The following is a 72089-nucleotide window of genomic DNA, read 5'->3' as shown; positions in this document are numbered from 1 at the left end:
GAAGCCAGAGTTTGCAGGGTTCGATGAAGGGCAGCCTGACCAGAATGAATGCCCACCAGGAATGCATTTGTGTGTTGCAATTCCCTTTCTACACCCTGGATGGCATTCAAAATGGTAGACTGCCCAACAGTGTGGGACCTGAGGAGGTCAATGGCCTCCTCACTGAGGGCAGCAGAGGTGACAGGGGCAGGGGCTGAGGTGCCTGGGGCGAAGATGATGCCCACCCTCCTGGGTGAGTGGGCACGGGGCGAAGGCTGAGAGGCTGCTGGGAGGGCGGTGCTGGTAGGGGGGGTGGCGGCTGTACCTGTAGATGCGGGCGGGCACAGATGTTGCTGCCACCACAAGGGAGCTCCCATCAGAGGATGAGTCCGTGTAGCTGGTGTCAGCTCCTGTCCCCGCCGTGAAGCTCCCCTCGCCCTCCGTCCCACTGGTGTATTCCTAGTCCGTGGTGTGGCCCTCCATGACCATGTGGGATGCAGCTCCCTCGTGCTCCGGTGCCACTGTACCTCCGCCTGATGATGCTGATGCACACGAGAACAGGGAGACCACAAAAAGGGGGGGGACGACAGAAGAAAGACAGGTTGAGTGCATGGCTTACCGCTACCGTTGGCGGACAAGACAGACACAGCAGCACACTGCACTACGTCGAGCTGTTGGGCTCTACAGATGCAATTCCTGGGATATGTCCTACATGGCTATGGTCGACAACTGCATACATAGATGACACAGGGGTATGTATACCTGTACTTGGCACTCTACAGAGGTGGGGTGGGGTGCCACATGGCCTGCATTACGGAGGGGCCTAGCCCACGGAACTCGCCCTGGCCTAGGGAAACCCACAGCTCTCCTCCCCCACCCAGACACCTTCACTGCGCGCAAAGTCCGCTGAATGGTGTTGTACTCACCCCCTTGTGTCTGCTGTGATGCCCTCAAGTGCCCATCCAACTCATGGTAGGCCACCGCCAGGATCCGGAACCTCAGGGGGGGTCATGGTTCGACGGGCACCCCTCCCACGTTGGGAGGCCATCCCCAGATGAGCCTCCGCCGCCTTCTTGCTCCAGCGGCGAATGTCCTCCCATCTTTTATGGCAGTGGGTGCTCCGTTTGTGGTGGACCCCCAGGGTCCGGACGTCCTTGACGATGGCACGCCAAATATCCTTCTTCTAGTGGGCGCTGACCTACATGACATGTACAGGGGAAGAAGAGAAGTCATTACCAACTGCACTGTCGAAGTGAGTGGCCCACATCCCTACTCATGCAATGTGGCACATGCATTCACAGCCCTTCATGCACGCAGAACTGTGCCCCCTTCATTCTTACAACCAACCCTCTCCACACAGGCATAGCCCATACAACGTGCTCCCTCTGTACTTACTTGTTGGTCTGGAGGACCGTAGAGTAGCGTGTACTGGGGGGAGGACCCTGTCCACGAGCTTCTCCAACTCCTCTGCAGTGGAGGCAGGGGCCCTTTCCCCAGATGCACGAGCCATTGTCTCTTCCAGACCGAGGTCACAGCAGCACTTGCAGTGTAGGTCCTCTCCTGTCGAAGATCAGGTATCGAGTGAGTCAACAGATAGAAAATGGCGGTCACGTCCACGGCGGTGCGTACCATCACCACCGGCGTACATCGTCATTGGCTCCTGGGACCCATAGGGTCCAATGTTAACCAATGAAGCATTGCGCCGCGGTCTTCGACCGCCTACCGCGAAGGTGTACAACGCCAGCGCAGTTACCTCACATCCCATTGTCCCACTTTGGAGGTCAGGCAGCCGCCATTTCAGGAGCCCACATGGCCTCATTACCAACTGCGTCACACAGACCTAGGCTTTGTCGCGCAAAACAAATAAAAGCCAGATTTTGTGTATGAATGGTGTTCTGTGTAGACTGTGGGTACATACCTCTGAGTTGTTTTACTCTGTGGTCGCTGTTGTCATTCCTAGGCACCGTCCGCTGGGACATGTGAGGAGATGGCGGAATCCTCTGGTGTACCGACTGCTTGTGGACCTGTCGACAATGAAGGAAAGACATTTGATCATCAACTACAGGTTTGACCATGCCACAATCCAGGAACTGTGTGCCCAGTTGGAGCCAGACCTGATGTCAGCAATCCGCCATCCCACAGGGATCACCCCTCAAGTGCTATCAGTGCTCCATTTCCTTGCAAGTGGGTCATTCCAAACAACAGTAGCCATAGCATCAGGGATGTCCCAGCCTATGTTTTCCAACGTGTTGTCCAGAGTGTTGTCTGCCCTGCTGAAACACATGCGGAGCTACATCGTTTTCCCTCAGGTGGAGGATTTGCCTACAGTTAAAGGTGACTTCTATGCCCTTGAACATATCCCCAACATCATAGGTGCCATTGATGGGACCCATGTAGCTCTGGTCCCCCCCAACAGGAGTGAACAGGTGTACAGGAACCGGAAGAGTTATCATTCGATGAATGTACAGATGGTATGTTTGGCAGACCAGTACATCTCCCAGGTAAATGCTATGTTCCCTGGCTCTGTGCATGACGCCTACATCCTGCAGAATAGCAGCATCCCTTATGTGATGGGTCAACTCCAGAGGCACCGGGTGTGGCTATTAGGGGACTCTGGTTACCCCAACCTGTCATGGCTACTGACCCCAGTGAGGAATCCCAGGACCAGGGCAGAGGAAAGCTACAATGAGGCCCATGGGCGGACTAGGAGGGTGATCGAATGCACCTTCGGCCTCCTGAAGGCCAGGTTCAGGTGCCTCCATATGACAGGTGGTTCCCTATTCTACTCACCAAGGAAGGTGTGCCAGATCATCGTGGCCTGCTGTATGCTTCACAACTTGGCTTTGCGACGACAGGTCCTTTTCTGCAGGAGGATGGGCCAGATGACGGTGTTGTAGCAGCTGTGGAGCCTGTGGACAGTGATGAGGAGGAAGCAGAGGAAGAAGACATTGACAAGAGGGACTCAGTTACCAAGGAATATTTCCAGTGACACACAGGTGAGAACACTTTCCTGCCTACTACAAGTACTTTCACACTTCTACCTCTATCCTGTCTGTCGCTTTCACCCAGTATATGGTAACTGAGTTGTACATTTCCCTTAGTGTTTCACAGGTGTGGTTTCCAACGTGTGTCATCTCCTTAGATTCCTCATGGACTTGAGATGTGTGACATAGGTATGTTGACATTACATTTGAAAACGCATTTTGTCACTGTCATTGCTAATACACATTTTTGAAATCACAGACTGACTCCAGATTGTTTTGTGGTTCAAGGGTGTTTATTGAAGTGCTCTATATTGGAGGGGGGTTGTAAAATGGTGAGGGGTGATGGTGGAGGAATGTCCATGGCAGAGTCCAGTCTATTAGTCTCAGAGGTGCATTGCCCAGATGGGCATAGGAAGTGGACCTGGGGCAGTTCCAAGATGGACAGGGTTACAAAGTGGGACAGTAGGATGACAATCAGGGTGGTCTCATTTCTTGGCGGGGGTCTTGGCATCGTGCTCTGTCTTGTTCCTGGATCTCAGGGACCGTTTGCGGGGTGGTTCTCTGTCTGCAGGGGGTGGGGTGCTGGTGTGGTGGTCCTGTGGCGGGGCGTCCTGTCCACTAGTGCCAGCGGAGGTGGTGGGTAGTTCATCGTCCATGCTAGTGTCAGGGGCCCCTTGGAGTGCCACAGTGTCCCTCCTGGTGTTAAGTATCTCCTTCAGCACCCCTACGATGGTGCCCAGGGCGGAGCTGATGGTTCAGAGTTCCTCCCTGAAGCCCAAATACTGTTCCTCCTGCAGCCGCTGGGTCTCCTGAAACTTGGCCAGTACCGTTGCCATTGTCTCCTGGGAGTGGTGGTAGGCTCCCATGATGGAGGAGAGGGCCTCGTGGAGAGTGGGTTCCCTAGGCCTGTCCGCCCCATGTCGCACAGCAGCCCTCTCAGTTCCCCTGTGTTCCTGTGCCTCCGTCGCCTAGACCGTGTGCCCACTACCACTGCCACCAGGTCCCTGTTGTTGTTGGGGTGGTGGGTTATCCTGGGTTCCCTGTAGTGGTGGACACACAGCTGATTGACGTGTCCTGGGGCGGAGGTATTGGCCCGCTGGGTGTGTGCTGTGCTGGTGTTACCAGAGGGTGGAAGGTCTGTGGTGGCCTGTGACTGGGTGTGGGGAACCAACAGTCCCGAGGCCCACGATGGTCCGGGCTGGTCATCTGGATCCAGGTGGACAGAGCTTCTGTCATCACTGTGGGCCTCTTCTGTGGGTGGGGTGGAGATGTCTGGACCCTCCTGTCTGGTGATGTTGGGTAGTGGTCCTGCAGGGGTATAAAAGCATGATTATTGCATCTGTGTGTGTCATGGTGGGCAATGGGTGGGTGAGTGTGTACCCCAGTGCTAGCATTCCTGTGTGTGGGCTTGTGTGATGATGGTTGAGGGGGGTGTTATGGGTATGTGCAGTGGGCATGCTTTAGTGATGGGTGTCCATGCTTTGTTGTGTCATGCAGGGCTTGGTGTTGGGATGGGTGGTTTGTGTTATTTGCACATTTGTGAGGAGTTGGAGTAATAGGGGAGGGGGCGAGGGTGGGGGTCTGTGATAGCATGCAAGTAGGGTGGGGGGTATGATAGTTAAGATTTGACTTACCAGAGTCCATTCCTCCACCGACTCCTGCGAGGCCCTCAGGATGCAGAATAGTCAAGACCTGCTCCTCCCATGTTGTTAGTTGTGGGGGAGGAGGTGGGGGTCCGCCGCCAGTCCGCTGTACCGCGATGATGTGTCTTGAGACCACGGAACGCACCTTCCCCCGTAGGTCGTTCCACCTCTTCCTGATGTCGTCCTGATTTCTTGGGTGCTGTCCCACTGCGTTGACCCTGTCGACTATTCTTCACCATAGCTCCATCTTCCTAGCTATGGAGGTGTGCTGCACCTGTGCTCCATATAGCTGTGGCTGTACCCGTACGATTTCCTCCACCATGACCCCGAACCCCTCCTCAGAGAACCTGGGGTGTCTTTGCCGTGCCATGGGGTGGTGTAGGTGATGTGTGGGGTGGTGTATGTGGTGATAAGTGTGGTGATATGTAGTGGTGTGTGGTGTTTTGTGAGTGGAAGTAGTGTGGGTGATGGTGTTGTGTGCCTGTGGATGTTAGTGTTCTTGCTGGTGCTGTCTCTCTATGGCTTTTGTTCGTGATTTGTTGTCGTAAGGCTTTGTGGGTGATGTGGGTGTGTGTTTTATATTGTATTGGGAGTGTGGGAGTTGTGTGTGTTTATGTGTATCAGGTGTGTGTATTTCAAATTGTCCAATTTGGCGGTGTTTTGTATGTGTGTGTGTATTTTGAGCGCGGCGGTGTGTACTGCCAATGGAATACCGCGGTTGAAAGACCGCCGCATGGATTCGTGGGTCGTGATAGCATGGGCGTATTTCTGTTGGCGTGACGTGGAGGTTTTGTTTTCGCCAGTTTATCACTGACCTTTGGTGTGGTGGACTTGTGTGGGTGTCTGAATTTTGTCGGATTTCGAGATGTGGGTCGTAATAGCGGTGGCGGAATTCTGCGGCCGCGGCGGTGTGTTGGCGGTGTTCTGCACGGCGGTAAGCGGCTTTTACCGCCAATGTTGTAATGAACCCCTGTGGCCTTGTACTCCCAAGGACCAAGCAGTGGGCAAACCACCCACTTGAGAGACTGTGGCCTTGCACTCCCCAGGACCAAGCAGTGGGCAAACCACCCACCTGAGAGACTGTCGCCTTGCACTCACTCCCCAGGACAGTGCACAGGGCATGTAGCCCCCTCCAGGACCAGTGGTGTTATACCATCTTCTGGCTGCGGTGCCCCCCAATTCCTCGTCCCCCTGAGGTGTCTGTGTATTTTTGACCTGATGCCCCTGCAGTGTTCTCTCCGTGTTGTTGCAGGAGTGAGGTGGGGCCTTGGCCTATGTGTTGTGGCCCTGTGGCCTACGGACATTGAGGACTGGGCAGTGTCCCTCCATTTGTAAAAATGTATATGCATTTGTAATTTAATGCACTTATTCATGTTCTTTAATCACTTCCTTCCAATCATTTTGTCCTTGCATTATTCCTGAGGGGCACGGGGTGGATCAGTAATGTTACTGCATCTGGTTGTGTGTATGTGGTTGGGGGTGGGGGTGTTGCATGTTGCATGTGTGTGTCACTCTCTTTTTCCTCCCCCTCCCTTGTGTGCCAGGCGGCAGTACTCACTGTGGTAGATCTTCGCAGGCGTTGGTGTTCGTAATGCAGTAAAAGTTGGACGAGCATGGGAAATATGTGCAACTCGGGCTCCATGGCATCGTGGTTGTTCCCTGTGTCTCCAGAGGTGAGTCCTTTGACTTCTGTGTTCTGTTTCCGCCGTGCTTTCTTATGTCTTTGGTACCGCCCCAGAAAAGGTGGAGGATAGGCCTGTTGTAATACTGTGGGGAGTACATTGTCTTCCACCTGGTTGTTGGCGGTTACTGCTGTGGTGCTTGTTGCTACCGCCATGGCAGTCGGTGTGTTAAAGTGGCTGTCTGTCTAAGCGGTTTCCGCCGAGGTCATAATTCCATTTTTGTTACCACCGGCCTGTTGGCGGTATTACTGCCGGTTTGTCACCAATCGCCAGGGTTGTAATAAGTGCCTTTGTGTTCTCCAGGGGCCACAGGTGGTGGACCCACAGACAGGCACATCCTACTCTCCTGGACGCTGACTCCACCATCATCCAAGTGTGTTCTGGACTTGTTTCAATTACAGTACCTTTCAGGAACTGGCAGGTTTACTGTTCTGTTAAAATTATATGAGGTTTTTTTCAAACATTTTTGGGAAGTTTAGCCAGTTTGTCAGCAGGGTTTGTTTACTTATTTTTCTTTTCTTTCGCACATGCTTGCTTGTTTTTGGGCTTTCCTGAACTGAAGATTGTATTTTTGCTGTGAAATACTGATGAGTGTGCAGGTTTGGCTCTATCAATATGTTTATTTAAAATTATTTTTTATTCTATTGCACTGTAGTGTTTTTTTTATTGAAGTACATTTTACTTGAATCATTTTTTAACTGCACCCAGTTTCCATTTGGGATAAGGTTTGTGATTTTAGAACAGTTAGAAATAAATGCAAAGGCACAAAGTTATTTATCATATCAAGGTCGATAATTATGTATCTAATGGTTTCGACCCACCACTTTTTTCACTATTCTTAGTTCCACATATATTTACCTAGATTCACCCAGCGACATGGTTTCTAGGTCAATGTAGTGAATTCAATATTACTTTCATGCAACATAAAACATATGACCCTGTACGATGAAACATTCCTTAACTTCCAAATGGAAGAATTCTTTACCATATGTTTCTGAACACTATTACTGACATGTTTCCTGGACAGAAAAGTGCTTGCAAAATGCAATAACCACAGGCTAGTAAGAAAGAAGTGCATAAATAGGGCCCCGCCACCCACTTTGTGAGGAAGCAAGGGGACCCGGAGGGAGCTTTCCATGGTGGAGGTGCTCCGACCATCGCACGGCCCTGGCCCCCTTCTAGAACGGGGCCTACGGTGATGCTGCAAAGACACTGGCTGATCAGCAGCGTCACACTATCAATATATCAGGTAGTGGAAACCTACACGGAGGCCCCTTGATGAGCCTAAAGCCCTGACAACGTCTGGTGGAATCAGTAGCCGCACCAACCCTCCTACTCTCCTCTCTTCCAATTGCAGAAGGGTCACCGGCACATAAAAACTGAGATGTATGTGAACCACCGCTCCCTGTTACTGTCCTGCGCTCTCCACAGAAGCAACTTTTCAGTGCTCTTGATGTTCCCTATTACTGTGCATGCTGGCTCACACCGGGCCATGCAAAGATCTGCATATAAGCCACAGGGCCTTTGACCTAATTGACATAGCATTTGTTGTTAAGAAAAGATGGAGCCAGTGATCTTTGGCTGCATGCCTTCTATAGATTTAACAAACCACAGGTCTCAGGTAACAGGAGGTTCGTTTTTAAAACCAAATGTGAAGAGGGGTCCAAGGTACAAAAGCAACACTATTAGCCATGTTTAGAACCAACGGTTTCTACTGTTAAACTGCCCTAGTAATCATAGGTGTAAAAGCTGAGCTGACTGTCAGCCTCTAGAGTCTTGAGTTTCCGACATTTCCTGTAGGGAGAGCTACTTTTGATCGTTGAAATCTTTCCTGAGCTACTGCCCAACATCAGAATTCTGAAGGGGTACACAGCCTACGCACCGCAGCCCAGTTACGCTCAGATGTGCTTTGGTGAGCATATGGTATTGCCACATTAGCCGTATGACAAAAGGGTTATCTGTGATGTCTATAAAAACTAATCAAACCTAAAGAAAGGAGGGTGTGAAAAGCAAGAAAATCAATAAGGAAGGGATGAACAAGGAAGACAAAAGAAAAAAGGAAAATGGAAAGGAAGAAAAACAATGGATGATAAAAGAAAAAGAAGGAACAAGAGCAGTGAAGAAGAAAGGGTGACAGAAGCAAAGAAGAAAGGAAGAAAAGAAAAGGAGAAGGTAAAGGAAAAAATAAAGAAATAGAAGGGAATGAAGAAATTAGGAGAGTGGCACAAGAAATAAGCAGAAAAATATAAGGAAGAATGAAAACTAAAACAGTATGAAGAAGAAAGAAAGAAAACAGTCAAGAAAGAAAAAGGCAATGAAAGGAAAAGGAAGAAAGAAGCAGAAAATGATTAAAGAGGAAAAAGAAAGCAAAATGAAGGAAACTAGCTGAAAAGAAAAGGGTAGAAAGGAGTGAGAAAACGAAAATATAAAATGACTGAATGAAAGGCAAGGAAGAAAGGAAAAAAGAAGATTAAGCACAGAAAGTATGAAGAAAGAAAAAGGAAAGTGAAAGAAAAGAAAGTGCAAACAAATATAGATAAAGAACAAAGAAAGAGAAATTAGAAATGTAGAGGAAGAAAGGAGAAGAAAGAAAAAAGTAGAGAAAGAAAAAGTGAGAAAGAAAAGATAAAAAAAAAGATGAGAAAAGGAAGAAGGAAAGAAAGAAAGAAAGAAAATAAAGGCATAGGGAGAAAGAATAAGAAAAGAGAGAAAACTAGAAAGTGGAAAAAAGGCTAGAAAGAAAAGAAAAGAAAAGAAAGAAAGATCCAAGGAAGGGGAGCAGAATATTTCGAAGTGCTGCCCTAGCAAAACAGTTGAGGCATACTTTCGAGCCAGGCAACTACCAAGAGCTACTGAAAGGCAAGGTGCAAGCTACTGGTAGCTGGCGATCGACCTGTTGACGATCCCTGCTTTAGTGTATGGGACACATTTGTTTCTGAAATTAGGGCGATTATGACATTTTGCGGGCTATATGTCATACTACTGAGCACAAAAATATTGTGCTACCAAAATATTGCATCCGGAATATCGATTACCAAAATATTGGTAAATATTGTGTATGTATATCTAGGAAAGTATAGATTTTCTATTTTTAACTCCACTTCTGCTCACCTTGAAGACATATACATCGTCAAATTACATATACATAAAGTTAAATAAAGTACATCTATATTACGTATGTAAAATTGATTTTGAAATATTTTTTAGTCTATATTCTATTATATTCTTGTAGCTGGCTATTTAAAACTCAACATTCTGGCACTATGCAAGGTGTTCCATTCTCTTAATTAGGTCATCCTGCCCAGATATGATGGAATAATTTAAAAAAGAAGATTTCTTCTGATCAAAAATGAAATATTGCTGGTTCTTACAACACGTTCCATTATTATGCTACACTTTTGTTGATTAGCTGCTTTATTCTTAGCTTTCATTTTTGGCATGCCGACAGCTAAGACTTCTGTCTGTAGGCTTAAACGGAACATAACCATCTCTAAATATATTCCGCAAGATGTCATATCGAGGGTCATATTACAGACAGTGCAGGACTTGCACAGACCCAAAAGGAAAATGTTATGATTTAATGTTAAATAAAGTTAACAAATAAAGACAGTGTTCTTTGAAACTAATATCCACACTCACTTTTTCATCTCTCATACTCTCATAGTTAGGAACCAAATATTTGAACATCAAAGGCACATTGCATAACCCCAGGAACTCTCCGGGCATACAACTCTTCTTACACCTACACATGATTGTTAAAGCAGTCTAGTTAGCCTAGGCAACTGTTTCCGATATCTGTGTTCTATGTCTCCAGTAAGTCAAATCCAATGAAAATTGTAATATTCAGCTCGTCTGAGAGGGAACAACAAGATAAAATGTACCTCTCGGTTCGATTTTATAGGAGATAATTAAAAACACAACTCTTGTAAAATTAGTTTCACGTTATGCCAATTCTGTATGTTCTGTGATATGATTAAAATATGTACATTTTACCATGGATTGGACATGAGTCAGGCAGTGGGTATCATGGTGCTGACTACCATAAGGGTGGGAAGAATTTAGAGGTCGACATGTTTCTGTCCTTGCAACATCCTTAAATGAGGTGTAATTGCCATTTGTCAAACAGGGTTGCCCTCTATGCTCAGAAAATAAAAAATGTAAGGAACTACAACATGAATAAAAAGAGGTCGGATGTTTCTTTCCAGGGTTCAAAGTCCAAAACCTTCAAAATAAATATCAACTGCATATATTGCAAAAAATGGTTTGTTTTTTTAAGGAAAAACAGTATGGTCCTGATTTAGATTTCGGCAGAAGGGTTACTCCGTCACAGCGGTGAAGGATATCCCATCTGCCGAAATATAAATCCCATTACTTCCTAGCGTTTTGACACATTTCCAGGTTTACAAAACCTTGTATATCTGAAAATGCGTCAAAATCCATAGATGTTGCGGGGGAACACCCATGGATATGCGAGTGTGTGAATGGGTGTATAGGTGGGTGAGCTGCTGGGTCAGTAGTTTATTTAGTGAGTGAGTGGGTTTCTTGGAGTTGTATGGTTAAACAAGTGGATATATCAGTCGTTCTGTGTGTGAGTGAGTGGTTTTGTCAGTCAGCCAATTCCCTATAACCAACCAGCCTTATTCTGAGCACGGACTTTGGTCTTGCGCGGGGGGGGTTATCCCGGGGCCTGTCTCTCTGGGTTTGAGAATAGGGGTGAGAGTGTGTCTCTGGATGTGAAAGTGAGTATGAGAGTGTCTGGGTGTGAGAGTGGGTGTGAGAGTGGGTGTGTGAGTGTCTCTGTGCGTGGGTATGTGAGTGTCTGTGAGTGGGTGGGTGAGAGTCCGAGTGGGTGAGTTAGTGGGTGCATGATTGTCTGAAGGGGTCTGTGAGTGGGTTCATGAGTTTCTAAGTGGGTCTGTGAGTGAGTGCATGAGTCTCTGAGTGTGTCTGTGACTGGGTGCGATAGTCTCTGATTGTGTTTGTGAGTAGGTGTCCGAATCTCTGAATGGGTCTGTGAGTGGATGCATGAGTCTTTGATTGGGTCTGTGAGTGTGTTTGTGAGTCTCTAAATGGGTCTGTGAGTGGGTGTATGAGCCTCTGAGTGGGTCTGTGAGTGGGTGTGTGAGTGGGTGCATGAGTGTCTGAGCAGGTCTATGAGTGGGTACATGAGCCTCTGAGGGCATCTGTGAGTGCATGAATCATGAATTCCTGAATGGGTCTGTGAGTGGGTGCGGGAGCCTGAGTGAGTCTGTGAGTGGGTGCATGAATGTCTGAAATGGTCTGTGAATGGATGTATGAGTCTATGTATGAGTCTGTGAGTGGGTGCATAAGTGTCTGAGTGCATCTGTGAATTTGTGTGTGTGTCTGCATGGGTGTGTCAGTAGTGTGTATTCTACACTACAGCTTTATAATGGACCACGAGGAAATGTCACCAGTGATCTTGTGTGCATTTGGCAATGTGATTGTTCCTTGTGCGTCATTGTCTAGAATTCTGTTATAACAAGAATCCTCCAATGGAGAGGCCACGAGTCTACAAAGACGTAAATCTCTACAAAACCAGGGTCCTTCCTGTTATCTATCTGATGCAAGGGGTTCTTTGTTTTTGTGGAGATGTCCTCATATTCCTCAGCAACAATTACATACCATCAGAATTGGTGGGAAGTGCACTTAGGGGCCCTTTGGTAAATTGTCCATCATCCTGGCAAAATGTGTGAAGTCCTTTGCATACTACTAAGGTGGACAGTGTGGGGACAAGCGGGCTCAACTTCCAGGTGATTTGTACATTACATACTTGTGGCATTTTGAAGGGAGAACCATGGACTTTGCTCTCACCAGGAGAAGGCAAGAAAGAATCCATTTGTCACAGTCACATACAAATTGCGCTCCAATAGTTCAGTGATGCCTTCACCTTCATGGAGGCTTTCAGACTTTAACAGGGCAACGGGACCGCATAGCCAATCTTGGCCCTCAGGACCTCATCTCCTGGGGCCTGGCCATATCACCTGGGTGCCCCCCCTGGGCACCAAGTCATCAACGTTGGGGACCGCAGAAGAGCCTGAATGTCCCAACGTCCCAGCCAGCTCCTCGCCTTCTGCGTGAGTCGGCAATGCTGTCACAGACAGGGAGGTGCTAAACATGCAGCTCCCTGTGTGTGAGAGCAATTGTTTCCTCTGTTTTCCTGCCCACATGTCTGCGGGCCGGGAAACAGAGGAAACCACCTTTCCCAGCAAGTGAGGGCTGTTTGACAGCTCTTACTTGTTGGCAGCGGGAATGTGTTTGCTCTGACTTGGCGGGAGTTATGTCTGGGGGTGGGCACTCTGGAACATATCAGGTGGCAGCCCCGGAGGTTGGCCGCCCCATCCAACATTTGTTCGCCTAGCGGAGGCGGTTGTCCCCGGGGCTGGCAACAGACCCACTATCTATTTTATTGAAGCACAGGGGAGGTAGCAGAGCCTGGGGCTGCAGGGGGGTCCACGCAGCCTCCTTATTTTTTTTACAACTCTCAAAGGGATGTGGCACCCTAAGAGTCCACAGTTTTGCACAAAATATCTACCCAAATGGAGTTCTTTCTGCCTCCTTTGGTAAATGTCCAGTATGTATTCTACTGTATACCGGTGTAATGTAGCACAAGGAAATGTCACCAGTGGTCAAGGAAGCAACCTTTTTGTTATTTAGAGTAAATCCGTTCAGTAGTTGTAGAGAAATTAAAGAAAGTCCAAATTTGTATAAATAAGTACACTAAGGCTCCAAGAACCCTCTCAATCTCCTGCTGAGCTCTGATTGGCTGCCTGCACTTCAACAAGGAATTTGTGAATTTCTAAGTTTTTTTAAATTCTATTTCCTAACTATAACATCCCTGTAACCCTTATTTTTTTCAATTAATTTCTAGGGTTTTTTAATGTTAAGTAAGATGCCCATCACAATGCACAGTGGGGGGAAGGAACTGGATGCAGGACCTGGCCTAGCATTGTTTTGTCCCCACCCAAGCTTACTGTTCCTGCTCCGACTACTCCTTGCGATTAATTGTCCAAATTCATGCCACTGCTCCTTCATGACTTCCCTGCAGTTAGCTTTCTGCCCCATCCACCTTCTCCCTACCCTCTGTTGTCTAAGTCCATGCCTCAACCCTCCCCCTTGCCCTGCCTGGTCTGATTTGCTGCTACTGCCCTCCATCTGGCTTGACGTCCCTGTCCACTCCTTCTGCCCTTCGTTGTTCAATTCTATGCCCCATCACTGCTCTCCAGCTTAGCTTGCTGCCCCTATACTCCTTTCCTTGCCCTCCAATGTCTGTGTGCATGTCCTGCTCCCTCATTTTTGCCCTGCATGTTCCCTAGGCCTGCCACTGCTCTGCCTATCTACTCTGCGTGTTCTGTTGAGCTGCCACTGTCCCTTCCACCTGCCTAGCATGGCCAAATGACTGCCGCCTGTCCCTGCCACCTCTACCCTGCCTGTCTGAGTTTCCTGCCCTTCGCCCCTCCCTCCTGTCCTCCATAGTCCATTTTGTTGTCACTCCCGTCTGCCCTCCATGCTCCGTTGTGTTGCAACTGCTCCTCCTGCCTGCATGGTCTGTTGTGAAGCCCTTTTCCCTGCCCTCTCTTGTCTGTGTCCAGCCCGTACCCTTCCCTTCTGTCCTCCATGATCCTTAGTGCATACCCTGCCCACTCTCTCTTGCCCACGATGGCTGTTGTGCTGCCAATACCCCTCTCACTTTCCATGTATGGCCTTCTCTGTTGCCACAGCCCCTCCCACTTGCCCTGTGTGGTGAGCTTGCTGCTGCCCTGACCGCCCACCCACCCTCCCTCCATTGTCTGCATTGATATCATTATAGTCTCACTGTTCCCCACTAAGGTGTGTGTGCTTTCAGTGCCCATCCTGCCTGCCCTCCAAGAACAGCTGACTGCTCCTGCTCTCCTTCCCCCTGCCCTCCGTTTTTCATGTACATGTCCCTATCCCCTCCCCCTGCCTTGTCTTGTCCATTGTTGTGCACCTGCCCCCTCCCTCCTGCCCTTCATGGTCCGTTATGCTGCAACTGTCACTACTGTCTTTCCAGTATGGTCAGGTTGTTGTCCTTGCCTCTTTCCTCTCTGCTTTCTGAGGTTCATGTGCATGGTCCTGTCCCTTCCCTATTGCTTTACATGGTCTGTTCTGCACTGCCGTCCCTCTTGTCCTGTGTGGTTTATAGTGCTGCCGCAACCCTAGACACCTGCCCTGTAAAGCTAGTATAGTGCCCCTACCCATCTCCCTCCTGCCTTCTGTTATCCAAGTCCATATCCCTATCCCATTCCTCCTGTCCTCCGTGATCGAATGTACCATATTTGCCAACATTTTCAAATTTGTAAGAGGGAGATTTTGAAAAAAAAACGGGGAATTGATTTTCCTTATTGATTTACATTGAAAAAGAGGAATTTTTAGGCAGGAGATAGGTAAAATAAAGCCCTTTTGGGCTGAAAGAAAGGGAGTTTCTTGTCTGAATCAGGTCTATTGTCACGTATGGTAGTATAGCTACTGCCTGTTCCTTCTGCCCTCAGTGGTCTGTTATGTTGCCACAACCTCTCTTGCCTATCCTGTATGGTTGGTTTGTTGGCCCTGCCCCTGTTTCCCTTGCCCTCCATAGTCCGCTGTGCTGCCACTGCCCCTCCTGCCTGCCTATTGTTGTGCTACATTTAGGCCCATATTTATACTTTTTTAGTGCCACATTTGCGCCGCTTTTTGACGCAAAAATGGCATAAACTTACAAAGTACAATTGTATTTTGCAAGTTTGCACCACTTTTGCATCCAAAAATGATGCAAATGCGGCACTAAAAAGTATAAATATGGGCCTTAATCTTTAAAAAATCATCACTTTGGTTCCCTACAAACGATTCTTGTTATTTTGGTGTCATTTTAAGAATAGAATTATTTCTTATTTTTATCAGTTGATGCTGGATTTTTATTTTTTGTGTTGTGTTTTACTTATTCACTGTTTTGTTGATAAAAAATGCTTTACACACTTGTATCCTAAGTTAATCCTAACTATTCGTGGGCCAAGCTACCAAGGGTTGAGCAAGGATTAATTTATTGAGACCTTGACTGGATCTAGTGTGGGATTGTGGTCTGTTACTAAGGGTGTCATTATGACCCCGGCGGTTGGCGATAATATGGCAGTAAGTACTGCCAACAGGCAGGCTGGACTTACCGCCATATTATGACATTGGCAGGTAGGCTGGAGCCAACCCGCCAATGTACCACTCCGACCGCCACGGCAGTAACAGCAGCAGGGCTGAAGATATACATCTCCAGCCTGGCAGGCATCACTGTTCCACCTGTGGGATTATGACCCCGCCTACCTCCATGGTTTTCGTGGCTTCCTTAACGCCACAAAAACCATGGCGTTAGGCAATATCAGTGACAGGGATACATTCGAGAGTGTCATGGCTAAACGGAGATTACCCCTTTCTCGCATAAACAAAGTGTCTCAATCAAACACAGGCAATGACGATGATTCAGTAAAGTTTCAATAGGTTTCATTTATCAAAACTTCAATCTGCAATAAGTTGCATGGGCTGCAATGATTAGGATAATGAACAGTACAAGAAACAGAGTGGTAAAGACAAGTGTCATTAATACAAAGACCCCACCATCTTGCAATAACATGTAATGACATAAAGTATGAGATATCTCCTAATACCTCAGCATAATGAGCCTAAACTCTAACCTAAAAGAGAGCTAGGTATGTTAAACCTAAGCTACCAATGCCATGTCCATGAGAAGAGCCCCCCAAACCTCGTTACCTTGGAATGAGGTCTCTAGCTCAGACTCCGTAGGGACACGAAGACTGGGTCAGCGTCAAGACAACGTGCAGCGTCAATAGCAGCAAAAGCATTTGGTCAGAATCCCTCTAACTAAGTGAGGAGTATTTATACAGATCTGTTTGGACCCCTGACCTAGGTCTGTTCCCAAACAATAGATAACAAGACATGCTTGGGACGGTAATTTATATAAACAATTCCTTTGAAAACGTGAAGAGGGAAAGTACCTAATGTGGATCCGTACAGTTTGTTTATCTTTGTTGCTTTATATTGATGCCTTAGTGCAGTGACACTGATAACGCAAACTAAAACATGGGCCTAATTAAAAACAAGGCAGCCATCTTAAAAGGTTTAATTAAATAAATACGCTAAAGCAGGACAAGTTAGGTAGGGTAAAAGTCAATAGGTGACAGGGGCACGAGTCTACACGCCAAAGGCTAAGCTAACTCCTGTATCCCAATAAACCAAACTAGGATTCACTACACCCTCCCCATTGCCGTAACAAGTATGACGCCATAACTTGATGCCACTGAAGGTGCATAAATCCAAATGCTAAAAATGCTCTGGACTTAAAGCTAAAAGCATAAAAGTAGATAAAAAAATCACATTAAAAAAGTGTTAAAAATAATAGCTAAAAACATACAAAGACACATAGGGGGTCATTACGACCCCGGCGGTCGGTGCTATAATGGAGGTATTACCGCCAACAGGCTGGCGGTACGTACCTCCACTATTATGACATTGGCAGTTTGGCCAAAGCCAAACCGCCAAGTCAACACACCAACCGCCACGGCGGTAATGACAGTCAGACTGGAGACTTCAGTCTCCAGCCCGGCAGCCGTCACTAGGCCGCCCATGGAATTTTGACCCACCCACCACCATGGTTTCCGTGGTTTCTGTACCACCACGGAAACCATAGCAGTAGGCTCTATCAGTGTCAGAGAATTCCTTCCCTGGCACTGACAGGGGACTCCCCAGCCCCCCTCTCTCTCCCTAGAGCACTCCCCCACCCTCACCCTCCTCCTCCCGACCCCCTTCCCACATATACACACATACATACACAGCCATACACACAAGCATACACACATTCACCCACACATGCATACATATATACACACTCACTGCAAAACTCACAAACATACATCCAGGCACACATGCAAGCACACGACACAACATGCATGTACACCCCCCCACTCATGCTCACACGCATTACACATGCATGCACACATTCAAACACAGTCACACACACACCCACACATGCACACAACACCCCTCACCCCCTCTCCTGTCGGAGAACCCGGCTTACCTGCTTGCAGGGGGTCCTCCAGCAGGAGATGGGACGCGGCGCTGCTGCTAGCAGCAGCGTCTGGCAGCAAAACACCACCAGGCCGTATCATGGAACTTGATATGGTAGGCAGTGTTCTTGCGGGATTCCGGCTACGGTCATAATGGCATGGACAGTCGGTAGCCACAGAGACGGTATGTTGGCGGCCATCGCAGTGGCGGCATTTGCCGCCAATCTCATAATGAGGGCCATAATGTCCACCATGACGAGCACAACAGGCCAGAGTAAGGGCAAGTAATGCAAATATTGAATTTGGTATTGTAGGCCAATCATCACATTTTCTAACAATAGTCATGATCTTGAAGAACATCCTCAAAGCCATCAAATGGAAAGGACCTCAGGAAAGAGGCCACATCGTCATATGTTCGATCGATCACAGGATAGGCACACGGATCCACAGAGCAATAGTGCGTAGTAGTCTCTTCTGCAGGTCCACCTGCAGTAATGGCATCCTTAATAGTGCCAAAAAGAGCCAAATCATTCATCAAGCGTGGCTCATAAGGGGCCTTGCGAATCAGCCTTAGTTTCAAGGGGCACGGCTGTGAAAGAACCCTCATCAGCGACATCAGCAGCGCTTGGTCCACAGGAGGCACTGGTGTAACAGCAACACTGTAGACAAGTGTTCGAACAAGCACCATACGCAGTGAAAGACTGGTTGCACTGACCATACAAGTGGTCGGAATAACAATGACCAGTCATGCTCCAATTCCTTCAGCAAGGAAGCTTCGAAGACCTGAACCATGCATTCACGGCACAGTTGAGCTGGTGGCAGCAGCTTCATTCCTTTGCGTAGCTGGAAAGACACAACCACTGTGAATCATAAGAAATAGCAGCAGTATTCCGCCAATCAATGTCAAAATTATGGGAAAGCTGCCAAACACACTTGAAAAGAATGAACGGATGGCCGATGGGATGACTCTGAAGACAGTCTGGAAGATGGACACAAGTTCAGACCCAACAGCCTTGAATAAGTGGACAATCCCAGTAGTGCTTGAGGTATTAAATATTCTGGATACCAGTTCTCCAAAGTGCCTGGGGAAGTTGCTATTTAATAGGGATTGTATCTCGGCTGATGATCTCGCAATCTGGACAGCATATGTCTCTCTAGCTGATGTCAATGCGACTTGTTTTTTAAACAGTAGTGCCTTTATTCTGCTCAGCTTGTCATAATTTACATTAACAGTATCAATGTGAGGTCACATTTCTGATATGTTTATCTCTCGTGTGTGGGGGGGGAATAATACTTGTCCACAAAACGTAAGGACCTTAGAGACTGAAATTGCGTAGGCAATTCCTGGTTGCATAACGCAACAGCTTTGGTCGCTCAGCACCACATACCTTCCATTCAAAAGTGTATGAAAGGCTGGTTGAATCAAAGGGATGGGTTTACCCTTCAGAAAACAGGCCAAATTTGAAACTCCTGCATTGCAAAGGCCGTGAAGGGACACCTGCTTGCAGATCACTGAATGACTAAAAGTAATCTCACATTCGCTTCCGCTGAGAAAGACCTCTGTTTCGCCGTTCAGAGATTTGCATTCAAAGGGCAACTCCCACTCCTCTCTAATATAGCTATCGCGTAGTCGCTTGTACCTGCCCACAGCAAGGTGTTTCAGGCACTTCAAGAAACGAAAAGTTGAAATGGGCAGATTAATGATGCCATGTAGGAGCCATACTGTTGAAGGACTTTCTACAACTGTAAAAGACAACTTTTCTAACTTCTCTCTGTGAAGCATGGTGAAACTCACTTTCCTTTTAGCAATTGTCCATTGTTCCCTGGATAAATTAAAGGTGGTGAACAATTAACTGCCATTTTTCAAAGTCTGTAACGTCCAACCTAACTGCACAATGGAACGCAGCTGACATTGTCCATGAAATAAAAGGGACATGTCTGTCTGAATAATATCAATCGCAGATGACACTATGTTTGTTTGGGAATAAATCCTGTTGGACAGAGTGTTCATGTCGTTATCGACAACAGCTAAAGCCTTTTCTAACTTTTCCTTGTCTATCTGCCTTAAACGCGCAGCAGCTTCTATCTGAGACAGCTTCCAGATCTCATTATGCATAGCATAGATGAATGTTTTAAAGCGTGTCTTCCTAGGACCTAGCAAAAAGTCCTGCAAGTCTATATCCTCAGAAAGAGTGTTAAGATGTTCTTTAACTGTGGCTAACGTGTTAGACTGTACCGATTGTTGGCACAGTTTACCCACACTGTGGGTGTCATTACGACCCTGGCGGTCATGGACCGCCAGGGCCGGGGACCGCGGATGCACCGCCAACAGGCTGGCGGTGCATCCAGGCCAATTCTGACTGCGGCGGTAAAGCCGCGGTCAGTAAAGGGAAACCAGCGGTTTCCCGCCGGTTTTCCCCTGGCCTGAGGAATCCTCCATGGCGGCGCTGCAGGCAGCGCCGCCATGGGGATTCCGACCCCCTTACCGCCAGCCTGGTTCTGGCGGTTTTGACCGCCAGAACCTGGTTGGCGGTAACGGGTGTCGTGGGGCCCCCTAACAGGGCCCCAACAAGATTTTCAGTGTCTGCATAGCAGACACTGAAAATCACGACGGGTGCAACTGCACCCGTCGCACCCTTTCCACTCCGCCGGCTCCATTCGGAGCCGGCATCCTCGTGGAAGGGGGTTTCCCGCTGGGCTGGCGGGCGGCCTTCTGGCGGTCGCCCGCCAGCCCAGCGGGAAACTCAGAATTACCGCAGCGGTCTTTTGACCGCGCAGCGGTATTCTGACGGCGGTACCTTGGCGGGCGGAATGAGGCCCCGTATGTTGTAACTATACCCGTGTGATGACCCGAGACGAAGCAAGGGTCTGTCTGGCTTATCTTGAAACCCCCTGAGGAATTCAAAAAACGTGCCGGACATCCATTGGTGTCAATTGGCCAAATCAACCACCCGCCGGGACTGGAAAGTGAAGAGGTATGGGTACCATCCTGAACCTTTGCATCTAGCTCTTCTTCGGTGACATTCAGAAAAAATTGGCAATCATTAAACTTTGCCGGTGTGGGGAGACTGGGCGTGTTCATTTCTTTTATTTTGGCTAACCTCAGACAGGATGTCTGTAGAATGGTGTCGTTTAAAAAGATCATTTGCACAGGAATCAGGCATGCTCTAAATAAAGCTTGCCTACCCTGTATTTGCCAATCTGGTGTTTCCCATACACTCTTTAAATCAACAGTGTTCCTCCAGTGTTCATAACCTTCAACTGCAAGACGGGAAACAAAGGAATCTGAATAAATCAGCTTTGTATCAGTTAGCAAAATTTTCCTATTTCGTGAAAGAGGTAATTTGAAATAATATGATTCTGGATGTTTCTTGTCATGCACAGAAAAATAAGTACATCCATCTGAATAGCGATTTGGGCTCCCCAAAGGTGGTGTTGAACAGTGTTCCCACTGTGTGTAGTTAAGTACTGGTCTGTGTCTTGTGGCATGGTGCAGGTAGTAATGTCCGCAATTATTATAACAGAACCTTTCCCATAATTCATTGTATGTCGATATACATCATCACTTTCAAATAATGAATAGTACTTAATTTCAGTTAACATAGAATCAACTGTCTGGACATCCCAATCATCAGATGCAACAACAGGTGTAATTACATCAGTCATAGAAATTTTGATTACATATGGAATTTGAATGACCTCAGTAGATCCATATATGTCAAATGGAACGTTGTCCCATACGATCCCATCAGGAATTGGTACAGCTGAAATGTTTACAAGGGACAAGTCTCTTCGGACCTTATGTGAGGAATGAGATGGATTTAAGACTTCATCCACAAGCTCAACTGAGGAGTGTTCAGGAAGGTAATGATCATTTATGAGCATAAAGAAAACAGTCACAAAACCAATCTATAGAAACAATGCAAAAAATGTCAAGCAGAACCATAAATAATTCCATGGGTGTCTTAAGTAGTAATTTTAAGCCATTGATACAGCTTTCGTGTTTTTGAAACATTTCCAATTACTGGAATGAATGAGTCTGAAGATAAGTCATCTATGTCAATGAAATAATCAGAGGCACTCTCTGCAAATGCAGGAGCAGGTGCATTACTGATGGGTGGACGTCTTTGCGTGGAGGCTCAGAGTAGACGGTGTCGTCAGTCTGTGCAGTGTTGGTGTAGAAGACAGCCAAATCTTGGACAGGTGTTGTCATTGAAGTGGTAACTGGAATCAGCAAGAGCTCATTTTCTGCCCTTCCCATGATTGAGGAGGTATTTGTAGCATCATTGGACATTGTTGTGCAGTCTGAAGTAGTGTAGTTATTTCTACTCTAAAGAGGTATGTCCTGTTGGGTAGTGAGAGGGGACCGGGAACTACCCAAAGGACCTCTTAGTCTACAGTGCAGGATCGGCCACATGGTGAACTTTGAAATCATCAATGGAAATTAATCTGTTTGCTTTGGAACCAGGCAGCGGTGGTAGGATGACAGTTCTGGTACCTTGTACACCCAGGACTGGGACTGGTGCTCTGTAGGATGGACCAAATTCCTTCTTCACAGCGATCTTCTCACAAACCAGATCCCCGACTTTAGGAATCCGGCCAGTGGAAGTTGTTGGCAAAACACTTTTTCCTAAGGTGGCAGCACTGGTGGATCATTTATCATCACAAAACTGCTGAAGGTCCTGTAAAACAGTGAGACGTTCATTTATGTCAAAAGGTGTGTCTGCTGCCATCAGACTAGGGTCATCAAGATCTGAGATATATATAGGTATCCCAAAGAGAACCTCATATGGAATGCGTCCCCCCAAGGACCGTCTTGGGAGACTATTCAGTACTCTCTGGACCCCATATAGGTGATGTAGCCAACTACGGCCAGAACCTAATACTCTAGCTGTTAAGGACTGTTTTAGATCACGGTTCCGCCTCTCCACAACCAAATTTCCCTCAGGATGGTATGGTGAGGAGTAATGGAGTTTAACACCCATCATCCCCATGAATTCCCTGAATGCCTTAGAGGCAAATGCAGGAAGCTGGTCTCAATGGAATGCTGCAACCGCATATGTACAGATAAAGATCAGCAAGTCTTTTATAACAGTTTGAACTTCAGCTGACCTCTGAGGCCATACCCAGCAGAATCTAGAACAAGAATCTACAGCGTCTAAGATGTATTTGTATGCACCATCAGGTTAAAGTGGACCGCAGTGGTCCAGGTACACACATTGTAGTGGCCTGCTGGAAACTAAGAGGGATGTCTGCGGTGGGCGTTTGATGTTTGAGCCCTTAATCTGCTGGCAAATGTCACAACAAAGGATGTACTGTTTTGTCTGTTTGTATAGATCTGGCCACCAGAAGCGTTTCTGTAAGAGTGGTACCATAGCCGAGATACCAGCCTGAGCAGAAGCAACACCCTCATGTGCTGCTTTTATTAGATCTAATCTCTGGTCTTCCTTGGGGATCACTTGATCTCCAAACCAAGGAATTGTTGTGTAAGCAACATTTTGTGCACTGATGTGGTAAGAATATTTTGTAGGGTATGTGTGGTAGGCTGGTGTATACGAGCATATATAGAAACAAAGTCGGAGAGGTGGTATACGGATCTGATAGTATAGTTTTTATTCTCTATCACGTGTTCACAGAGAATTCACTTTGTTCAGTAGTTATAAGTTCTTTGTCTATACTTGTTTCTTCCTGTCACTTGTTCTAATTCTTTTCTTCTTTCTTCTTTAGGTTCTTTCTTCGGTCTGTCCTGACGGTGGGAAGTGCGGACCTCTCATACGGGTTCCGGGAGCATGGAGGAAAGAAAGAAACGGGTAAGTCCTTCTGGGTGGTCGGGGTGTTGTTATTGTGTTCTAAAGGGGGAAGGGAGCAAGCAGGGTGGGTTGGTGAGGGTGTGTCACAGTGAAAAGGGTGGGGTTTTCTTTTAGTGCCTGTATAATTCCTTGATCTTTTGTCCTCCCTTTCTGTGACTCAGTGACCCTCTCTTCCCTTTCTCCCACCTCCCGCGTTCCCTTCCCCAGTGCCCGCGGTTCCCCGTGCCCCTCTTGTCCCTAGGAGGGACCGTACCTTCCAAAGCCACGACCCTCCGGGGTCGTGGCGGGAACTTCGCGTCTTCTGTGTCTCTCCGGCTGCAGCCTTCAACGTCTGAGCACCCGCTCCGTTGAAGGGTTCCGGTGTATTCGGGTTCGCTGTCTCGGGTGTGATTGCTCCTTCGGTCGGCGTCTTCTCTGTGGCGTTCCGATCCCTAGAAGCGTAGTCCGTCGTCTTTTCAACTTCCGTAACCAGGAAGTTGACGCTGCTGCTGTGACGTATCTCCCCTCGTTGCTTAGGGAACGCAACGCCGTATCGAGGGAACTGGCGGAATGATGGCGGATCCGAGGTAAGAAAGACGTGGTCTCCGAGACCCGTCTACAGTCCCCTTCCCATGATCGGGACTGCTCGAGGACCGAGGAGGAAGAGGGAGGAAACCGCGAGAGGTAGTCGGCGGGTCCCTGTTGGGAGCCAGGAATGTGGCGGACCTGGAATGCAAATGGTTGAAGTTCTAGGAACCATCTCAATACTCTAGAGTTAGAGTCCTTGTGAGAGGCAAGCCACGTAAGAGGGGCATGGTCAGTGTACAGGACGAAGGATCTGCCCAAAAGATAATATTGCAGGGATTCAACTGCCCATTTAATGGCGAGACATTCTTTTTCAATAGTAGGGTAGTGGGTCTCCCTGGGAAAAAGTTTTCTACTTATAAAGACCACTGGGTGGTCGAACCCCTCATCATCGGGTTGAGTGAGTACAGCCCCGAGACCGACGGCCGAGGCATCAGTATACAGGTGGAAAGTTTTTGAAAAATCAGGGCATTTCAGTATCGGGTCTGTGGTAAGGGAATGCTTTAACCGCTCAAAACTACAATTCTGGGTTGCGGTGAATTGTGTGAGTTTCGTGGGGCTGTGTTTAGTCAATAGGTCAGTCAGAGGAGCTGCAATGGTCGAATAATTAGGGACGAATCGTCAATAGTACCCCACTAACCCTAAGAATGATCGTAAATCTTTCTTCGTTATTGGTTTAGTTGCTTGAAGTATGGCCTCAACTTTGTTTTTTTGCGGTTGAAGAGTGCCGTTTCCTATTACGTAACCTAGGTATGAGATTTCAGTGTTCCCTAGTATACATTTCTTAGGGTTGGCTTTTAGACCGGCCTCTGTTAACGCGGAAAAGATCTCATGAAGATGTAGTAAGTGATCGTGCCAGGTCTCGCTATAAATGACAATGTCATCCAGGTATGCTGCGGTAAAGGTCTGGAATGGTTGTAAGATTTGATCCATCAGGCGCTGGAAGGTCGCAGGAGCGCCGTGAAGACCAAAAGGTAAAACTGTGAATTGATAGAGACCGGATGAGGTTGAGAAGGCTGTATTTTCCTTAGCGTCTGGTGTAAGAGGAATTTGCCAATACCCCTTCGTCAAGTCAAGGGTGGATAAGTAGCGGGCCTTCCCTATTTTTTCCAATATGTCATCAACTCTGGGAATAGGGTATGTATCGAATAAAGAGATATCATTAAGTTTGCGAAAATCGATACAAAATCTAATCGAACCGTCGGGTTTTGGAACCAGTACTACAGGAGAATTCCAGGGACTGTTAGAGGGTTCAATGACACCTAGTGCTAACATTTTTTTGATTTCGTCTTCGATTATGGGCTTCCGTGCTTCAGGTATGCGATAAGGACGAAGGCGTACTATGTGTCCTACAGGTGTTTTAATATTGTGGTGGATCAGAGAAGTTTTTCCCGGTATTTCTGAAAAGAAATAGGGATGTTGTTCTAAAAGTGTATATAGTTGATTTTTTCCAGTTTCGGTTAGTGCCATATTGATACCGGGTCTTCCTTCTGGATGTGTTGGTCTTAGAGGGCATAGGTCTATATCAAGTTCTTTGGACGGTGAGACAAAACAACCAGTGGCTGTTTGACCCTTTGCCTCCTCTGTAGGTCTCCACAGTTTTAGTAAATTGATATGGTAAATCTGGGTTTTCCTCGGGCAGGTATTTACCTCTATGAGGTAGGTAACAGGAGAGACTGCTCTAATAACCCTATAGGGTCCTTGCCATTTAGCAATTAATTTATGTTCGACGTGGGCCTCATTATGAGGATCTGATCATTTGGGAGGAAAGAGCGTAATTTGCTTCCCTTGTCATAGTAGGTTTTTTGCTGGGTTTGAGCCGTCACTAAATGTCTATGAACGTCTTCCCACAGATTTTGTAATTGACTTTTTAGTTGGTGGACATAGTCAAGTAGGGGTTTCCCTTCTTCCTGTTCCTCTTCCCATGTTTCAGCGGCCATATCTAGGAGACAACGAGGTTGTCTCCCAAATACTAATTCAAACGGACTGTGTCCCGTAGAAGACTGTTCGTGTGTTCGTATGGCATAAAGGACCAAGGGAAGCTTCTGATCCCAGTCGCGGACGGAATCATCTACAGTTTTCCGCAACAATGTCTTGATAGTGCAGTTATATCGTTCTACCAGCCCATCTGTTTGGGGGTGGTAGACCGAGGTCTTTAGTTGGGCAATTCCTAATATCTGACATATCTGTTTCATGAGTTTGGACATAAAGGGTGTACCCTGATCTGTCAGTATTTCCTGGGGAAAACCTGTTCGGGAAAAAACTTTTATCATAGCTTGCGCTACTGTTTTTGTGGTCATACTGGACAAGGGAATGGCTTCCGGGTATCTAGTCGTGTAGTCCACTATAACTAGGATGTAGGTGTGCCCCTTAGAGGAGGGAAGCAGTGGACCAACTAGGTCCATACCCACCCGGCAAAAAGGGATATCAATAATGGGTAAAGGGTATAGAGGTGCTTTTCTGGGCATTCCTGGTTCAGTTAGCTGGCATCTAGGACATTGGGAGCAATATCTTCTTATCTGGGCATAGACCCCGGGCCAATAAAATCTACGCATGAGATATTCTTCTGTTTTTTCTCGGCCATAATGACCTCCCCCGGGTTGGTTATGGGCTAAAAATAGTACTTGGGCTCTATATGGTTCAGGGACTACTGATTGCTGTTTAGTTTCTCCCGTGACAGTCGTGGTTATTCTATAAAGGAGGTTTTTCTTGACAAGAAAATAAGGACCCACATCATTGGTGATTTCTGTTTTGGCCGAGCTCCATGCGTGTGTAAGGGTAGGGTCTTCTCTCTGGCTGGCCCGAAAGGACATGGGCGCGCTGCTAATTTCAGCCACTATCTTAGGGTCCCCCTTAGTCCCTCGGGTTTCCTGATATCGGGCTTTCTCTCGTCTTTTCTCTGTTCGAGTGAGCTTCTTACGATTGGGAGGGCCTTCAATGGTACAATTGAAGAAAGGGGCTTCGGTCCACCAGTCTGGGATTGCGGTATGGAAGCGGGTCTGGTCTAAGAGATCGTAAAATCGGACATAGTCAGTTCCTATAATGCAGTCTTCGATTAGTCGATCCATAACCCCTATTGGGACTAGATCTTGAAATGGACCCCATTCAACTTTGGCCAGTGCAAGGGGATAGTTTCCTTTGTCTCCATGTATACAACAGATAGAGACCCACTGATCTGTGGCTGGATTATCAAGATTGATTAGATCTTTCCGGATTACCGATTGGCTGCATCCTGAGTCGATTAACGCAGAGATGGCCTGTCCATTTATTCTGACAACGTGTTTAAACTTCTCATTTCCTTTTCCGGTACACAAAACCCTACGACGAGTGACCCCAATTTCCATGGGCTCCGGTCCTTCTGTTTTCCTAGGACATGCCCTTGCAATATGGCCCCAATCCCCGCAGAGGAAACATTGTGGGGACTGCATAGGGTGATGTTCCACTGGTTTAGGGAACCGGGATTCTTCCGGAAGGTATCTGTGAACTGGTTTCGGTGGAGGTGTGGAATTTTTTTGGAAGGGTCTTGGTGATAAGGGTTTGATTTCCACGGAGCGCTGGTAAGCACAGGCCAAGTCAATAGCGACTTCAGTGTCCACCTTTGGGTGCTGCCTGATCCAATTCTTGGTGCTAGGGGGTAAGGAGTCCAGATATTGTTCCAAAATAATAGTCTTAATGATATCCTCCCGGGTTGTCCCTATAGGTCCCAGCCATTTCAGAGCCAGGTCCTTCACCCGGAAGTAGAAGGAGCGGGGGTCGTCATTCGTACTCCACTTTACTTTCCTGAATTTTAACCGGTAGTATTCTGTATCATGGCCTACTCGCGCCAGAATACTTTTTTTTATATCTTTGTAAGGAGTGGTTCCGTCAGGATTGGCGGATTGATAAGCTGTTTGTAGGAACCCAGTAAGTAGGGGTGCCACATACTGACCCCATCGGTCCTCTGGCCATTGAGCGGAGGAGGCTACCCGTTCAAAGTTTGTAAAAAAGGAATCTGGGTCCTCGCCTTCCTGGTATTTTTGTAGGACGGAGCTAGGGACGTTTGGATGTACTTTACTGGCCGCTATTGTATCGGTTAGCTTTTGTAATGCGGTTTCATGTACCAGTTGATTATTGGCTAAAATCGTAGCCTGACTTTTTAAGGCCGATTGTAAAGCCTCCCTGTCCTCCTTGGCCTCTCTTTGATGTGCTTCCCACACCAACTGCAGATGTCTTTGTCCTTCTGCGAGTTGTTTAATCATATCCTCAAGGGTTGGAGCCTCGCTCATGGTGTATATAGCTCGTTAGCCTACCAGGGGATTCCTGATCCCACTTCTGACACCACTGTGGTAGGCTGGTGTATACGAGCATATATAGAAACAAAGTCGGAGAGGTGGTATACGGATCTGATAGTATAGTTTTTATTCTCTATCACCTGTTCACAGAGAATTCACTTTGTTCGGTAGTTATAAGTTCTTTGTCTATACTCGTTTCTTCCTGTCACTTGTTCTAATTCTTTTCTTCTTTCTTCTTTAGGTTCTTTCTTCGGTCTGTCCTGACGGTGGGAAGTGCGGACCTCTCATACGGGTTCCGGGAGCATGGAGGAAAGAAAGAAATGGGTAAGTCCTTCTGGGTGGTCGGGGTGTTGTTATTGTGTTCTAAAGGGGGAAGGGAGCAAGCAGGGTGGGTTGGTGAGGGTGTGTCACAGTGAAAAGGGTGGGGTTTTCTTTTAGTGCCTGTATAATTCCTTGATCTTTTGTCCTCCCTTTCTGTGACTCAGTGACCCTCTCTTCCCTTTCCCCCGCCTCCCGGGTTCCCTTCCCCAGTGCCCGCAGTTCCCCGTGACCCTCTTGTCCCTAGGAGGGACCGTACCTTCCAAAGCCACGACCCTCCGGGGTCGTGGCGGGAACTTCGCGTCTTCTGTGTCTCTCCGGCTGCAGCCTTCAACGTCTGAGCACCCGCTCCGTTGAAGGATTCCGGTGTATTCGGGTTCGCTGTCTCGGGTGTGATTGCTCCTTCGTTCGGTGTCTTCTCTGTGGCGTTCCGATCCCTAGAAGCGTAGTCCGTCGTCTTTTCAACTTCCGTAACTAGGAAGTTGACGCTGCTGCTGCGACGTAGCGTCCCCTCGTTGCTAGGGGAACGCAACGCCGTATCGAGGGAACCGGCGGAATTATGGCGGATCCGAGGTAAGAAAGACGCGGTCTCCGAGACCCGTCTACAGTATGCTTTAGGAAGGGACTTGCCATCAGCCAAAGCTTTCACGGCAGCCAGAATTTCATTATCCAATCACGTCTGCGAATGAGTCACTGCAGCCACAGAAGCCGTAGCTACTGCAGATTTGGCTGCTTCATCAGCCAAAGTGTTGCCGATAACGTGAACACCAACACATTGGTGGCCAAGTGTATGTACTACATGAACACAATGTTGCTTATCCTTGAGATCAGCCACCCTCCCCCACAATATTTTGTGTTTTATGGTGTTTCCTTTGGAGTCTCTAAACCCGTTTAGTTTCCAATGATTGAAGTAATCATTGTAGGACTGGACACAGTAGAATGAGTCACAGATAATAAAAGTCAGCAATCCTGGCTCTGTGTGTTCTAGCACTAGAAGAAGGGCTTTGAGTTCAGCCAGCCGAGCTGTGCAGTCCCCAAGGTTCTGCGTGTAGGTATTGTGAGGGTGGAAAACTCCATCCTTCATCTCTCCACTCACGGCTGCGCAAGCAGCTGTATGTTGATGTTTGGTAGCTACAGCTGGCTGTGCTGAACCATCAGTGTAAATGACAGTATGGTATCTGTCAAGTGGAAAAATATCTAGAAGAGCGGAGTACTCCTGTTCGTATTTGAGAAATTCTTGTGTCTGAAGTTTTGGATCAAAGATGTAGTCAACATCAGTGGCAGTCAGGGAGGTTTCTCACTGAATCCAGTGTGGATGTAATGCTTTAGCGTTAGGAACCCTTGCTTTGGTGACAGCCTCTAAGGCCGGCACCGGGGTAATGACAATGATGCGTTTCACTTGGGCAAGTGGTCTCTCCTTAATGGCAGCCATTTGAACTGCAGTTAGAATTTTTTATGTAGGTGCAAAACGTTGTTCTGCATTAGAGTATAAATGTGATTTGTATGCTATGGGCACTGTGTTGCCCTCACTAAAGGTGACATATGTAAATCCAATGGCACCAGCAATTATTGTGATGACCAAATTTGTCTTGTTCTCACGTGTGTGCAAGTGTTTTGCTTCTAGCATGTCCTGCTGCAATTCCTTAAGAATGCGCATGTGTTCAATGGTCCAGTGTCTGCTAGAAAAATCAGGGCGCATTAAGTAATAGATTGGCTTGATACGTTGTGCATTGTCAGGAAAGTAAGTTCTGCCAAAATTAAAGAAACCAAGTTAAGACTGTAGTTTCTTGAGAGTGTTAGGTGGGTGAAGTTGTGCACATTTCTCTAGAAAGTGCAGGGCCAGGCTTTTCCCCTCATTTGAGAGCTCGTATCCCAGGAACAGTACGCTGAGAAAGGCTATTTTAGTTTTCCTAAAATTGAATTTGTAGCCATGGGCTGTGAATCCTAAGACGATCCGATCGACCCTGACAAGATGAATGCTGAGGTCGTCATCTGTGAGATAGATATCATCCACGTAGGACAACGCCTCAGGATCAATATCATGCAATATTGATGTTACTCAGGCTGAGAACAGCCCTGGACTGTTCTTGTAGCCTTGGGGCAAACAGCAAATGCATTTCTGTGAGCCAAATGAGAATGCACTCCGGTCCCAACTTTCATGTGCTAAATTCTGGCAGAAAAATCAGTTGGAAATATCCAACGTTGTTTTGTATTTTTTACGCACTAATTTTTAATTAGTGCTGTGCTATGTGAATTTTGTATAGCATATGTACGTGTATGACTGTTTAAATTTCTGTAATTTAAGATTATTCTATAAGAGTGCTACTCGAGCTGAGTGAGGATCTCCCTCACTGGAGAGTTTGCTTCATGTTTACCAGGATATTGTGGCTGAGGTTGGGGTGTAGACCTGATAGGTATTACATGACAAGGAGAATCCTTATCCCAACCTACATGATTGCGGTACAACGCGGGTGCCTGCACTAAAGCCCATTTGACAGCGTAGGCTTGTTTTACCGCTTCTGGAACAAGATCAGAGAAAGAAGGCAAAATGACATCTTCCCCATGTGGGAGCTTACGTACGTGCTTAGGTGGCCAGTCCCTTTCGGCCAGCAGGATATCACAACTAAATTCATCCCAAAATATTCCACCAGTGGTGCGCTTTACATCTCCCTCAATTTGAATTTTCAAATCATAAACCCTGTCAGGTGGGAGAACGCGGCCGTCTGCAGTCTCAACCACAATGAAATCACTAGTTGCTGTTGCATCCAGATGATCTTTCAGACTCTGGCTACATATCATGACCTCTGCTATGCTGCCTAACAGTGTCACTGCCCACGTCTTGTTCTCCAGCAATGTTTTCAAGTGTACTGGCATTTTTAATTGACAGTGCTGTCACCTTTTTCTTTTTAAACTGTGGCTTTTGTTGTGGGGACTCATCTTCTTTTTTGTCTGAAGACTGTGGTGAGTCTTTCTTCTGTTTCACGTATTCAGGACATCGATCAGGATGGCCCCCTCTCTCGCTACATCTATTGAGTGCATCCTGAAAGGAACGAGAGGGACGTGAATCAGTATATCTGTCAGGAGTTTTTATATTTTCTCTATTTCTAACAGTATATTTCCTTTTGGAGTTCTCTGGATGTGGAGAATCAGCTCTCTGGTTTTGTCTATCTTTAAATTGTTTTTGCTTATCCCAGCAATTATTAGAACCCTCCTGTGCCTGTTTAGTACCTTCCTTAGGGGTGGTACTCTGTATTTCAAGCTTCTTCGGCTTGGCTCCCAAACTATCCTGTCCTATACTGGTATTGTTGTTGGAAGTAGTTTTCAATAGCTCTTTCTCCCGGTCCAAGCGTGGAATCTCTCGGAGGCACTGGCGTATAGCCAGTGCTACCACTTCCCCTTTGATATTATTGAGTATTATTGTGGAGAGTGAGTCGAAGTTACACATTAATTTCATCCCCAAATCTAGGGCTGTTGCAGCCCGTGCTCATTCTGTATTTCTTTAAACTTTTAACTTTTAACACTTCCGGTAAACCGGCAAGTGTCGGAGTACCATGTGTGGTAGTATAAATTGCAGCGAAGACTGTATCCCATGTGGCGCAGTCATCCACCAAGGGAACCATCCCAAAGGGCAAGCACATTGTGAGAATTCTATTTATCTCCTGTGGTCCTGTATGGGGAAACACAGCTTCCAGCTGATTTGTTTCCTGGCTGTATTTTCTCTAATTCTGTGGGTACCTTACCCATAATAGTATGTACTGTTTGTGTACTGTTTGTGGATTAATCCCAGTAGCCAATTGAAATCCAGCAGGTGCTGGTGGAGCTAGACGCTCTGGTGTAGTGTTCAAAGTTCGCATTACGACGTGAACAAGTTGTATGCAGAGTGTTACTAGTTCAAGATGTAAGTTTCGCATGTCTGCTGCCTGCATATTTTGTATTCCTGGGTGAGGTGTGTATGTGGCAAACATAGGCCACGTTGGTCCATGATTACCTAAGGGACCTAATCTCAAGGGTTGTATTACATGTGGTAAGGTGCCATTAAACCAGTTCTGGTGTTCTTGATAAGTAATCAGAATCTCAGGATGCTGGTATGCTTGGTATGTTTGCAATTCTGTATGTGTGGAATATAAATGATTGTTGGTCTTCTTCAGGAAAGGTGACCCAAGAGCAGAATGTTTCTGTTTGGTAAGCTTTGCTAGCTTCTACAGTGAATGTGACATCCCCACCCTCATCTGTTAAGCCATGCGCTACTAGGTGTAGTGTTAATGCTTGTCTAGCATTCTTGGAAATGTCTATGGTGTTAGCCATATTGTATAATGGGTGTAAGAGATGGAACACCAAATGGGGAGTGCAGTCCTTTTATGAGTTCGAGCTCGAACAACCTACAGCCTAAACAGGTGCTCCCTGTTCAGCCGAGGAGGATCTTCCTCAACACCATGGACATCTCCGTATAATGGAACTTAGGGTACCTGTTGTGTGTGAGACAGTGATAGTCGAGGTATCCATAAATCAGTGCCTAAACACCATTATTGGTAGTGCCATGTCGTAGTTTGACTCTTACTCTAGGCAAGACTGCTGGTTTAAGGATGACAGTACTTATGTTTGTAGGTGACTATGCCAGTCCCACAACAAGTCAAAACTGTCGTCCCAACCCTCCCAGCTCATAAGCAATACCTCACCAAAAACCCAAACAGTAAAAGATTATTTGTGGCAACCTTTACGCATGGACTCAAGAGTGTGACATCTCAGGAAGTGTCATGGTTAAACAGAGATTGCCCCTTTCTCACAGAAACAACATGTCTTATTCAAACACAGGCAATGAAGAAGATGCAGTAAAGTTTCAATAGGTTTAATTTAGCAAAACTGCAATCTGTGATAGGTTGCATGGGCTGCAATGATTAGGATAATGAACAGTCAAGAAACAGAATGGTGAAGACAAGAGTCATTAATACAAAGACCCCTCCATCTTGCAATAACATGTAATGACAAAAGTATGAGATATGTCCTAATAACCTAGCATAATGAGCCTAACCTCTAACCTAAAAGAGAGCTAGGTATGTTAAACCTAAGCTACCAATGCCATGTCCATGAGAAGAGCCCCCCCAACCCTTGTTACCTTGGAATGAGGTGTGTAGCTCAGACTCAGTAGGGTCACGAAGACTGGGTCAACAATGGCATCTGGTCAAAATCCCTCAGACTATCTGTTTAAGTGAGGAGTATTTATACAGATCTGTTTAGACCAATGACGTAGGTCTGTTCCCAAATAATAGATAACAAGACATGCTTGGGTCAGTAATTTATCTAAACAATTCCCTCAAAGCATGAAGAGGGAAAGTACCTAATGTGGATCCCTACAGTTTATCTTTGTTGCTTGATATTGACGCCTTAGCGCGGTGGCACTGATAACGCAAACTAAAACATGGGCCTAACTAAAAACAAGACAGCCATCTTAAAAGATGTAATTAAATAAATAAGCTAAAACAGAGCAAGCTAAGTAGTGTAAAAGTCACTAGGTGACAGGGGCATGAGTCTGCAAGCAAAAGGCTAAGCTAACTCCTGTATCCCAATAAAACAAACTAGGATTCACTACAAGACCAAAAGCTACCTTATTGTCAAATTTGGTGTAATTCCGTCTAGTGGTTTAGGCTGCAGGCGTGTCTAAATAATCTATGTGAGTTACCATGGGAAACACAGTTTTTTTACCACCCCTCCCCCCTTTTTTTATTGGCCCTTGCTTGACAGATCATCCGGAATCTTTTCATGCACAACAAGACCCTAGAGGGCACTTTTTTGGAACATTTTGTAAACATTTGTCAAATTGCACACAGACTCAGTTTCATTTCGTTGTATGTAAAATGGTATACTTTTCTTTTTATGTGTTTAAACTTACATGTAATGGTTTTAATGACCTAGGTCCTGACTATAACTACCTACTGGTGACTGCCAGTAAGTAATATACAGTATATACACACATTGTCTGTGTGTGCACATGCCCCCCAGATGGGATAGCCAAATACTTGCATTAAAATGTTTTAATTAAAAAATAAATATCATTGGGTATCAATATCATTTTAATGGAACAAAATGGATCCATCCTAGCAGGAGATGTATTTAGAAGTTGTATAGAAATCTTTTTACAGCGTTAATTCACATCATAGAAAAATATGCTTACTAATGTGAAGTGAAGATGATATTTACTTTGATTTAATGCAACCTGATGATGTCGTTTAAACTCACAAGAAATAACAAATGCATACAAATAAAAGAAGTGAACAAAACAATAAGATTGGTAAATTATTGATCCAGCATCCAGGAGCTGAAAAGCACTTCTTTTTAGGTAGATGTGGACATGTGAGCAAACAAAATGTTATCACTCACAGTGCAGGAGTGTCAATTAATGAACCGGGCTGATCCATTGCTCAATGTAATGTGCTGTAGCTGGTGGAAATGTGAATTAAAGCAGACCAGAAGAGGGGTGATGCAAAACTAATCCAAGTATGCATACATCAATATATATTTTTTATTTATGAACTTGTTTGCTAACATAAGCCCTCTGTCGATAAGCCAGGCCTAAAAAGAAAGGCAAAAGAAAATATAAACACATATATGCATCATTCATTGAGTGTGTTGATGAAATCAGAGATAGAATATGACGATAAAGGACATAAAAAATATTTCATCAAATATAAATTGCTTCTTACTCAGTATAACACAAATTCAAATATTTAGGGGCATATTTATACTCAGTCTGCGCCGATTGTGCGTCAAACATTTTGACGCACAATCAGCGCAAACGTTGCCCCGTATTTAAACTTTGACGCCCGAGCCCGCGGACGACAAAATTCCGCCATGTGCGTAATATTTTGGATGCGGCAACCCGCCTTCCGTTAATTATATGCAATGTAGGCGTTCCCGTCCAAAAAATGGCTTAAACGGCCGTGCGTCGTATTTATGCTTTCGGGCAAAAATGACGCACGACCGAGAGGCGGAGCCAGAAAATGACGCACAGACCGATTTGCATCAAAAATTAACACCTGGGTCAGGGCAGGCGTTAAAATGGGGCAAACACACCTGTATTTAATCAGAACACACAGAGGAAACAGCAGAGCAGCAACAGGGAGCCATGGAGGTGATTCTAATCCAGCGTGCACGCAGACGCAGAGCCCAGCAGCAACAACAGCAGCTACAACAACACCAGAAGGGACCCCAAAAGCAGCGCAGATGGCAGGAGAGGATATTCCGCCCCAGAACCACCCTTCAGGGCTTCAGGGAACACAACATCATCCAGAGGTACCGGTTGAACTGGCAGGCCATTCAGCAACTGCTGCGCAACATTGAACCGCAGTTGGCCCCCACTTTGGTGACACCCCGCACCATCCCAACAGAAACCAAGCTGCTTGCCGTCCTTCACATGCTGCCAAGTGGCTCTTTCCAAACAACTGGTGCCCTGGTTGGCGGAATATCACAACCATCATTCTCCGCCTTTTTGCCCAAAGTACTGGATGCCATCATTGAACTCACACCCCGCCACATCTGCTTCCCTAAAACACAGCAGAAGCAGTAGGAAACAAAACAGGGGTTCTACCTCATCAGTGGCTGCCCACACATCCTTGGTGCAATCGAATGCACACATGTACTCCTTGTGCCACCTGCTGCAACTGAACACCTCTACTGCAACAGGAAGCACACACATTCCATCAACGTGCAGGCCATAGTCGATCACCAGGGATTGATCACCAGCATTGTGGCTAAATATCCTGGGAGTGTACATGACTCATACATCTTCCATCACTGCACCATCAATGAACACTTCCAGGATGGACGGTATGGCAATGGACTACATGTTGGTAAGTACAAAAACCTACTTATATACACACTGCACAGCAACCCTCTAGGATACACAACACATACACCACAACAGCAACATGTGAACAGGAACATACTGAGGTCGTGACATCGCTAGCCATGTTTCTTAGCTCACCATTGAACCTGTCACACATCGGAAATTACTGTACAGCCTAATGTTAAGACGTCAAAGATCACAACGTGTGGAGTGGGTTGCCCAAATGTCACCTTGCAAAATGTAAGTGTCCCAATGACCTTTACATTAATCCATTGCCTAAGTCTAAAGGTATGGGATGTCCAGGGTACATTGATATGAACGTGTTAACAACACTGTCAATTTTAACTGTGCATGGAACTATCATCTCACCCCCAGTGAAGACACACGGACACCTGTATCACAAGTCACAATGCTAGGGAGGGCACACTGTACTGCAAATCCCAAAACATACTGCTGATAAACGGTTAGCAGACAAACACTCGTTCAGCCAAGGAAACAACACAATGCAGATGGTACATCCTACACGCTTAGGATGCCACATTATTACACAAAAGAGTCAATGACAACACAAGACAACTACTACCCTGAAAGGTCATTTCAATAGTGTCAACTACATCAACATGATCCCAATCATTTTCTCTTGCAGCTGATAAGGGGTATGGCATCCAGCCATGGATTATGACACCATTTGGCAACCCAAGTACTGCTGCAGAGCGTGCCTACAACGACGCCCATAGGAGGACACGCAGCATTGTCGAGAGGACCTTCAGCATCCTCAAGTCAAGGTTCCGGTGCCTCGACATCACTGGTGGTAGCCTCCTATATTCCCCGGAGATGGTCTGTAGGATCATCCTAACATGTGCAATATTGCACAACATTTGCATCAAAAGAAACATTCCCCTCCTGGAACCAGAGCCACACATGCCTGAGGAGGAGGAAGAGGAGGATGCTGGCCTGCAACATGAGAGGGAACTATAGAACACGGTCGCTGGTATACGCAGGCGGCAACAGATCGTCAACAATTTCTTTTGAATATGATCACCTTCACCACTTTAGTTAATGAATTTAAATAAACACCTATTCTAATCACCATATCATGGTCTGGCTATTCCTTTTTGCACACCTTCATCTCTACTTATCAGAAAAAGAGTGTTGCCTCATGGAGCATTGCTGAGGTACTGAGTAGGACACAGAACGTCCCAGAGCTAATGTGATGCCTAACATACAATGGTCACACACACACTCTTAATGACATATATCATGTACATTTCTCCTTTGAAGACCAATAGCAGAGGCCCACAACTATTTCACACATACATGTTGAAATCAAGGTCCAACGCAGCATATGGCACACAACTAAGACACCATCACTCAATAAGGGGAAAACAAGCATCATACATGAGGCAGTCAATGTGCTTTGGCATCAGTAACAGGAATGCCTGACCAGACCCTTGACAGCAATAAGTCCAGCTGCATCCAATATTTTCAAGGAATATCTGTGACCAGAGTCCCGTAGAAGCAGAACAGAGACAGCACAAGTGCCACACATATGAGCAGCATTGCACACATGACATTCCATGTACATGTCAGCCCATTTCCTAACTCCTGACACACCCATACACCTGGTCACAACCCACCTGTCGGAAGAGGTCCCTGGAATACTAAGATGTGTACCCTGATATTCCCTCCTCTCAACACACAGACCAACATTAGCAAACCAGTGTGATACACCCTTTCCTATGGTATGCCATTGTCATAGAACATCTGACTGCAAGGACGTCAGGTCAGTTTATTCACTGTCTTCTAGTTTCAAAGCCCTGTTAGCACATGTAGATTGCTTCCCCTGTGAAAATGTCTGTTGGCCCTTAGAATGCAAGTCTCACCTACAGGACTGTTGAGAAACAGATGCAGCCCACACCTGTGATCACCTCCATGCACACCACCCGTTTCAAAAAGCACTGCCCCTGCTGATGCCTGGAACAGCATAGGAGTTGCCATTATGTCAAATACACCGTTAAGCATTGATACTAATTAAGCAGTGTAACACAACCACTGGGTTCATTTGCCACCTTCAAAAACACAGGACATACACAGTTTTACATGTCAACTGTCTAGTTTGTCCTCCAAACAGTCTTAGTCAGACCACTGATTATGTAACTTGTCAAGTAGCTGGATCCTGAATCACCTTGCATTCTGTCAGCCTGACTGGCAACTGTCTGTGCGTCACACTAATGTATCCCTGTGTCTACATATGTACCACACTTGCGTTAGCAAACCTCTCATTCATCAGGGGGTATTGGGCATGGGCTTCTTCAATGCATTCACAAATACATTGTATAGCATCATCTGCCTTTTAGCTGTACAATTTGAGTTACTTCCTCTTGGAAAAGCAAAATTCATGGCCCATCCCTTGTCTGGGTTGCATTTATGCATGAATGACAAAGTGTGACAGTGTCCCAGGGCCGTAGGCAGGGATTGGGTACGGGGCTTTCAGTACAACCTCTGATAATGTTCATGAATAATACACAAATGTCAGGACCCTGACAGTTCACACACAGAATCACAGTGCGCACAACATAGTGATGGGCCGTGTGTGGTGAATAGCTGCGAGAATAATCAGCACAGAGTCTCTGATGTTCCCAGATGCAGTGGGAAGTGCAGAGGCCAACCTGTGTACAAATGCTGTAATGACACCTGCCGGAACATGACACCTGAGACATTATCTCACTCAGCACACCAAGGTTGCCCTGTTGACTGTCTCATTACACGTCTTTAGTGACAGGGTGGGACCATCCACATGTTGGTTCACATGTCCACATCCACTTTACTCACATTGATCAACCAAGGATACTCAGTAGATACAGGAATAGCTGCCACTGACTCATGATGAGTCCTGGACCGAACTGTGACAAATTACACCCCAAAAAATATAGAGGATCATCATTGGACCACACACATGAACAAGACACCTATGTGCAATTGATCACTGGAAATAAGTGGACACGTGCTGTCTTGTATGCTGGTCCACCACAGCCACTTGATAGTTGGGGCTCACTTCGATGGCCTCAACTGTGGTGTCATCATACATTTGAGATTCACCCTTGTCTTTCTGTGCAAACAACATGGTACCCACTTCCTTAATGCATGTGTATGACTCACTGTGGGATTCACCAAGTAGTGCCTAGGAAGCTCTTACCAATACTGTAGGACATAGGATGTAAAAAATGTGGACCATTGACATGAACAATCATCTGCCATCCATCTGGTGCATGCTATGTCACATGTGGTGTCTACGTGACCCTAAAACTTGGAAGTCCACTTTACGGGTGTTGTTACATGTATGACTAACACATGCCCTCGCTCATTTCCAATATGACTTGCATCTAAGGATTGGACACATGGACGTCACATTCATACAAGCATATGTACAAATATGCTTCATATGATACACACACACTTGGTCAACAAATACATTAGTTGCCAAACCACACAATTTGAGCCAAAGGCATTTAGGTATTGTACATATGTGCGTCACATTGCTATCCTCTCCTTATGCCAAACATGCACAATTTGTGAAACACATATATGTAGGCCACACTTATGACCAACTATTGCGTCAGCCAACCGTAAAAATACTGTGAAGGGAGTAGCCGATCATGGTCCACTGCAGTATGATGTCACACATGTGAACATACACCATCAACACCATACTGTCTTCAATCAGCCTACCTCTGATGTGTCCCAAATGTAACATAACCAAAAAACAAGTACAATTGCCCAAAACCAGTTAATGCACTGTAATTTTGACGTCCCTAACATTATGCATCACTTTTTGACTACCGAAACTGTATTTGCGTCAATTTTTTTGACGCACAGGAGTGAAATTTAGCCCGCATCCAGATATTTATACAGGCCATGTACTATTATGTGGATGGGGGCTAATTTTCACTTCTGTGCATCAAAATAATGACGCAAATACAGTTTTGGTAAACAAAAAATGACGCATAACGCGAAAAAGGCGGGATTTTTCATACAGGATGTGATGTAATAGGATATCCTGTTTACAGATTATGTACAGTGGTTGTACTTTCACTTTCACTTTGCAGTCTATAATCCTTCTAGACTGTGTGGCTGAGTAGAGAGTGTTGTCCTGAGATTTTGTACTGTTTTTGTCTTGTGTGCTATCTGTATTGTCAATTTGTGAAATAAATATTGTTGCTGTATACTGTACTACTTTGTTTTGTCTACATTTGTCCATTTATCTTGTGTTTTTGTTGTTTGTGGGAGTCTGTTGTGGGTAGTGTTAGTTTGGGGATAGTTGGGCTCTTTTAGTGGTTAGGTTTACTTATCATCTGTCTTTGTACCCCTACGTTCCCCTTTTCCCCTTTCTATTTCTTTTACCTCTATTCCCTTTCACTCCCAAGTATGTCTGGTAGGCCAAGTCTTGGCAGGATGGGGGAAGAGGAGTTGGGGGGGGTTCATTTGGCTTGTGACGCATTTCTTGCCGCTCATGATCCAGGCAGGGGGCAGGGTGATACAGGGGTATCCAACAGAGGCTCACAGAATCCGGTGGGGAAAGGTGCTGCATCACCTGCAGCATGTGTATGCCATAAAGAAAAAGAGGGGGAGGGGACCGGGAGATTAACTGGTCCAGTGTACACTCTCCCAACAATAGTAAAGTGAACAAAAGTACACTGTTCCACGCAGAAAGAGACTAGGGAGACTTGAAATATCAGGAGCGAGTACCCTCAAGCATCACAGTGGATGACTAGCATCATCATCGGGAAATGCTCCTCGCCAGGCCGGCAGTGTAACGCCTGATGGGCTCCCCACAGCGGGGTACCTAGCCGTACTGTTCTGATAGTGACTGGTGAGTTCAAACTATCTAAACAGGCATGCCTACATTCGGGCACCAGCACACAAAGGAGAGAACAGAAAAAATTGCGAATAAAATTGGTCATTCATCACTACGTATTTCATCATTTTAATCAATAGTCAGGGATGAAACCAAGATTAAAAACAGGAGAAAGTAATAGGTTGAGTGTCAATGCTCAATTACTTTCAGAGAGCAGTAAACTCGGAGGAATAACACTCTAGAAATCCCTCTAAAACAGGGTCAACATGTTTCGCGTCGCACGGTCCTCACGGATCCAATGATGCTTCATCAGGACCAAACAATAATAAAGACGTGAGTCAGCTCTTCTCCAGATCAACAAAAATCACAATATAAAGGTAAAACATTTTTTTTATATAAGCCGGTCACTTACATTGAAGTATACTGGCTAAGTCACAGTCAGGTCGCCCTAGAAAACAAATTAAAAACAAACACCAAAATATACCCAACAAGTGGTAACATAGGTGTGAACATGCAAACAATGTGCAATTCATCATGGAAGAAGCTGTGATGACAACAAAGTGGGCTTACCACCCCCAAGTCGGGATCAGGCTCCTTGGTAAGCACGTTCCAAAGTAATTGAGCATTGACACTCAACCTATTACTTTCTCTTGTTTTTAATCTTGGTTTCATCCCTGACTATTGATTAAAATGATGAAATATGTAGTGATGAATGACCAATTTTATTCGCAATTTTTTCTGTTCTCTCCTTTGTGTGCTGGTGCCCGAATGTAGGCATGCCTGTTTAGATAGTTTGAACTCACCAGTCACTATCAGAACAGTACGGCTATGTGCCCCCCTGTGGGGAGCCCGTCAGGCGTTACACTGCCGCCCTGGCGAGGAACATTTCCCGATGATGATGCTAGTCATCCACTGTAATGCTTGAGGGTACTCGCTCCTGATATTTCAAGTCTCCCTAGTCTCTTTCTGCGTGGAACAGTGTACTTTTGTTCACTTTGCATGTGTATGCCAGCCAGAGGAGTGAACACCAGCTGAAGCACCGGTGGGCTGACCTCATCACCAGGGAGCAGGATCTCTTGGACCACCTGAGAATCATGATTGGTGGCACTGTTGGTGAGTACGAATCATGTTAATGTGCACGATTAAATGCTCTGTAGTGACATAAGGGGATTAGTACAATGTCTGCCAGCTAACCTGCTGACTGTGTGTAATGCTGGGGCAATATAAAGGGTTCATTGATGCACTATGGCAAGGATCCCAATTGCTAGCTGTCAGGTAGCACGTGCTCAGCAAACTTACAGGTTACTTTTCCATGAAAGGAAATTGGTGCGGCCTTTTTGTCAGAAAAGCTAACAAAATAGGAGCCAATCATGTCTATATAGGGTACTATTGACAGAGAAGTACAGATGTACCAACATTTAGGCCAACTTTGTTGATGCAATTGCTAGACTGACTTTAGAATCACTACATGATGAGGAAAATGAGCGCTGTCTTCACTTCAATTGATAATAGCAAAGTGGCTCAGACATATGTCTCATGTGAGTCTGGTGAGTGTGGAAGGAAAGAGTTCACAGAAGTACTATGAATGTGTGGGAATATTGTGTTCCTTGATCTTTTTGGATACATGTCAGTTCTGGATTTGAAAACATCGTGAAAAGGTGTTAGGTGCCCTCAGTTAACGTCTTAGAATGTTTGTTGGAGTTGTGCCACAATCCAAATATGGATGGCAGTCCAAGTGTATTCACATGGCTTCACATCTCCATGGTTGGTGCAAATCACCATAGCTGGGCCACATCAATTGAATAAACTGTAACAACAGGATGGCTTACAAAAGTCCCTGCCCCTCCCTCTGTACATTGGACCTATGTGTAATAAATGTGTCATGGCCACAAGGCATGTTTGACTGGTAATGCAATCCTCAAGTAACCAGGCTTTGGATGTCTATCTTGGATGCACATGATGAGACGATTACACTCCATATTTTTTTCTGCTCACCAATTATGGGGCATGTTTTCAACCACATGATAGTTAGGGCCAATGTATGTGTGCAGATATGTGTGTAACTGTCACAGGAGAACCCATGCTATGTACAAGTTGGCCGTGATATATCAGATGCAGTACCATCATCTCTGAATGGTTGCCATTTCATTATTCAGCCTACACATTACATATGTTTATGAAATTGTTGCGCTGTGCACAGATTTTGAGCACATTCCTTCCATACCTTACAGGTGGACCGGCACCCTACACTGTGGGAGAGGTGGTGACATTTGAGGACCCCGACCACTCCAGTAAGTGTTGATATGTCTGTTATGTGTTGTGTTTGCTGGTTATGGACTCATGTGAGTTGGACGCATAGCAAGGTGTGATGCGTTAGGCAAGCTTTTCTCTTGTTCCATGAGTGGGAATTCAGTTTCTCACATGTTTTGGGTTGGCCAATGCGTATCCAATGGTATCATGTAGGGATTGTAGGCCATTCCTGTAGGCCCCACTGTGAGTACAGGGGTTAGTCATGTGTATGACACTTGTATCACCAAGAGTCGCACTGGAAGTCAGCCCCGATTTAGTCAGCCTGTCAGACCCACATTCTCTAAGATTGGTACAGCAAATTGCTTTCCAATAGACATCTGCTTCCCTATTTACCTACGTAATTTTGAAACAGTAGGAAGAACCTCCTAGCAGCATGTACTTCCACATGTAGTGCTACAAGTATGTGGAACTTGAGTGCAGTGGTCTAGGTGTGCATGCAATTCATGATCATGGGTGTTCTAGCAACTCTGTGTCTGATGTAAGTCAGGCCTCACTGGAAATATATGTTGTGTACCAGGTTCTGCATTTCCTGACATGTCTGACCCTATGAGTGCTCTAGGGTTTGCTGACTCCTAATTGTAGATAGACCTTACCTGTGGTGTGTCTGTAGAGACAAACATGTGTGGAGTGTTCTATATACTCCTCGGTGTACATGTTGTTGGCAAATTATAGTTGTTTATCCACCCCCCCCTCAAACACGGGCATGGTTTTGTGAATGGGGTACCTAGTACTGATGCTACCAGTATGTTACACATACATGTGAATAAGTGACGGTTTGGTTGCAAACTAGTATACACACTCAGGTTTGGCACTTGGTACTATACTGGCAAGTCCAGTTACAACTTGCAGACCATGTGGCTTTAGTTTTGCTTTCCGTACACTGACATTTGTAGCACAGGTCTTGGCGGAGGATATGCAGCATGATTGTTAGCTGATAACTGGCAGAACTCAGATTGCAAGTCAAAGCCAGTTGTTACCCATCTTGTAGGTTATGGATGTGCTATGTGTGATGTGACCTTTGTAGTCTGGCCTGCCATGTACTTCCTCAGGGACATTCAATGATCTGTATTGTGATATGAGCTGTTACAAGTACAGTAGATGTATTGTCTGTTTAACTTGCTGTGCCATTTCACACAATGCAATTACTAATGTAGAATATCTGCATTTGTCTTCACAGTTGCTAACATGACTCCAGACCAGGTCTGTGAATTTCAGCTCCGGGCTATGCGATACCAGCACATCCTGCTGGCGGAGTCGGGGCTACGGAGGATGGCCCACCGATATCGCCATGAACGGGCCTCCGGGGCATGGAGAGCCTTCCCACAGGGTGGGCCTACTTTGCCCACCACAGCCACCACGAGCACAACCAACAATCCGAGCCAGGTGGCCCCACCCACAGCTGCCACTGTTGGTCCGACATCTGCTGGACTTCCAGGCCCCAGCATTGCCACCAGTGCAGGACAGCCTACTAGGCCTGGCACCACACCCACAAAGACCTCCTCCACACGTACCCAGACTGCCACTGGTCCATCTTTTGACCCTGCAGCCTTCAACCGAATGGATCGTAAGATGGACAAAGTGCTGCGTAAGTTGAACCACCGGAGCAGGGATGTGCGCCACATTAACCAGCGTGTTAAGTCCATTAAGAGGACCCTCCGGAGGGCAAACCTCTAGACTTTTTGCTATGGGCATGATTCCCTCCCCTCCCTCCTCTTTTCTTGTTCTTATAGTTAGTGGGCTTAGGGGGCTTAGTGTTAGGTTAGTATAGGTTGTTAGTTTAGTTAGTGTTAGTGGGTGGGGGGTCCTGCTTGTTTCTATTTTTACCTATTACATGTGTGGGTGGGTGAGTGGTGGGCTATGTTGGGGTTCTTGTGTGTTTTAAAAAAAAAAAAATCCCCAAAAACTAAAAAAAATTACCAAAACATTACAAAATAATATATATTTGTATAGGATAGCATAGTATGTGTTTAGGTTAGTATGTGTTGTCCTCCATGTGTCCCGTCTCATAAGGGGGGTGGGGGGTAGATGTTTAGAACGTTTCATTACATGTGATAAGTAAGTGTAGCTTAGGTTAGTTAGGGACAGTTGTGGGTAATGCGTAGTCAGGGTAGATTAGGGTAGGTAAGATTTTTCCCTCAGTTTCCTCATCTGTGATTAGCATTTAACAAATATTTGGTTAACCCTTAATTGTATGTGTTGAATGGTACTTGATCGTGGGTTTGGATTCAGTGTACATCAATGTTGTACTATAACATCTGTGTCCTATGCTACAAACAAATCCCAACTGATCTGTACGATTGGCAGCTAGCCCAGAGCTACCTTGCAAAGTGTCGACCCTTCAAGCGGTCCTGAGGAGAGGTCGGTATAGGCGCACAGAGAGCGCCCACCTTTGATGCAAGTCTGACTATAAGGGGACGCTCCCTCTCCAGGATACCAGAGGCCACTAGCCTCGTATGTTAGGGTCCTCCCCAGGTATTCCCTTGGTAAAGGTAGGCCCTTCTTTTACCCCTTTTCTAGTGTGATTTCTTTATGCAGCGCCCAATAAGCATATGCAACAGGGATCCAATGCCCTGATGAATGCCCATAGCTCAATTTCAAGGGCAGAAACATGTCGGCTACTTCTTTTAGATAGGTGACCTTGTGAGTCATTGCTCTCACATTGGTTCCCCAGTTCTTTTTAATCACACCACACGGAACCCTCTATTATAAATTCACCCGGGTATCTGAGTAGGTGTTTTTATTTCCCTAGCATAGCTGGATCCCCTTTCCAGAAATAAAATTAATTTACGCACTCCCTCCTGTTCCTTTAACAGTGAGGTTGAGTCCGCCCAGGTGGCACTGTCCTACCTGGGTGGGGCTAGGTGGTCATATGATGAAGCATGACACTATATAGTGTGTGAGACCACCTAGTCCGTAAAGGAAATCCCCCTCCCAGACCTCACACCACACCATAGCGCAGCCACATTTTACCTCTAGTTTAGGGTTACGAGTGGTCTAGTGTCACAATTGGTACACTATTGGCCTACCTTCGCTACAAGAACCCCGTACTCTAATTTGTGATTTAGGACCCTTCGTTGCAACCACCAATCACAGTTAATATGGATCCCAATGTGTTTCTGTTGATAAGTGTGTTTTGAAAGTCACAAACAGTGCTTCCAGACTTGGTTTTGGGGAAACAGTTTTAGGTCTGACTGCAGTGTGATCATCATGCACACCCTTATAAGATGAGTTCTCATTGGCAATCTTGTATTCTTGTCTTCATGACCCTCATAAATCATTTGTGACACAGTTCGGCATGATTACCTATTTGTATGTTAACTCAGACACCTTCATTTATGCAGTTTTTTTGTGTTAACTTAGATTAGAGTGGCATTTTTATTGTGTTATTTTTGCATGTTGACAACATTTTACGCCCACTATTTGATGACTTAGTTATCCCCTGAGGAAGCATTCTTCTGTCCAACACAGCATGGTGGTGTATGGTTTCTCACTTCATCAGATTTGTCCCTCAGGATGGGCAGAGTATGATGCAATCATGGGCACTGTGCAGAATTCTCTGACTACATATTATCAGGACGGTTGTATTGACAAGCTACGTAATTTGACAGTAGGCACATTTCAGTTATCTACTGCACAGTTGATATGTCACATTACCCAGAGACAGATTTGTTGTGTAAGTGCTATTTATTGAAACGTGCTGTAGTGCTATCTGTACATTGTCCATGATTGTGAGTCCATTATAGTGACATCTTACATTGTGATCCAACACAAGGGGTTACGGAAATGCTTTTGACATGCTGGGGTTGATGTTTCAGACAGTGCAGAGGGACAGGATTTGGCAATGAGTAGGAGAGAGACAATCACTGGGCTGGGTGACAAGATATACAGTGGTTTGCAGAACAGTGCTTGAGTAAAGTTGTAGCAAGACTGGCAAGTTACAAAGCTCAGGACCTTGGTAAATGTGGGCCATGTGGCAGGGACTAGTGCTTCTGGGTCATTTTCCTTGTGAATGTGATCTATTCCATGTCTTCTTCTTCTGATGTGTGCGTTGCCTCCTCTGTCCTTGTTGTTGTTGGTTGTGAAGGGGCAACACACACCTCAGTGTTAGAAGATGTGGAGTCAGACATCCCGGTCGCTGCTCCCTGTGAAGGTCTTAAGGGCAGTACTGCAGCAAGGAGGGTCTGCTGGTTCTTAAGAATAGCAGCCACATCACAATGGTAGGCAGCCAGGTCGGCCCTGAGGGAGTCATGATTGCATTTGTGCATGCAGTGGAAGGTTTGGGGTGCAAGGTGTTGTGGCAACTCCCTCACTGCAGTGGTGAATTCCTTGACAGTTTCTTGTAGTCCTTGCAGGATGGATGTTAGGGCTTGCATAGCTGCTGCTTGATCTGCAAATGACATCATGCACGTACGCATCCCCTCAAGGCTGGCTGCCATAGTTTGCATCCCCACCCGCACCTCCTTGGCCAGCTCCCGCTGTACTCCAACTACAGTTCTCTCAAATCTGGTGCCAGTGTCGTCTGAGTCCTCAGCTGTATTGGAGCTGGCAGGTCTTACAATTGGGGTGGTGGGTGGATCCTCTGCGATGGCTGCTTGTTCTGTGCTCCTCCTTGTGACTGAAGGTGGGGTCTGGAGGGTGTCAAGGACCTTTTGGATAGTCTCCTGGGGAATGTTTATCGGCTCGTCATCCATGTCATCAGGGAAATCTGGGACAGGCATATCGGCAGGAGATCCATCTTCCTCTGCAATGAAACAGGGTACAATTAGTGTGTCTGTGTTGTGGCAATTTTGATGTGACGTGTCTGCCTTTTGATGAATTCACTTTGTGATCTTGTTTTGTGTTAATTTCTCCAGTCCTTCAGATGGGCATTCTTCCAGGCCTATAGCCCACCTGTGTGTCACGTGTATGTTATTGAGTTATCAGACTTGTCAGCCTCATTGCCTCTAGGTGTTGGTTTATGCCAAATAGAGAATTGCCACCTTCTTTTCCTACTCAAGTCTCCGTCTACATCCATTCTCATGGTGAGACCTTGCACTGGCTGTGGGTGTACTGATGGCCCTGCAGCACACTTAACAATCTGGACCTGCCCCAATCTCTGTTCTTTCACATCCACTTAAATGTAATTGACATGTGGCATATCCTATGCATGGCAATGTTATGATCCGATATGGATGTTGACATTGGTAATGTGTGTTACATTGGATTGCCCTGATAATCGTATCAGTGTCCTATTTCCTCCTCTGACTGTGCAGGTGTATTTCAGTGACCAGTTACATGTGTCCCCCCCTCAATGCTGTTGTCTGAGCAGTATGACATTTGGGATGTTGCATTGTTACCCAGGCACAGGATGGACCCTGACATATGCAGCATGGGTGTGTCCTTAGTGCTGTGTAGCTCCTATTGTTGTTTACATTGGCTGATGTTTGCGACAACTATGGGCATTGACATTTGAGAGTACTGGGGCCTTTGTCTTGTTTCTGGGGATTGTTGAAGTTGTCATCCTCACCCCCTAATTTAGGTGTGTATGATCCATGAGGAGGTTACTGCCATTGGCTACTTGAGCTGCACACAGAGCGGAGGTGGTAGTGGCAACTGTTGTCGCAGTTACATTCCAGTTGTCGGTATGGCTGGAGGTTGTTAATAGGGCCCTAGTTAATGTAGGGGGTATGGTGGCTGATGTGTGTCCCGGGATGTCAGTTTGACGTTGTGGTCTTCCCTCCTGGCGTGGCTTTCCCTTTGCTCCATCGTTGGCATGACAGCATGCCCCCATTGGACTGTTGTTGGTGTTGTGTAATGGTGTGCCCCAGGTCTTCTCAGAACGGGCCATGCCCCCATGCCGTGCCCCTTTACCCATGCCACTCCATGTATTATATGACTTCCATGCATTTAGTGGTTGTTATTACCCCCCCCGCTCACAGTTGACATTAGTGCATTTTAGTTTCCCATGCAACTTACCCTACATGTGCGTTGTCTCCTGGTAGTCTGCGCTGTCCTGTCCTTGAATCCCTGTGACGATCTCCACAGGGATGACGGCTGTGACCATCTCCTCCATGTGGTCCAGGGCCTCCTGGTGAGCTGGACTCCCCCCTCCAGTCTGCAGTGCTGCCTTCCTGTTTCTGGCCATCTTTTCCTTGGTCCTGCGCTTGCAGTAATGCCAGCGTTTCTTGCACTCGATGACTGTTCTGCGTACTTCAGCCGCACTGTTAATCTTGTTGACAATTTGTTGCCATATAGCCTCTCTCCTACTGATTGGCAACTTTGATGTGACATACAATTAGTACTGGTGTTCCGTCACCTCTTTCACCAGAATTTCCTGCTCCTCTGCACTAAAGCAACACTTTATTTTCTTCTTAAAAGTGTCCTGGTTCTTGTGTGGGTCCTCCTGGCTGGTTCCTGGTCTGCTGTCATCTTCCTGGGGTCTATAGTGGCATCTGGGATCCATTTTGGCTCTCCTCTGGTGTAATGGCGGTGTTCGCGTTTTTTTTTTACGCTATTGCGTCAAAAAACGGCGCATATCCGGTTTGCGGGGTCGTAAATCGACCCACAGTCATTTCCGCCGCGTTAACGTAGTTTTGCTTTACGACTTGACGCTGCGGTGTGCGTCAAAAATAATGACTCCCACCTGTGGTTTGCGCTGACGTGCGTCAAAGTATAAATATGACGCCCGCACAGCGCACCAAAATGGCGTTAGCCGGCGGTAAAAAAATTTACGCAAAACTGCGGTGGTGCAGTTTTGCGTCAAATAGTATAAATATGGGCCTTAGTGCTTCCATTTGCTTAGGCTAAATGTGTTTCATGTGTTCCTCTGACAAAAAGTCCACTAGACATTCTGGCACATTAGTGGGATTCTTTGCAAATCATCAATGTTTGAATCTAAAAATAAATATGTAGAGCTGAAATACTCGGAATGTGATCAACAATCTTAACATTTTAACCACAGGATCAATACCCATAGCCCCTGGCTAGGCTTCCATCTGGAAAAAATAACCATGATCTTGAGCAAAGTTGAAAGAAAGAAAGAATTAGTGAAACCGTACTACAACTATTTTGGGAGAATTTCAAGGTGCTATAGCTATTCTGATGGTCAACATTTTTTTGTGTGGCAGTTTTTTATTGTTATTAGTCAAAATCAACAATATCATACATAGAACAGTCATATGAGACATTAGTACTTCGCACATCATACAGTCCAGCAGAACAGTGCAGGATATTTCAAGCTTAAAAGAAAAGAAAGTCACTTTGACATAAAACAGGTACATGTCCATAGCACTAAACTGCAACTAAAATAAAATAGATGAAGGAAATGATCATAGTACAAGATTCCTCCTCTGTCCTTACCCAAACCCCTTCTATGAGCATCGGCATAGGAGGTCCTAGAAAACTGGACATGCCATCATTAGCTGTCTCTCCTCCAAATTTCATGAAACACCCCTATCCTTCGCCTATGGTGAATACAAGAGGGTGGGGTGTAGAGAGCATGAGGGTGTCTCATGTGAATGATCAGGTCAGGTTAGGGAGCAACACTGTAAGCCCTCCAATCGGTAGACATGAGCTGGTGGTAGGAAGGTATAATCTAGACAGCCAATAGAGATGGAGGATATTCGTACCTAAGGAAAGGGGGAGGGAGGGGTGTAGAAGGGGACATAAAGGGGGAGTGGACAGAGGAGGAATAGCATATTGCATATAGTACAGAATGGAGGAGAGTATGATGCTTATGGGTAATACCATGGATTAGGTCTCAGTGTAGCAAGGGGTGTGTCTGAAGAGAGAAGAGTGTAAACAGAACAAGAGGTACGGCTAAAGGGGAGTATTTCTACAGGGTATAAGTGATAATGAAAACAGAGGTGATAGAGAGGGTCGAAAGTGGAAGTGAGTGGAAAGGAAAGAGCGAAAATGAGCGTGAAGGCGGGGACATAGATGATGGTAGTGTAGATGTAGGTGGTAGTGGAAGTGACCGAGGGGGGAAATGATTAGGGAGAATGGAAGGTGGGGTGTAGTGGGCACAGTTAGGGAGGGTAAGCGGGAGTAGTGTGAGTGGAGGATGTAACGGAGAAGACGAAGAAGCAGAGGAAGGAGGGGGGAACTTGGGAGGAGGGGGCAACTCGCTCTTGAAGGAGTAAAGATGAGAGCAGACGGGAGCGTATGTCTGTGCTTAACTGGAACTGGAGCGAAGCGGAAGTGAGTGTTAGCGTGCTGGTATGTGAGTATGTGATTCCTGGGTACGTGTGTCCCCATTTGAATGGCGCAAGTTGCAGCACCCACGGTGGATACTCAGCCCACTGGCCCTTACAGAAAGGGGGTCCACGTTGGTAGGAACACGTCCGTTTTATCTTCTAAACCGTATATGTGTCGTTCATGGGAGGCGGCTTGATACATTGCAGTAATCCATTCCCCATGGGAAGGGGCAGTTTCTGCATGCCAGTGTCTAAGGATACAAACTTTAGCTGTGGCCAGTGCTGTGTGTAATAAACGGCCTTGCGGTCGGGAAAGGTCGCATAGGCCTCCGGTATCATGCAATAGTTAAATAGCGGGGTGAGAGAAGTTGGCAAGGGGAGCACTTCTCTAAGGGTGCCCCCACTGATCGGCAGAAAGGTTGAATCATTGGGCAGTCATGTAAGATATGTAGCAAATAACAGAGGGCGTGGGGTCATCTCCAGTAGGAGGCATGAGACAGCAATCCTGCAGCATGCAATTTCTGGGGGGGTCCAATACCACTCGTGTAATGTCTTGAAAAGACTAAATTTCAAACGGGCTTCCCAAGCTCCACGATCTCTGGCCTCAATTAATTCTGCCAAGTCGTCCATTTCGTGTTCAATCTGTAGACGTGCCAGCCACTTGAGGGAGGGAAAAAAGGTGCTGGTTCATCAGTGCCTGCAGACCTAATATAGCTCCATGTATATGACCCAAGGTCTCCAGACAGTGGAGCATCGGGGATTGGGGGAGTCGCCAAGGGAGGCTCCCCAAGTGCCTCACCAGACAGTGCCTGAGCTGTATAAAACACCACGAATGATGCGCCGGCTGATCAAATTCCTCTCTGAGTTCCGCAAATGACTTCAATCTGCCCCCACAGAATAGTCTTTCCCCCTATCAGGAAGCCTCTGTTGCCCCATGTTGGTGACCTGTCATGTATCTGGAGGTCCACATTCATCAAGCGGTGTGCCTGCCACCATGCTTTTCGCGTGGCTCTAATCATAGGATTGGTGATATTGTGCGGTGCCGTTCCTGCATTATGGAGCACATGGATTCCTGAGGGGGAGCGCAAAAGTAGCTGTTCTACCTCAACCCAAAATGGTGGATCCCTCACTCCTGGGAGTAGAAAGACCAACTGCGAAAGATGCAATGCCAGGGTATAGTGTTCCACTGAGGGGAGACCCAGACCCCCAAACTCGTGCCTGGCGAGCAACGCGACTCTAGGTAACCGCAAACGCATGGACCCCCAGACGAAGGCCCGAATGCGACAATGTATCTCTCGAAGAAGAGACAAGGTTATTCGCAAAGGAAGCATGCCCAGGACTTATAGAAATCGCGGTAAAGTCACCATACGTACCACCTGCACCCTGCCCCACATAGAGAGGCCTAGGTGTGCCCACATTTCAAAGCCTTGTTTCATACTGGCTAGCAGTGGACCCAGGTCGTCAGCCACCATTCTTTCCAGACCCCTGTTGATGTCAATGCCCAGGTGATGAAGACCTGTCTGTTTCGATTTGATGGAGAATCATGGAACTGACGCATTTACTGTTACTGGGGATAGCGGTAACCCCTCACTCTTATCGCAATTGATCTGATAGCCTGAAAGAAGTTCAAATTCTGATAGGATAGTTGTTGCTGCTAGGTGTTCGACGGCCAACAGAAATAATAATGGGGATAGAGGGCAGCCCTGACGGGTCCCCCTGTTAACAGGGAAGGTGTCTGCTAGAAACCCACACAGTTGACCTTAGCCGTCAGGGAGTCATACAGCAAATGCACCTTATTAATAAAGCTAGTCTCCAAACCGAAGCGTTTCAGTGTTTCGTAAAGGTACCACCACTCTATTCGATCAAACACCGTTTCGGCATCTAATGGGAGGGCAAGGGCTTCCTCACATGAGTCCTGGGCCGTCCAGATGGCGTGTAATAGTGTACGCAAGTGGTCCCTCGAAGAACGGCTGGGTACGAAACCAACTTGTGTGTGATGAGCTAGGGATGGAATGACTGTCTTTAGGAGGGATGCAAAGATCCCTGCCAAGATCTTGACATTTCCATTGAGGAGTGGTATGGGACGGTAACTACCACAAAGAAAAGGATCCTTAGCCGGCTCTCGCAAGACTATGATGGAGGCTTTGTTAGAGAGGTGGTGTAAAGATTGTTTCTGGTCAGCCCCACGGAATGCCTCATACAAGGCCCCTGTATCCGCCCCTGTTTATTTTTAGAATTCCATTGGATACCCATCCTCACCAGGCGCTTTATGGTACGGGAGATTAGCTATCGCTTGCTGTATTTCTTCCTTGCTGATGTCACCCTCCAAAAGAGCTCTGCCCTCCGCCGAGAGACATGGTATGTTCGCCTTCTCAAGAAAGACGGCCAACCGGTCTGTGTCCTCAGTTATTTCCGGGGTGTAGAGGGATTGATAAAAACGACCAAACTCATCTGCTATTGCCTGAGGATGCGTAATAAGCGGGCTGTTTGCACTTTGTAAGGCTGGTATGGCTAATGCTGCCTCACATTGACGTAGTTGGGTGGCCAGCAGGTGGCCCGCCTTCTCTCCGTGCTCATAGTGGCGACCTCTCAGCCGCTGTAAGGTGTATTCCGCACGAGATGTATAAAGGGAGTTGAGCTCCATTTTGGCTCGCTCTAGGTGGCGGCGGGTGGACAGAGAGCGGGTTAGAGTGTATTCACGAGTGATCTGAGCTATGCAATTTTCCAATTCTTTCTGTTGGTCGCGTCGTTAGGCATTGGAGATGGCAGCATCTCTCATGAGCTGGCCTCTAATCGTTGCCTTTGCCACCGCCACCAGTAACGGAGGTGAAGAGACCGAACCTTTATTGTCCTGGAGGTATGTGGCTTTGTGGGATCTGAGTTGTTCCTTTCCCCTCGAGGTGCGGTATCTGGAGGTTTGGAGACACCAAGGTTTATGACCAGATGAGGCCAGCCCCAGTTCCAGGGCCAGTAGTACCGGGGAGTGATCTGACAGTGCGGCCAGTAGGATGTTAGACGTTCTAATCGTCTGCAATAGCGGATGAGAGAAAAGGAAGTAATCTAGTCTATATTGAGGTCCATGGACTGCGGAAACAAAGGTGTGTTCTCGGTCAGATGGATGGGAAAGACACCAGTGGTCTAGCAGGCCATGGTCCAATAAGACGTCTCCTAGGAGGGCCCGATCGGCATTATTGCCCTCGTCAAGACCACCTGATCTATCCAGAATGGCGTCCTGTACCAGGTTCCTGTCCCCACCCAGGAGGTATTGGGAGGCGCCAATCTCTGTTTGCAAGCGGTTAAGAGAGAGAAAAAAAGAAGGTTTGGAGCCCGTGGGAGCATAGATAGTGCCAACACAAACTGTGGAAGAGCCCAGGACAAGCTTGGCGAGGACATAACAACCTTCTGGGTCACACCACATCTTAAGAAGCCTGAACTGCAGTGACCGATGAATGAGTATTGCCACTCCGCATTTCCGCCCTGAGCCCCGCGCTTCACTATGCATTGACGGCGCTCCTCTGAAGAGCACTTTGCCTACCCAGTCTCTGCGGAGTTTCTCAGATTCCGATGGGGAGAGGAGTGTTTCCTGAAATACAGTGATGTCAGTTCTTTTAGACCTGAGATAAGATAGAACTTTTTGTCGCTTGATGTAATGCATCATGCCATGTACGTTCCAAGAGAGGACCGTAAGTGGTGTCACCGATCCCGTTATTGGGCTCAGTTAAGTCTGCATCGAGGAGAAGCAGGGGAGCTCTTGTGCGTTGATACAACTAGTGGGGGGGATAGAATAGGGGCAGCAAATGCTCCAAGCTCTCATGTACTAAAGGAGAACAGATGGGTGGGGGGGAGCGGTAGGGGTAACCCTTGGTCAAGAAGTAGGAGAGGATTGAAAAATTAGAGAAGATGGAAAGAAAACAAGAAGGGATAGAGAAAGAAAGAGAGAGAGAGAAATAACGTTCACGTGAGAAGTAGGGAGATACGTGCAGCCGTGTATGAGCAGAAGGGGAGAGAGAAAGAGGTCGACTAAGAAGATGGAAATAGAGGGATGAGAAGCTAAAACTACAGTAAGCGAGGCAATACCTCGCCACTGGGAGCTCTGTTAGATTGCGGGTCAGGACCTGTAAGACCCGCGCGCCGGGTGTGCCCCGGGGGAGGTGGAAGGGGGAGGAATAAAGATGTATGTAACCCAGTCGAACCACCCAGAAGCACCCGCCAACATATAACGCTGGGTGGTACATATGGGAATGAAAAATGAAAAATATAGAGCGCGTGGCAGGACAGGATGTGGCCTGGAATATTACCGGAGGAGGACGGGGAAGGGGACCACAACCCGGCCGACAACCAAGACAGGTGACCGTATAGCAGTGCCTATCGAAGCAGGGAGACAGGGTGGGTACCATACTATACCGTAGCCAGGCTAACGCCGCCAGCTTGACATCTCTGGGGCATTATGAGGATGTCCGCGGGAGGCCCTTACGAGAATACTAAGGAAGCGGGTCGGGGGCCCCACAACCACGGGTGGAGAAGTGCGAGAACAGCATGGCAGAGGGAGTGCGTTAAAGGAACAGGGTAAGCCGGGGAGAGATCGGATTAGAGGTAGGGACCTCACTGCACGTGCCATCGGAGCATCTCTCCAGAACGGCAAGCAAAGGAGGGCGGATGAGGGGGAGGAAGGCAAACCCCACAGGTGTCCGATGTGGGCAGGGTGTCAGAGTTTCCTTTGGGGCTAAGTCCTGTGACAGTCTACAGTGGGTGCGAACCTACAGGGTGGATGGAAAAAGTAGCATGAGGGGAGAGGGCACTGCAGAAGATACTTAGGGCACCTGTGGGCCAGATCGTGTCCCGCAGCTAGGGATAGGGCGCGAGGGGTGGGCAGAATGAGTTGTACAGTACAAATAGTGCTATTGATGAGCAAACAAACCTGGGTAAATTGCAACTTGAAACAGAGGTGAATAGACTCGGATAAATCTATTAATCAGGTTGCCTGTTCGGCATTCCCAACCATGAGGAGATCCCCAGTATGATAGAGTGCTTCTAGAGAAGCTGACAATGAAACAAGCCCATGAATGGGTATGAGTAACACTAGCAACAGCACAAAAACAGGGGTACAGCGCCGTCCCCACCCCTGCCCTCATCCACAGAGGGAAAGTACAATAATAGAAATAGGCTAGGATGACACTTAGCTGTCCAATTCGGGGTTGTCTGTTGTTGGTTACATGGTAGAAAGTCCTCTGAGTGCTATCAAGTCCAGCTTTATGGATGTTCCTCTAGTGCTGGCTTTAAAGGAGATTGGGATTTGTCCCTGCCTTGGTCCTGAGTGCGGGCAATCACCGCTTGGAGTGCATGATCCCTGCCCTCCTACGATGTAGGAAAGCGGTCATAGACTCTGCCCCTCTTCTGCGTGGCAGAACAATGATGCTGTGACACAGAGAGAGAAGCGGAGGAAGGATCTCCAGCTGAGAGGGTGTCAGGATCCGGGTGAGTTGTGGCATAGTTAATAGGGTGTTGAGCGAGGCCGTTCCAGGAAGGAGCTGAGGTCCATGGGTTCTGTGAAGTCTCTGGATTTTCCATTGTATGTTATCCACATACGAGCAGGCTCGAAAAGACCAAATTTAAAGTAGAAGTTTCTGAGTTGCGGTCGGAGGGCTAAGAACTCCTTCCTCTTCTCATTTGTTATCTTGGAAAAGTCTGAAGCCACTCTGATTTTGTGACCCTCTGGGGCGTACGGACCTTGAGATCTGGCTGTGGAAATAACGGCGAGCCTGATCGTGACGCAGAAAGCATGCGATAATGGGAGGGGGTCGTCCAGAGGTCGCTTTATGCATAGGGCCAATCCTGTGTGCTTTTTGGAATTCCAATGGTGGTGAAAAATCCAGGCCAGGGAGTGCAGGTAGAAGGTTTTTGAGAAACGTTTTGATGTCGGAGCCTTCTTTGTGTTCTGGAATGCCAAAAAAGCGAACATTGTCTCTGCAGCTCCTGTCCCCCAAATCTGTGACTTTTGCTTGTAGAAGCCGCAGCTCAGCATCCTGGTCCAGCAGCGCCGTAACATGATCCTCCACAGTCATGCTATATCACCCCGTATGGAGGTAGAGGCCACGGACAGATCCGATATCTTTAAGTCCATTTCCTCCAGGCGACGCCCCACTGATGTAATCTCCTGTACAATGCGGTCCGTTGCCTCTATTTTGCGGGGGCAGCAGGCGAGGCCATGGGACAAGGAGGGTATGCCAGTGCCGCCATGACTTTTGGTTGCACAATGGCCTCGGAGAATAGTAGTTGACGGGAGTGCATGCCTGAAGATTTACCATTTGGCATTGCCCCAGAGGGGGGGGGGGTGAGGGTTCCTGGAGGGATTGCCGAATGTATTCGTGGTCGCAGGACCTCGTTTCCGCAGTGAGGGCAATGATGTCTGCGTTGCAACTGTCAGGGTCCCTAGAACTATAACTTCCATGAGAGTTCAGCAAGGCTAACTAGACCCCAAGAAAGATGTTACTTGTGGTGAAGGGGTCTCACAGCTGCTAGGGTAGTCCAAAACAAGAGACTGTGCTCTCCCCAGTGGCATCCATCAACCAGGCTGGAGGCAGACCCCCCTCGGAGATCTCCTGGAATCAGTTTGTGCTATCTCTGGACCCAGGTCAATGTTCCATGCCTGGACTGGGGTGAGAAAATAGGGGTCGAAAGGGTGGTGTCATCAACGACAAGAGGAGCAGACAACGTGAGCCTCGAGGGGAATGCCCCCTTGGAACCCTGGTCACAGCTCCGAAGCAGCCCGTCAGCTGGACCTCTACCCTCCATGATACCTCACCGAGGATACCTGATGCTTCTCTATGGCAAGCTCCCTCCTGCCAGGTCCTGTGGGTTCAGCGTCTGCTCCGGCTTCGGGTCCACGGAACAATCGGGTGCAGTTTCCACCAGCCTCTTCCCGAACTCTCAGACCTCCCAAGAAGCAATGGGGAGCTCCGCTCTCAGGTGGCCAAGGTCCTTCAAGCTTGGAAAGACCCCAGGGCAGCGCCCGCTCCCTGTCGCGGTCCCTCTCTGCTGTCCATCTCCCTCAGGATGCCTGCGAGGCCTCCAACAATGCCTCGGTGCGCTGCGGTAGTACGGGGCATTGACCCTCCTGCCTTCCAAAAACCGGGTTGGGGGTGATCTCCTCTCGTCACACTCGTCCAAGACGCCCAGGTTCCAGAATTGGAATCAAATACCAGGTCTTCCCGCATGACCAGGAGAAACTCTCCCGGCCGCCTGGTTCACCCTCGAGGCCCTCCTCCCTTGAGGGAAATAGAGGCCGTGGCTTAACACGCTCCATTAGGCCTCAGCAGGACCTGCCGCCGTGTGTGTGTTCCAGGGCAGCGGGGGGACCCCTGATGTGAGATGGTAACCCCTCCGTGGCCCCTGATCCGACACCCGGCACGCGGAGCTACCTGCTCAGGCGGCCATTCGCATCGGCGGCCAGACCACACCCCGATGATCAACATTTTTAAGGTGACAAAAAGATCATAGTTGCAACCCAGTGGAATAGAAAATGTCTCCTAAGTGTGAGCCTCAACAGAAATCAGCACAATTGAGGATTGCTGCGTGATAGACACTACATTGATCTCAAGTCTACCAAACACTAACCGAAAAAGCTTGCAGTAAATTCTACTGATGGTCTTCTTAGCATTTATTTAAAGTATCAATGCTTTTTATGGTCCATCCAAACCAGAAAGCCCTTCATTGTGCACTAACACGTACCTGAATAAAACCTGATGTCAGCGTCTGATAGAGATTGTTAGACAGTTCCGTCAGCAGCATATCAAGTCCTGTGTCCTTTCCATTAGATGTACATCTATTTAATTGGATTTAACTAGGTTCTCAAAATCTAAAAGGATTTTCACTTTTTCGAGGCTATAAAGTTTCTCCGAGAACATTGTAATTTCAATTAAGAGTATATCCCATTTATAGGCAAGTGTGAGTCAACTTTAAAACCATTAGAATCCCCTCTGGAGATGAGACATTTTGTCGAAATTATTGTGAATCATGGGTGTTCTGTGGAAAGAAACATTAACCTTTGCTACAACTGCCAAGGTGTCGCTGCGCTACTGCCCATTTTATAAATAATTAATTTATTATTAAAGCTATGCTACAGAATTACATCCACCAATTGTCCTTTAATTTTCGATTTTGCATCTACTTTTGCAATCCACAAAGAACCATAAATTGCTATGCTGTCAAGTTGTTGAGTAAAGAAGTCACTTATATGGGAAATTCTCAAACCTGCAGTTCTTTTCTTAAGCCTCACCTATATTGCAGCAACTGTTTTGTTATGTATAGAGAATAAGAAAGCTAAGCTTTGAATAACTTCCTTTGACGTCCTATACAAAGGCTGACAATTGTGGTTCATAATTATGTTCACAGAAAACTTAAATCACAGCTTATAGGTACGGGATACACTTGATCAAACCCAAGGTTGTTACTAAATGAGCATGCTGGGCAAGATGTAGGTGCAGGTGTTGCTGTAATTGGCAAGATTAGTGTAGTACAGTCAGACATAATAATGGTGTTGATAAGCACTTTAGAGTTTTCCCATTGCAATTTCAGTCAGTCATAAGCCTTTTATTCGATTTCTAAGAGAATAAATCATAAAGGTCAATACTAACACAACACGTCAGCAATAAAAAAAACATAAAAGACAATACAATCAATTCAAAACATTAAAGATCTTGCAAAGGTAATTAGTAGTGACATCAACTGAAAAATCAATAGGAACGGGGCAAATACATAGAATTGGAAAACTCTCAATGGGTAGGTAATGCAACACTCAAAATGGGGCTACTATCAGTTTATTGTGAGCTTCAATTTGACGGCATCTCTTGAAAATCCTGCCGCAAAAAAGTATATATGTTCTGTATGCTTAGCAATTTCAAAAACACATGTAAGTGAATTTGCCTGTACTGGAGATGTGGTACTGAAAATAATTAATGTCGCTCAAGCTTGATCATTTTTGGGGGTTTTGGTCAGGACACAGGTGATAAATCATTTGAGAAGCACCCAAAAGTGAATGGGAAATCAACACAAATATTACTAAAATAGAAAATGTGATGTCATTAACCGCTCTAAACATTATTGGCCAAAAAACATAATTATGGCACAATCACACAAGGCAGGTCAAGAGTCACTGCCTTCTCACAACCAGAGTGGGACAAGCCTTAGTCACATGCTACTTTGTTTAGGATCCTTGGTCAGAGAAGGAAAGAGCTGCCATCAAGATCCCTGAAGCTGCTATTCTTGTGAAGGTCACTCTTCACGAAAAGCCACAAAACTTCTAGTGTGTTGTGCTACAAAGTCACAAGACCCATGAAGCTTAGAGTTCTGTCTCCAACAGTCCTGTCAGTGCTGGGGCCGATCATCACACAGAATCCTCCCTGAAAGGTTCTGCCAGCAGCCATTAGAAGTCCTAGACCAACAACAAGGTATGAATTGTTGTACCCTACCCCAGCTTTACTGAAACTGACTTCAGTTGTCTGCGCCACACACCACATAGAACTATCAGGAAAGCTGCTCTATTCCCTCTCATAAGATTAAGTTACTTAGATAATGGTTGGACCTCGCATGGCCTGGATGTCACACACCCTCCCACTTTTTACCCAAAAGGTATATTTATGATTTGGAGCTCAAATATTCCAATAATTTCATCCTGATCTAATAATGTACATCCAATTACATGATCATGGCATAGCAAAGGAATGCTCACTTAATTAGATCAATTAGATAATACTCAGAGGCATATTTAACAATTAAAGAATGCCTAAATTTAAATCCTAATGTTGAAAAGCAATGTCTCTCACACATGCACATTAAGTTACATGTATTACATAATAGTTGAAAGCATCTATTTAGCCATTAAAGAATTTCTAATTTAGAGACAATACCTCTCACACATGCACATTACATTACAGGAAAGATCATCTAATTTAATTTCTAATAATTTATCTTCATCTCCTTAAATATAGTAGTGGACAAAAGGTGATCATATGAGTATGCTGAAGGTGTTTGAGTTCTGCTCAGGTGGGGTTTAAAAAGCCTGGGGCCTTGTACCTACAGTGATCTATTGCTAGGCCGCTGCCGTCTAGGAGTGAATGTTAGAGAGAAATGTGTAAGCTGGATGACTGTACATTTCTGGCTGAAGTTTAATGGGGAGCCAGAATTTGCCGGTAGTCAGGGCCTTTGCTCTGCTAGGTCTTTTGAGTGGTGCAAGAGTTTAAATTTGATTCTCAACTCCACTGGCTGTCTAATTTTGAAACAGTTGCAGCCTAGCCAAAATGTTTGGCAGTTCTTTGTACGTCACATTTTAGTAAACTATTAATCCAATCACAAGGGCCCATGTTGCAATATTGTTTTTAACTTATCTGTGGAGACAGAATATTTTTTGTAATATCCAACTTAGAAAGTAGAAGTAAGAATGTGAGTTGAAGGGCTTGTGACAGTTGCTGCTGAGCTCTGGCTGGGTGGGGAGCCTTCAATAAAGAGGAATGTTACTTATATGTTGGTGTTGCTTGGAGTTTTATAAACAGCGATCTCTGGTGATGAAGAGAAGGAGAAGGCACCATTACAGTGGTGTGTAGACAAGAAGTGATTTGCACTGGAATATGAAGAATGAAGACACATAGGGGCACATTTATGAAAAATGGTGCTGCACCTTGGGCAGCGCCACTTTCCTTGCACACCTTAGCGCCCCTCCTACTGCCACCATGCATGTGCCGTATTTAAAATGGGGCGCACCATGGCGCTGGGTACGGGCGATTGTGTTGGATTTGTTTGACGCTATTCATTTACTCTGGAGGAGTAGTGCCAACATGTTGGCACTACTCTTGCAGAGTACATAACATTTTGACACTACTCCTGCAGAGTACATAGGGGCCCATTATAAATAATGGTATGCCTGCTTTTAACTCCTGCTCTGAGCAGGTGTTAAAAGTGTCAAAAAAAATGGTGCAAGAAATCTCTTAGTTTTCCTTGCTCCATAAAAGTGGTGCAATGCGTGCATTGCGCTTCTTTGTAAATATTGCGCAGGGAAAATGCCACTTTAGCGCCAACTTAACGTCCAAGAAATTATGCTATGGAGGCGCTATGGTGGCACTAGGGGCTCTTAGATATACCCCATAGTTGGCACTCACCAACATCATGCAGTGCATGCCAAGTATTCCTGTGACAGTGTTCCTGAGCTGTTGCACCCTGGTGTGAGGTGTGGAGGATTTGTGCAGACATCAAGGGAGGTATATAGACTGAGAGGGTTTAAGTCATGCAGCAGTGCCCAATGTACTGTAGAAAATGGCATCAAATACATGATTGGTGGCCATTTTAGAGGATTAAGGCCCATATTTATACTTTTTTAGCGCCACATTTGCGTAATTTTTTGACGCAAAAGTGTCGCAAACTTACAAAATACCATTGTATTTTGTAAGTTTGCGCCGCTTTTGCGTCAAAAAGCAGCGCAAACGCGGCGCTAAAAAAGTATAAATAAGGGCCTAAGTCTCCAGGCAGGAAGAGTGCCCAATTGGTTGTCGATACAGGAGGGACATGGTTGTCAGGGAGTGTAGGTAAAAAAGAGCGCCGTCAGTTCATGAAACAGGCACATTAACAACAAGTAGAGCAGCCATCTTGGTTGGTTGGGAACATTTTCATTCAGGTAGTGATTTTGTGGGAGAAGGAAGTTAAATCACCGGGTGTTGATGAATCATTGTTGACCAAGGAGATTACCACCAGTGATGAGCACACCTGAAAGTCTTCGAAGAAAGGAGGAAATCACAGAGATTAGCAGCGGGGATGTCAACACCTGACGTTCTGTCAGGAAACAAGTGTAAGAATTGAAAAGGTAACTGAATGTTGTGCTGGAAGATTCTAAAAGCAGTTATAGGCACACTTTAAATAACCAATTGTTGATGTTTCACAATTTTTCAAAATTCTAATTTTGAAGGAGTATCTATGTCAATGATAGACACATTTTGAGATTATTATAGTGATAGACTCACTGGGAATTCTGAGACACGGTGTGAATCTATGACTAGGGAATGGGGGTCCATTTTTTTGTGGGTGAACATTTTTTAAATTGTCACTTGTTTTTCATACATAATTTGTAAAAATGCAAAATCTTACTCCCCCTGTATTTTTTTGTACCTTCACCAGGAGAGCCTGTACTTAGATGGAGCAAATGGAAAAATGTATGTGAAAATTATGCTAGGGTTTCTGGGACAAACATCTGTAGAGTGCAGAGTGGAAATATTCCTTATAGTTGCATTGTTTAGGTGTGGAAGGACAAGATGTTCTGGAAATTTTACCAGATTTGAGTCAAGATGAAATGAGAAACTTGAGTGTGTATGGATTTTGTACATGTAAATTAGATTTACCCTATTTAACCAGGGTGAGCACAATTTTGAACTGCACCATTTTGGGTTGAGAGCATAAGGATCTGATGAAACAGTGAAGAAGCATATCACTAGTTTGAGGAAGTTAGCTTCCTCATGTAAATTTAGGGGTACAACTGGAAGGGTTTGGGATCAGTTTGTGCTCAAATGTAATAGTGAAAATAGTAGGAGAGAAACTATGGTTAAAAGATGAACCACCTTTAGAAGAGGTTATAGCGGTTGCGAAAAGGGTTGAACATATAAATAAGTGTGTCAATGAATTGAAGAAAAATAAGAATGATGTATGTGAGTAAGAGAAATCGATGAATGATTTTCTGGAGGTGGAAGAAAGTGGAAGTAAAAGAGGGATCATTTCAAAAGGAGTTTGCAACAGATGTAGTGATCTGGGGCACAGAGCTAATAATAAGCACCTGCTGTGCTGGGTGTCTCAGGTGTGCCAAAAAAGGTAATTTCATAAAGTGTTGTGGGAATAAAGGGAAAGAGAACAGGGAAAAGGTGTAAAAGAAGTAACATATGAGACAAATTTTCAGGTAAAATATGCTGATAAAATACATCATTATTGGGAGGAGAAAGTGGTAATTGAGAGACAAGAAGTTTATATAAAATTTTATTCATGCTCTCATTTGTGAATTATTTCAAAGGAATCATTTGACTTTTGTTCTAGTAACAAATTCTAATTGAAGAAAATACGTGTTAGACCTTAGTGTTATTGTGGTACTGAGGTGTTATTGTGGTACGTTCATGAGGATTTTGTGATATTGTGAGGCATGTATAGAATTACAGGGTAGATATTTGGTGAGGAAACTTATGTTTCCACTAAACAAGATGGTCTAATTGGGTTGCCACACCAAACACTGCTCAGAGTCACATTAAATCCGAATTTCAATCCCCATGTTCATGTGCAGGAAGTCAGAAATGAAAGATAAATGTTTTGGAAGTGATTTTTTACATGTGTTCAGGAAAGAATTGGGTTACCTGAAGGGGTATAGATTCAAAATAAGACTGTATAAGAATGTGCAGTCTGTGTCTGTGAACGTGAGGTGATTACCATTAGGTTTCAAGAGAGTGTGTGCTGCAATTTGCAGCATTTGTAAGAAATGTATATGATAGAACCAGTCGAAGCTACTGAGTGGCTTGCTCCTGGGCTGGTGGTGAGAAAAAACTGAGGTGACATATGCTTGTGCATTGATTTGCACACCTTAAACTGGCATATGGTTGCGGAAACGTAGCTGTTGCCCAATATTGAAAAAATGATTACGATGTTTGCCGGAGCAAAGTTTTTAATTATATTAAATCGAACATCAGTGAATCATCAAATTGATTTGGAAGAGATTTTTAAAATGGAAGAGAGGCTTCATGAAGATTTCTGCTGGACAGGGATAGACTGAAAAAAACCTCTTAATTGGAGATTGTGCTGAATGCAACAACAGTGATAAGAATTTAAAAGCTAGAAATGTAAATGTACCTATGTTGTGACATACTTTACTTATGTATCCATTGCAAGAGGTAGCAATAGATTTGGTGGGACCTGTGAGAAGAGAGTGCACTGCCATACTTGATTTTATTGGTGGATCTGTATTCAAGGTGGGTGGAAGTTGCAAGTGTGAGAGATGTCACATCCAGTTCCCTATAGAAATTTTTGAAGGAACGTTTTAATAGAGAGAGTTACCCGGAGGGTATCTTGTCTGATAATGGTTTGCAGCTTTGTTCCGTTAAGATGGAACAGTACTACAAAGAGTGTGGATTTATACATAAAACTTGTTTCTTATCACTCACAAAAGAATTGAATGGTGAAAAGAATAAACAAAACCCTGAAAGAGTGTATGCAGTTGGCGAGGGCAAATAATGTGAATTTGAGCGAACTGTTGCAGGAACTTTTCACAGTATATCAGACAACCCCCCCCCCATTCGACTACAGAAAAAAAAACATTTTAATTATTTAAAGGAAAATCTCCATGTACAAGAAAGTGCCTTAGATGGATATAATGGATGTAATAGGTTGAAGGGAAAGGATTTGGAATAAAGTGGTGAAAAAATGCACACTACAAGCAGGACAAAAGAAAAATTGATTTTGATAAAAGGAAGAAGGTGATTGATGTGGAAATAGGTTTGGATGATTGGTAAAAGGAAAATCACCAGTGGTGAGCCACCACTGGCCCAAATTCAATAGGACTATTAGGGAGATACAAGTATTTAAATGTGCTCCTGAAACGAGTGAGGAACAAATTTGGAGTAACAACTATGTGGAGAAAATTCAACATCCATTGGGGTGGAAATGCAGAATGAAAAGAGGAAAAATTTGTGGCAAGAAGTGAAGGGCGATTGGCAAATTCAGAAGAGGAAATGAGGAGTCTAATGGAAAGGAGAAGAAGTGTGAGAGAGGAAGACTCCAAAGTCTTTAAAAGATTATGGCCCTCATTACAACCCTGGCGGTCAGTGTTAAAGCGGCGGTAATACCTCCAACAGGCCGGCGGTAAAAAAAATGGAATCACGACCACGGTGGAAACCGCCAACACAGACAGCCACTTTAACACTCCGACCGCCATGGCGGTAGCAACAAACACCGTGGCGGTTACCGCCAGCAGACAGGTGGAAGACAATGTACCGCCCACCCCATCACAACCTGCCAATCTGCCAGCTTCTCCGGGGTGGTACCAATGCCATCAAACGCACAGCGGAAACAGGACACAGAAGGGAAACCACTCACCTCTCGACACTCAAGGAAGAACCAGGACGCCATGGAGCCCGAGCTGCAGGTCCTGCCCATGCTAGTCTACCTCCTCATCTACCAGGAATACAAAAGGCGGCGGTGACAACCATGGTGAGTACTGCACCTAGTACACAGGGGAGGGGGGAGGAAAAAGAGAGTGACCCACACGCAACACGGAACACCCCCACCCACAACACCATACACACAAACACATGCAGCAATATTACATTAACACCCCGTAACCACCTGGAAGAACGCAAGGACAAAAGGAATTGAGTTAAAAAGTAATATTTTAGAAATAGGCAGATATACGTAATAAATAGAAAAACAGTATATACAAAAATATACAATATGTACATAAGACGGTACATTGTCCATTCAAAATGTCCGTGGGCCACTAGGCCAAAAATCATGGGCCAAGCCCATACTTGACTCCTGCCTCAATACGGAGAGAACACTGCAGGGGCATCAGGTCGACATCACACAGGCACCTCAGCGGGATATGGAAGGGGGGGCACCTCAGCCGGAAGATGGAATAATGCCACTGCTCCTCGAGGGGGTTCCATGCCCACTGCTTGGTCCTGGGGAGTGCAAGGCACAGTCTCACAAGTCTTCTCACAAGTCTCTCAAGTGGGTGGTTTGCCCACTGCTTGCTCCTGGGGAGTGTAAAGCCACAGTCTCACAAGTCTCTCAAGTGGGTGGTTTGCCCACTGCTTGGTCCTGGGGAGTGCAAAGCCACAGTCTCACAAGCCTCTCAAGTGGGTGGTTTGCCCGCTGCTTGGTCCTGGGAAGTGCAAAGCCACAGTCTCTCAAGTGGATGGGTTCTTCCACTGGTCCTGGAGTGGGGCTTGTGCCCAGTGTGCTTCATCCTGCCAAGGATAGGGTAGGTGGATGCCTTTCTCCACTGGTTCTGGAGGGGGCCTTGTGCCCAGTGTGCTTCACCCTGCCAAGGATAGGGTGAGTGGATGCATATCTCAAGTGGTTCTGGAGGGGGCCTTGTGCCCAGTGTGCTTCATCCTGCCAAGGGTAGGGTGAGTGGATGCATATCTCCACTGGTTCTGGAGGGGACCTTGTGCCCAGTGTGCTTCATCCTGCCAAGGGTAGGGTGAGTGGATGCCTTTCACCACTGGTTCTGGAGGGGGCCTTGTGCCCAGTGTGCATCATCCTGCCAAGGATAGGGTGAGTGGATTCCCTTCTCCACTAGTTCTGGAGGGGGCCTTGTGCCCAGTGATGCAACACTTGGGGTGTGGCAGTTCACAGTCCCTCACCTGGGTGTCTGAGGCACGAGATTTGCAGGGAACAGGTTACATGATATTCCATTGAGGCAGGGCTAGACTCCATTCTGCGGCGGCTAAGGCTGCAAACTGGTTGTAGTGCGGGTGCTGGTGGGGGTGCTGCCAGTGGTGGTGGGAGGCTCCAGCACTTCTCCTGCAGCCTCGGAAGGCTGCCCACTGGGGCTGCTGCTGCTGGTAGTGTTCCTTCTGTCAGCAGTGCAGGTGGCGGTGCTTGAGGCGGGGCCTGCGGCGCTGCTAGCGGCGGTGCAGGTGGCGGTGCTGCCAGTGGCGGAGTGAGGCTCCAGCCCTTCTACTGCATCCTCAGACTGCTGCCCACTGGGGCTGCTGCTGCTGACAGTAGTGGTGCTAGCGGTGGTGCAGGTGGCGGTGCAGGTGGCAGTGCTAGCGGCGGGGCTGGCGGTTGAATTGCCTTGCCTGGTGTTTTCTGCCCCTTCCTCACCTTGGCAGATGGTGGTGTGACCTTGGATCTGGCAGCTGGAGTTTTTGAGGAGGCCTTTCTGGGTGGTTCGTGCTCCTTGGCCTTACTGCATGCTGTCCCCCTCTTCACCTTAGCAGGTGGCGGAATGGTTTTGTCCTTTGCAGGGGTTGGTGGCACACTGGCTGGGCTGACGGGTGCCCCCTTTGAGCCTCTGCGAGTTGCAGGTACCACAGCGGACGTTGACTTGGTAGCTGAGGTGCTGGCCTGAGCTCTGGACACCCTGGCCTGAGGTGAAAGACGGGGGAGGGGTAGGGAAGAGGTCAGTGTTTGCCAGGAAAATCTTCTTAGACACACTGGCCCAGGAAGAAGGAGACGGTTTGGGAGTGGAGGAAGAGGGAGTGGTTCTAGGAGGTGTCTGTCTGCTGTGTTTGGGTGCAGGTGCATGGGCTGGATGCTGTTGGGAGGTGGATGGCTGTTGGGTGGGTGGGTGCTTGCGTTTGTGTACTTAGGAAGGAGGGGTAATAGACACACTGGGAGAGGACACAGGGGACAAGTGCATGGATGTGGGGGTGGTGACTGCCCGTGCGGCGGATGTGTTGTGATGGGCATGCTGGTGATGGAGGTAGTGGATGAAGATGTAGTGCATGCAGGTGTGAGGGGAGACGACACTGGGAGGGAGGTGGGTGATGAGGAGGAGGGGGGCACAGTTGAGGCAGTGGATGTTGGTGTGTCTGCATGGGGATGGTGCTTGTGTGAGTGCCTGTGAGAAGAAGTGTGGTGCTTGTGTTTGCCTGAGCCACTTTTGTGTGGTGATTTGGGTGAATGCTGGTCTGAAGGTGTGATTGGGATAGGCTGGGGTTGAGGGCATTGGGTCTGGGTAGAGGAAGTTGGAGGGGGGAGGCTACAGACAGGTACAAGGACTGCCATCATGGAGTTGGCCAGAGCCTGAAATGTTCTCTGTTGGGCCACCATGCCAGAGTGAATGCCCTCCAGGTATGCATTTGTTTGTTGCAAATGCCTCTCAACACCCTGGATGGCATTCAGTATGGTTGACTGCCCAACAGTGAGGGATCTCAGGAGGTCAATAACTTCCTCACAGAGGGCAGCAGGGCTGACCAGGGCAGGGCCTGTGGTGCCTGGTGTGAAGGAGATGCCCACCCTCCTGGGTGAACGGGCACGGGAAACACGCTGAGGGGCTGCTGGGAGGGCGGTGCAGGTAGGGGGGTGGTGGCTGTACCTGTTGTTGGGGTGGGCACAGAGCTGTCCACCACCGCCAGGGAGCTTCCATCAGAGGAGGAGTCGCTGTCTGTGGTCTCCCCTGCTGTCCCCGGCGTGTTGCTCCCCTTACCCTCCATCCCATTGGTGCCCTCACCCTCAGTGGATTCGGCCTCCAGGCCCATGTGGGATGCAGCTCCCTCCGTCGCCGGTGCCTCTGCCCCTCCACCAGATGATGCTAATGCACACAAGGACAGGGTGACAAAACAAAAAGAAGGGGGGAGACAGAGGATACACTTGGTCAGTGCCAGCAACAACACTACTGTTGGCGTACACAACACAAAGGGAGCAGCCCTATGCACTAGACCATTCACTACCAGTTACTAAGATAGTCACCAGCCCATGGGGTACAATGCCTACTGACGTTACCTGCACACCTGAAACCCACAGGACCCTGCCCAGCAGTAGATGCCCACTAACACTATTGGGGTGGAGTGATTCTGAATCGCCCAACAAGGGACTTACCCTGCCCTCATCGCCTTGGCCTAGGGGCACCCATAGCCCACATCTGCCACCCAGGTAACTCTTAACGCGCAAAAAGTCAGGAATCTGATTCTGTACTCACCCCCTTGTGGCTGCTGTGATACCTTCAAGCGCCCATCCAACTCCGGATGGCATGCAGGTAGGGTGGGGGATATAATAGTAAAGATTTGACTTACCAGAGTCCAGTCCTCCTGCTACTCCTGCCAGGCCCTCAGGATGCATTATTGCCAAGACTTGCTCCTCCCATGTTGTTAGTTGTGGGGGAGGAGGTGGGGGTCCACCGCCAGTCCTCTGTACAGCTACCTGGTGTCATGTAACCACGGAACACACCTTCCCCCGTAGGTCGTTCCACCTCTTCCTGATGTCATCCCTTATTCTGGGGGCTGTCCCACTGCGTTGACCCTGTCCACTATTCTCCACCACAGCTCCATCTTCCTTGCAATGGACGTCTGCTGCACCTGTGATCCGAATAGCTGTGGCTCTACCTGGATGATTTCCTCCACCATGACCCTTAGCTCCTCCTCTGAAAACCTGGGGTGCCTTTGGGGAGCCATGGATGTGGTGTGAGTGGTATGTGTGAGGATGTGTGGGGTGATGTGTGGGGTGTTGTGTTGTGAGGTGCATGGATGGTGTATGGGTGATGATGTACTGTGAATCTGATTTAGTGGGTGCTCCTGGCTTGTCTATCTCTGCTTGCTATCTTTTTTTCACTGTAAGGGGGTGTGGGTAATGTGTGTGTGTGTTTTATAGTGGTGTGGGTATGTGGGGGTGGTGCGTGTATGTGTGTCATGTGTGTGTAGTTTGAATTGTCCAATGTGGTGGTGTCTTGTAAGTGTGTGTGTGTATTTTGAGTGCGGCAGTGTGTACCACCAATGGTTTACCGCGATTGATAGACCACTGCAGTGATTCATGGGTCCTTCCTGTTGGCATAACGGTGTGGGTTTTGCTATCGCCAGTTTATCACTGACCTTTGGACTGGAGGACTTGTGTGGGTGTATGTATAGTGGCGGATTTCTCTGTGTGGGTCATAATAGCCTTAGTGGAATACCGCCGAGGTGATGGTATGTTGGTGGCCATCGGCACGGCGGTAGGCGGCATTTACCACCAAGGTTGTAATGAGGGCCTATGTTAGATAAGAATTATGAATGTTGTTTATGGAATTTGTTTTCATGAAATTATTTGAAATACTTTTTATTCATGTGGATATGTATGATAACATATGTACAATGTATTTTAGAAAGATAGATAGAAAGATAGATAGATAGATAGATAGATAGATAGATAGATAGATAGATAGATAGATAGATAGATAGATAGATGCTATGTCAGGCTTATTCTAATTTGCTTTAATTGCTAAGAGGTGGTATAGAGGGGGAGAAGTGTGAGACTGTACTTAAGGAATCTCTGGTGATAAAATATTCATATGTAATATGGAACTTAAAAATGTAGAAGTCAAAATGTGAGTTGAAGAACTGGTGGCATTTGCTCCTGAGCTCTGGCTGGGTGAGGTGCCACCAAGTAAGAGGGCAGTTACTTATATTGTGGTGTCCCTTGTAGTTATTTATACACTCAACAAGTCAGATGAATTTTGCATTTGAGTTTAGGATAGGGAGAGTTTTCCAGAGTAACGACAATTGTTGATTAACATCCTTGACAACAGCATTAAACTCACATTCAAATGAAATGACTCAAGCAAAAATACCAACAAAGTTTATAAACCGCTCTGTGAAAAGATTGGAGGAGTCCAAGCTAGTAAGTCTCATAACGGGAAGTGTGTTATGACATGTTACGCCCAGTATTTCATACCTTTTGCTAACATTTTTTGGTGTGAAAGGTGAAAGCACATGACTGAAAAAGTTGCAGCCTTCGTGAGTGGAAAAGCCATAGTGATGTAATGAGCCACAAATCCAGTACCTAATTTGTGCCAGTAATTGCCGGTGGGATTGAACTGGACTCGTATTTTGAGACCAGCAGTTATTTTTTCTCATCTGACATT

This window comes from Pleurodeles waltl, chromosome 2_1, assembly GCF_031143425.1.
Source record: "Pleurodeles waltl isolate 20211129_DDA chromosome 2_1, aPleWal1.hap1.20221129, whole genome shotgun sequence".
In the NCBI taxonomy this organism is placed as follows: Eukaryota; Metazoa; Chordata; class Amphibia; order Caudata; family Salamandridae; genus Pleurodeles; species Pleurodeles waltl.
The sequence above is the reverse complement of the archived record's forward strand: the minus strand, read 5'-3'. Positions refer to the sequence as shown.